This window comes from Monodelphis domestica, chromosome 3 (assembly GCF_027887165.1).
Source record: "Monodelphis domestica isolate mMonDom1 chromosome 3, mMonDom1.pri, whole genome shotgun sequence".
Lineage (NCBI taxonomy): Eukaryota > Metazoa > Chordata > Mammalia > Didelphimorphia > Didelphidae > Monodelphis > Monodelphis domestica.
This window is the reverse complement of record NC_077229.1, coordinates 342,873,294-342,945,382: the sequence shown is the minus strand read 5'-3', so window position 1 is coordinate 342,945,382 and position 72,089 is coordinate 342,873,294. Positions and strand designations below refer to the sequence as shown.

Here is a 72,089-nt window from a genome sequence, read left to right as displayed (position 1 = left end):
CAATTCACTCTAGTATGTCATAAGCTCTCCTCAGATTTAGTCCAAATGGGCATATGATTTAGACCTAACATGTGAACCTATAAGCAAATTAAGGGAGTGTGGAATAGTTTACTTTTCAGATCGATTTATTGATATGGGAAGAATTTATGACCAAATAAGAAATGGATAACATTAGGTGTAAAATAGGTCATTTTTATTACATTAAGTTCAAAACTGTTTGTAAAAACAAAACTAATGCAACCAAGATTAAAAGTGGAAACAAAGTTATCGTTTGTTTTACAACTATGTGTCCAATTAAATACTTCAGTTTTTAAAAATTCTAACCCCATTCTCGAATGCCTTAATTCATCATTTCATGGTATCTAGATCTAAAGAGGAGTTAATTTAGGAAGGAAATAATGTCTGCTCTATAGAAATCATTTATATTCAGCATAATTTCATATATAAGGTTTTCCAAAAAATCCCTATTAAGCAAAAATTAAAAGATAACATGATATTGTGACTTTCAAATATGAAATAAAACTATTGATATTCCAATGACTTCTATTCAGTTGAATGCATTATCAAAATAATTATCTTACATAGAAAATCACCATGCATCTATCAGCTTGACACTCTGAACTGAGTGCACTGAGACCAGTGTAACATAATAGATACAATTACGCTTACTTCTACAATTTCTAAACCTATCATTTACATGTCACATCTTAAGCCTATTTTGCATTATCTGTGCTACATATGGTGAAAATTTACACCATAACAGAACGTCAAGCTGAATAGGTTTGTTGGTAGGAGGCCAGACTCCCAGTAAAGCCAGACCCTGGTATAGATCAAGAGCAGAGACCCCTGAGCCTGAAATCTGATGATTCAGTGACAGAAAATACAGTCACAATGAAAATAGAATGGATGCAAAATATTTCACATGGGCATCTTCTTAATTAATGACACAAGTGCTGATTAATCTGGTAAGTGTAAAAAAAGATCACTCTGGGTGGTAGCCACAATTCTCAGTCAGGGTCTTGGTGTTTTCATTGATGATTGTGGTAGAATATTAGGAGTCAGCATTTTTGGTTAACTGATATGTGAAAATGAGTAGCCTTCCACCTCCTGTGTGACTTATCTTGTTCTGCAAACAAAACTATCCTTCCTCTTTTTGTCTTACCGTCATGTTATATACCCAAGAGGGGTGTGGTAGGATTTATGGAAGCTCCTGGGTTACAGGCTTAAGGTCAGGATGTAAATAAGATTTGATAAAACCCCAAACTATAATTCTTAGCTAATGTTTATAATTTTTATAAAGCAAACTATATTATTTGACTATGAACTCAAAACTAATGATTGCATTATAAAAATAATCATAAAGGCTAATACTATTATAATCATAAAAGGGGGTAGGAGGTTTCACACTCACACATATAAGGTCAAATATATTTAACCTAATAGGAAAACAGATATGAATTGAAGTGCTACTATATTATAATTTATTTTAAGATAGTTCCATCAAATTTAGATTCATCCTTATAAATGGTACCCTATAGAATGTTTTCCCAAGACATATTTGCTGTCAGCACCTCAAACGACAGGGACTTCTACTTTCAGATTGGTCAGCCACCCAGAGTTTGTGGATATCTATCTGCTCAGTAGGAGAGTCTGAGTCCTGAGCATGAAGGAGGGAAAGAGGTAGGTGTTGAAGAGATAGGGAAAGTGGTAATGGCCCAGGTAGAATCCAAGCTCTGGGGCAGAATTTGGAGGCCTGAGGAAGGATGGGATCTAGGACCCTCAGAAAGGAAAGCTCAAAGAGTTTTAGGGACCAGGAGAAACTTGTCAGAAAGTGAGAGGCTGCCTGAGAAGACTGAATCCAAGAGGTCAAGGTGAGCATAGAGGACATATTACAAGCAGTGGAGACAACTAAGGGAAATGGGGAGTTAAAAGATGGAAGGTCTTGACCAAGAATCATCCAGGAGGCCAGTATCACTGGGTCAGAGATAGTAGAGGAGAGTTCTTGTGGGTGAAACACCCAACTTTGTAGAATAATATCAGCCCAAGAATGAAAGACTCAAATTCCATTCAATTGGTAAGAAAAGAATTTTATTTGAACAAGTAGTTTATGATAGCATAATAGCTGGTGGAATAGTCTGGAGGCTAATCAGGTAGCCAAAGGGCTAATGGACAAGTCCTGGGGCTAGTAGAGTAGCCTCTTTGCAACTGGTTGTATAGAGTAGCAGCTCTGTTGTAGAGTAGTAACTTCATGTATGGAGTAGCAGCCACAGCTGTAGAAGAGCAGCTTCCCAGCTCAGTGGATTAGGGATGGCATTTTTATTAGGGCCAGGGAGTTTGTCATCTCCAATTCCAGAGAAATCTTCAGCTTTCCTGAAAACTCTGAAAGGAGGACAAGGCCAAATTCAGGTGCAGGCATGTTTTAGGTTGTGATGTGTAAGGGGGAGAAATGGCATTTTTTTAAAGGTTGGACTGGATTATTTAAAATTAGGGTCACCAGGAATTTAATTAATTCCAAAGAGATCTTATTTATAATTTATTTACAAAATATAGAAAGAGTGAAGTAGGAAATCAGAAAGAGAGAGAGAGAGAGAGAGAGAGAGAGAGAGAGAGAGAGAGAGAGAGAGAGAGAGAGAGAGAGAGAGAGAGAGAGAGAAAGATATCTAGCCTAAGCTCTAAGTATTTTGCTCTGACCCCTGGCTCAACCCAGGCAAGGGAGTTTAGTCCTTAGCCAGAGAGGTCTCGGCTTTTGAACCTAGGACCTGGGGATGCAGAGTGCCATTCTCAAGAGGATAGGGCTCTCCTGAGGCTAGTCTTCAGAAAATGAGTCAGCTCTTTTCACGCACCATGTGTCAGTCCAAAGGGAGAGATTCAAGAACAGTCTCACCAAGTACAGGATCTCAGGTCCAGTTAGCAGATTCTTCACCAGCCTCCAACTCAAACTCAGAACTCCAAAGAAATAAGAAGTTCTACCAGAAGTCCCCCCAGGAAGTTGTAACTCCCTTCTAAAGACACCCTTTTGCATCACTTCCTCCACTTTTTATGTCTACCAATTATAGTTGAGGCTTTGCTTAGGAATGCCCAGAGTGCAGTCAGTTTGATTCTAATTCATTGCCCACTATCACATACATGGGTCACAGACCTCTCCCACTTAATGATTAAATGGGATGTTTACACTTTTAGTGATTAAATCTAAAAATGGGCAGGGGAGTTAATTTAATCTTCACAATCAGGGGAGAGTTAATTTCATTTTCACAATCAGGGGAGAGTTAAATTTAATCTTTACTGATGTCATAGGGAATAAGGACCATGTGCAAAATTGTGGGATTCCTCTGAAATTCCATAGCTCCAGTGCACAGGCCCTTTGTTCTACCCATCTTGTCATCATTCATCAATATGGGAGACGTCTCCCTGTCCTTCTAGAATAAGAATATGAAGTGGGGGATGTGGCACACTGGAGTACAGCGATAGATAGTTAATGATGTTACAGTTCTAAGAACAATATGAGTACTTAATGAAACCAATTAGGCACAAAACTGATGCCCAGTACAGAATATTACAGATCCTGTACTCAGAACTGGTAACAACTATCTGCAATTCATGTTTGACTGATGCTGAAACTACAGGTTTTGTAGTTGATGTTTAACCAGCTTTAACTAGTGAGAAATGTCAGATTCATAGTCTGAGGGTCCCTTTCCTCACTACTCCTCAGTGCCTCCTATGAGCTCACATCAGAGTGAAGGATAAAAAGTCTGGAAAAGAGGGTAGGGAATTCCCTATGATGAAGGGCAGGGCTTGGCAAGTAGAGGCAGGCAGAATCTTGAGGTCCTGACGCAGGGTACCATTCTGGGGCTTCAGAGGTTGGGCAGAGTGGGGCTCTTAGATAAGATCCCCCCAGAGTGGGCTAGATGTAAGCGAGACCCTTAGGAACTGAGATCACTCTACCTTTTGGAAACCAACCTTTCAGATGCAGGTCCCTGGTAAGTCTGGGCCAGGAACCCAGAAGGCACCAAACTTTTTCTGGCTCCCCTTTCCTTTGAGCCTCATTCTCACCTCATGGTGAGCCTCTTCTGAGGCAATCTGGAACATGGTTCTCTCCTAGAACTAGCTACTGGCTATCCACACTCACATTCATATCTCAAAAGCCATAGGGCACCATCCCCAATTTTATCATTGAGTCACACTTTCCCTTCCCACATAGCATATACCAGCTCATGGTTAGAGGTTTGGTGATACTGCCTCCATCATAGACCACTGTGAATTCATAATTTCTGAAATGGGGCCAGACCTGCCTCATTCTTTGGGTACTCAGTAGGAAAGATCAAGATTGGTATTCAGAAGGTGGCAGCAACCATTTTAATAAAACCCAGAGACAAGTAGTGAAAAGTGGAAAGGGTAAAACTCATTTTTAGGAGGGGGGAAGAGAATGGGGAGATCATGAATCATGTAATCATGGAAAAATATTCTAAATAAAATTTAGAAAAAAAAGAACCTTAGACAACCCCCCCAAAAAAAGAAAAGTAGAAAAAGATAGGTAGAGGTGTGGCTCTGTAAGGGTTAAAATTAATGATTTGACTAATATATGTGAGAATTATAAATAATGTGGTGGTCTCCCATTTAAAGTAGTATTGCTCAATGTCAAAATGATTTTAATAGCTTTTATTTGCAAGAGAAATGGAAAGAGTGAAAGTAGTGTGACAGAGGCACGAAGAAAAAATGCCATGCTGAAGAGTGTGGAACTGATCTCCTCTTCAGGAGAGGGGCCCCAGGAGATTGGAATCTTGAGGAGCAGAAGATTCTGGCTGGTAGAGGAATTGGTCTCTCAGTCAGGAGAAGCCGAAGAGAGAAGTTTGAATAAGACTGCTCCTCAAGATCCCGATATCCTGGGGCCCCTCCCCCAATGAGGAGATCAGTTCCACACACTCTTCAGCATGGCACTTTTTCTTTATGCCTCTGTCACAGTAGAGAAATACAAAGGAGTAGAGAAGACATTTAGCTTATCTAAATATTGTGCCAGGACTTGTTGACCTTCAACCAAAATTCAACTCTCTTTAGAGGACAGGAAAGTAAAGCCAGCTATCCAGTCATCCAAATTTCCACCAAGAGGCAGGCCAAAGTGATGACTCAAGCTGAAGATGACTCCTGAAACCAACTTTCTTTCTGAAGCAGACATTCTTCTTGAAGCTGACTTCCCAGGCCCAGAAATTCAGGGCCTTTTATGGTGGCTTCTTGTCCCTTCACTTCTTCACAGGGGCCAATCACAGCTTCCAAATTGCCTAGCACTTCCCATGGGGGAAATGTCTGTGGGGTCCACTTCTCACTTTCTGGAGGGGTAGATTCTATTCAAAATGGTTCACAGATTCCTGGCTGATTGAGTTTCTGAAGGTGTGAATTCTCTAAATGGTTTTTGAGCTCCTCCACCCAGTTCAAGCTTTTGTTGATTCAATCAAAAGGTAGACAAAAGAGAGTTAATCCTATCCTCACAATCTAGTAGAGGTATTAAAGTTATTGTTGACCAAAGTGTTAACTCCAACTAGGTGAAGAGAATAAAGGATATCCTTTCACAAGTGTAAACAGAATAGACAAAGAGAACCAAGAATTTCCTTTCACACCTCTTAGGTAGGGGAATGTGATAGTTAAGGGAGTCTGAATGGAGAAGAGAATGAGAAAGAGGCAAACAGAGTGTATCATTCACAGAGCCATGGACTAGAGTTGGGTTCTAGGCCTAGAGATGAGAGAGGGCTAGGGCAAGAGTTTGGGTCCATTTTTATACTTATTTGTGTTGGGAGAGGGGAGGGGGACAGACCAGCTTTTCTCTGTGCCATCTTTTGATAAGTTCACTGAGATATCCAAATCATCTCCAAGTTACTGTTATGACTTCAAAATCCTGAAATTCTTTTGGTGTTTTACTCATTTGGAGGTGATGGTTCTGTATAGATTGCATCTGTAATTTAGAGATCAGAGGATCATAGACCTTGACCAACCCTACATCGATAGTTTCTCCTAATTTGGCACACATCACTAGGATGTGAATTATAACAAATATGTGACACAGTTTGTAAATTGTGCTCCTTTGATCTTTGGCATGATTTGTAGGTGACTTCAAGGTTCCCCTTTGTAATCTTATTTCCTGCTAAAACATTCTTATTGACCAGGAGAGGGAGTTGCCAATGGGACCAGAATGAGACAAAATTTTAAGACAATCCATGTTCTGATCTCCTGTCCACCATCATGCATCACCATGTCTAGACAGTAATTTAACCAAAATCATAACAACATATGTAAATAGTATGTATCATAGGGTTGGGGAAATTGTAGTAAAGTGTTCTGTAGGTGTATGTATATAACATGCACATATATTGTATGTATAGATGTATAGTATACAGGTATATATTATATGTATATGTATGTTGTGAATTTCAAAACTACTCAACCCTATTTTCAGACCATTCTTTAGAAGACAGGATTTAGCTATTTCCTGATCAATAACAATAGAGATACTTGGAATAACAGAATCAGGTCTTGGAAACTACTATCTCCACCCTACTCAGGGTAACAATATTAGGAAGGGCTGCAGCAAAACTCAAGATTCAATTATTTGAGAATATGGCCTTCAACAGACATGTGCAAAAAAGGATAGACCTCTGAGTGGTCCTAGGCCATTGGCACATGTGAGATGCAGGAAGAGAGGTAGGGAACAGCCTCTGGAGTTCTCGGGACTTCCTGTGAGGAGGGGAGAGTGAGTTGGAGGCTGGTGCTTGGAGTTGGAGGAGCCCACAGACTGTTTTCTCCATTTTGGTCATGTGAGTAATAGAGACTGATCTCTTTCCTTGCCTTGGCTATCCAGGGCCTTGGGCCCACTTTGGCTCAGCCTGAGCAGAGTGGGTATTTAAGCCCTCTTTCCTTCTCTCCCCTTTCCTTCTCTCTCTCTCTCTCTCTCTCTCTCTCTCTCTCTCTCTCTCTCTCTCTCTCTCTCTCTCTCTCTCTCTCTCTCTCTCTTTCTCTCTCTCTCTCCCTCTAATATTTTCTTCCTCCTGTTTGTAATTAAAACACCATAAAAAAAGGTTGGCAGCTGACTTGAGTGTTTCATTTAGGAATTACATAGCTGAATTCCTTGGTGACCTTAAATTAATATATCAGTCTTTTAAAGTGATTTCAATATAACAATGTAGTATATGTATATATGTAAAATTATTTATATAGTGTGGAAAGGAAACAAGACTGAGAGTTGGTGGGGGAAGGGGCAACTAGGAGTGGCAGTTAGGTCTTGTGACTAGCGCTTCCTTCCTGCTGGGTACTACTTACTTCCTGGTGTTGGAGGTGGGAGGAGCTTTGTTCAGCCCTGTCTGGAGTGGAGTGCCTCTTCTTGGATCAGCACAAAGATTCAGGCCAAACAGCTCTAAAGGTCAGATGTTCTTGTTGCTTTCTATCTACTGCTAAGATTCTGAAATTGACAAAACTAGCAGAGAGGATGGGAGTGTGAGAAACCCTCCCCCAGCCTGTGTGGCCTGGCTTCAGCTCATCAAGCTGAACAAAACCTCCAACCTTATTTAGGGACATCCCTCGCCCCTTCTTCCTTGATACTTCTCCAATCCAAACTGGTTATTAAACTTTATCTTATTAGAATTTGCAGTCAGAGAGCTGGACTATCTTTTCTGGGGTATAGAGGGAGCTGAACTTCAGTTCACAGTCCTTATCGGACCCCTGTTGCTTCCTCTCGACAGGGAGCATGTCTTTCCTTTGCCTCACTGAGCAATATTCCCTCTGTCTCTTCAACTCCTCCATACTCTGATACAAACCTTCCCTTATTCCCTGTTTTTTCATATCCTCCCCATCTTTTCCCATTAAATATTATAATAGTTAATATTTGTTATTGATAATGTTCTTAAGTGAGATAGTTTGATGCACAGTTTTATGTAATAGTTTGAGTTTTTGTAATAATAATAAGGTTTTTGAATAAGATTGTTTTAAGTTTTCATCTATTTTTGAACATATTTTGCATAAGATAATTTTGATGGATTTGGTTTGACTTTTTTGTATAAATTTATGGTATGTTATACTTTACCTAATTTTTTTCTGTTTTCTGTTTTATGAATGGCAATAGTTATGATAAGATTCTTTTCTGTATTAGTTTATAGGCATGGCATTTTCTGACCTTATTATTTTACATGACATTTTATGTTTGTATTTCTATTTTGATGTTTTCTTTGCTTGTTTTACTTTTGCATATGTTTGCTTCATATTTTGAACTTTAGAACTGTTCATTGTATATTTTTTCCCTTTTCCTTTCCTTTGTTTGAATCCCTAGAGTAAGGTATTGGTAGATAGGATAAGATAAGTGAGTGTAGGCTGTTTGTTATTTTGGGTAAGAATTTTAGTTTAGATGGGAATTTAAGTTTGTTGATGCATAAATGCCAAAGCATTGATTTCACCACTATTTTGGCTTTGGGCAAAGGGGGAACTGTTATAAGGAAGATAAGATTTGCAAAGGAGAGTGGCATGAGACCAGCCGGAAACAATTCTGAAATCTTGAAAGGGGGTTAAGCTGAAAAAACTCAGAGACTGTTGGGGCTGACTCTCTTTCTCTGGGTTTGATCCTGGAGAGTGTGGATGCCAAGTCCTGGGAGTTTGACCCAATCTTTTGTTACTGCTGTATTGCTGGGTTTCTGATATGTGTCCTGAAGAAGATCTGAAGAAGCTGTCTCTGTCCTATGTCTTTTGCAGCTGGCAGTAAGCTAAGGTCTAAGTCCATCTGGACTTAGAGTCTTTCCCTGGATCCCTGCCTGATCTGTTATTGGTCAGTGTCTCTAATAACACTTGTAGATAAAATTTGTGTTAAAAAAAACCCCCAACAAAACAATATATGTCATTGATCTCCAAGCACATTTATCATTGAATAACAAAAACCTCTGACAAAAGTCTAATTACTCAAATTTATAAAAAGCTAAATCAATTGTACAAAAAAATTAAGCCATTCTCCAATTTATAAATGGACAAGGGACATGTGATGAAAGATGGAAAGGTTTACAATTTGCAAAACTGTGCAATAACTGAAAAGTGCAAACCTAGATATAATTGACAGTGGCATGAGACCAAGAGTCACATGGGAGCCTGAGGAGGAGGATCTGGGAAGACTCCGTCTTGCTCCAACAGACTTTTCTTCTGGTCTCCTGAGGAAGTCAAGAGGAAGGTCTGAAGAGGATTTTCCCTGTGTTGAACTGAGGAAGGATTCCTGTATCTAGCTGCTGGCAGCATTCAGTCTCACTTTGACATCAGGACTTGCTTGGACATCTAACAACAACAGATCCTGGCTCTAACTGGTTTTTTTTTTGGACCCCTGATGAGTAAGATTTGGGAACTTGGTTAAGTTTTAGTTTAGTAACCTAGATAGCATAGTTAGTTTTTAAAAATAAGAATAAGGATAAGCAAATCCCTAAGTCCTTATTCCTCCCCTTCCAAAACAATAAAGTAGAATTTTATGTTTTTTCCTCTTGTGTTTCCCTTATCCAAAATCCTAGCCTAACAGACAGAATATGCAATTTTCAGATAAAGAAATCAAAACTATGAATAAGCACATGAAAATGTGTTCTAAATCTCTTATAATTAGAGAGATGCAAATCAAAACAATTGAGGTATTAGCTCACATCTAGCAGATTGTCTAACATGACAGCAAAGGAAAGTATTGAATGCTGGAGGGGATGTGGCAAAGTTGGGACATTAATGCACTGCTGGTGGAGTTGTGAATTGATCCAACCATTCTGGAAGACAATTTGGAACTATGCCCAAAGGGCATTAAAAGACTGTCTGCCCTTTGACCTGTAAAGGATAATTTTATTGTTGTGACCTAAAAACTATGTTAATTATTGGTCACCATGGATATCCCAAATAAAAGAAATACCTAATTCAACTGGAAATTTATGGTGATTTAATTAATATAGTGGAAAGAAATTAAGAAGAAGGGAGAAGGAAAGGGTGTAGGATTTCTCCTGCCTGGCTTGTTCCAGGGGGAAGATTAGAGATGCTAGGAAGATAAGGTTTGGGAGAGTAAAAGAGGAAGGAATCAGCCTGAACTCCAAGAGGGCTCAGCCAAGATGCCTGAACCTCAATTAGCTCATGGGCAAACTCACCGCCAAAACCCAGACAAATAGCTGCCACCATGCCAAGATGTCAGAACACTTAGCACGCTGCCAGCCAGAGCCAACCCTCTGGGGAAAAAGAGTGAAGAGAGGAAGTGATGTGCCCTATATAGATGGTTTTATGCCACTTTCCTGTGTCTCATCTGTACCAATGTTAGCTTGGCTTGACTTAGGACAGCCCAGGGGTCTGTCAGCTGTTTCTGCACATGTCTGTTGAAGGCCATCTTCTTAGATACTTAATCCTTGAGTATTCCTGACCTTGTTAAACTAAGTAGGGTGGAGAAATGTAGAATTCCCAAGACCTGATTCTGTTAGACCAAGTATCTCCATTGTTACAAATCAGGAAATAGCTAAATCAAATCTTCTAAAGTACAGTCTGAGTAGGGTGGAGTAGTTTTAAAATTCACAGATCTAGCCATAGCACTGCTGGATTTGTACCCCAAAGAGATAATAAGGAAAAAGACTTGTACAAGAATGTTCATAGCTGCACTTTTTGTGGTGGCAAAAAAATTGGAAAATGAGGGGATGTCCTTCAATTGGGGAATGGCTGAACAAATTGTGGTATATGTTGGTGATGGAATACTATTGTGTTCAAAGGAATAATAAACTGGAGAAATTCCATGTGAACTGGAATGACCTCCAGGAATTGATGATGAGTGAGAGGAGCAGAACTAAGGGAACATTATGCATAGAGACTGATACACTATGGCACAATTGAATGCAATGGACTTCTCCATTAGTGGCAATGCAGTGATTCTGAACAACTCAGAGGGATCTATAAGAAAGAACACTATCCACATTCAGAGGAAAACTGTGAGAAACACCAAAGAAAAACAACTGCTTGATTACATGGGTCAATGGGGATATGACTGGGGATGTAGACTCTAAATGATCATCCTAATGCAAACATCAACAACATGGAAATAGGTTCTAATCAAGGACACATGTAAAACCCAGTGGAATTGCGAGTGGGCTACAGGAATGGAGGCGAGGGGAGGGAAAGAATATGATTCTTGTAACCAAGGAATAATGTTCTAAATTGACTAAATAAAAATTTTAATAAATAAATAAAAGCTATTAAAGGTCAATTCACCTTAGAGCAATAATACTTTGAATCATATATTTTAGTCAAACCCTTAATTTTAACCCTTACACACCTTTACCAAGCTGTTGACTTTTTTCATTATTTCCCTGCATCACTAATTTTTCCTACATTTATTTGATTTTTAACTCCTCAATTAATTCTTTTTGGGTTTGAGAGCATTTCCTATTTTTCTAGGAGGCTTTGTATGTGGCAGTATTGATTTTGTTATCTTCTGAGTTGGTTTTGGTCTTCTCTCTCCAAAATAATTTTCTATGTTGAATTCATTTTTCAATTGTTCATTTCCCAATCTTTTTCTTTTCATTTAAATGCTTGTTAAAGTTGGGTTCTATACCTGTGGTGAAAGGGGGAGCCCTGTCACTAGCTTCAGGTTCTTTATGAAGTTTCCTTGAGAGTTAGCTCTGGGGATCTGCTTTCAGTTCTTCCAAGATGGTATGATGGAATAAAAGGTGTGCTTAAAACTCTCCTAGCCTGTGCTTTTGTCTATGAGTAACCCCAAGCATTTTCCACCCCCTTGGAAATGTGACCAGGGTCCCCTGCCAGCCTGTGGTTACATGTGCTGATGTCTGCTAATGTTTCTTCTTATCCCAAAATCAAACCCCCAGACTGAGACCTGATTCTGTGTGTGGGCAATGCAACAATAGTCTTGTACTCACAGCCAGCAGAGACCCCTATATCTCCTTCAGGTTAAAAAAAAAAAGAATTTCTACTGACTCTCATCTGAGCCTAATTATAATATGCCTAAAGCTATTCTATTCCTGTGTCAATAGTCTTTCCTTATTCTTACCCCTTTTCCCTATCTATTTTCTTATCCCTTATTTTAACCTTTACCATGTCCTTTTAAAAAAAGAGAAGAAAAAGAGAAGCCAACTACCTTTAATATTCTCCCAATATTTTTCCTAAGACCCTGCCTCATCTAATCTAATTCTTAGCCTCTATAAACAAAACATTCATATTTATATAAAAAACTAAAGACAATAAAGTAGATGCATACAACTTAGTGACAATAGTGGATGCCATAGTAAGAGCATAACCTAATTGATGTATATAATACTATAGTGAGTGAACACTAATTTCTAAAAATGTGACAAATATATACATATAGTAAAAGTACAAAAAAAGTAACCATCATTTAGATTGGAAAGAGGAAAAACCTATTAAAATGACTAAATTAGTAGTGAATATACAGATTAGATAAAGTAATATGTTGGCAATCCCAATTTCCTCAATTTTGTTTGGTATTGTAATTATCTGGGAAGTTTTTTTTATTAAAAAAAAGATAAAGTAAATTAACACTGGGAAACAAGATCCTTATATTACTATACAATTACATCTTTTTTAAAATAAAACACACACAGACACACAGACACACACACACACCTTTCCTCCTGTCTTAGAATCAATACAAATAGCAGTATCAAGGCAGAAGAGCCATAAGGGCTTGGCAGTGAGTCACATAGCTAGGAAATGTCTGCATCATATTTGAACCCAGGTCCTCCTGATTCTAGGCCTGGTTCTTTATCCACTGAATCACCTAGCTGCTCCAGAACTTCTTTCAATGGAATATATTCTCATTGTTATATTACAAGTTGGCTTGTTGCAAATAAGGGTACCCTGGAAGCCCCAGTGAGGCCAGAAGCCTGGTTTCTGCTCTTCTGGCTTTGACTGGACTTCTGGAAGTTCTTGGTATGAGTATTTCATGGCTTTGTTTTTCCTCATATGTGAGAATTTTAGGTTTTTTCTCATAGTTTTCTTGAATCGTGCAAGTAGTGAGTAAATCAACACGTGTTTGGTTTACTTTGTACTTATGCACTGTGCAAAGCACCAAAGGCTACAAAGAAAAAGCAGGTGGTGTTTACACATGACAAAGGTCACATCTGCTCTCCAGCAAAAATATTATGAAGTCCATTTCTTAGGAGGTGGCTGTGAGGAGCCTGGGTAATGATAGCCCCTTGTTTGGAGATAGATGGAACTTCCTAAGAAATCCTGAGATCCCAGCTGCACGAGGATTGAGCTCTGAAGTGTTTCCTATGAATTGCCATTCACATAGGTGTGTATTTGACACACACTGTACTTGCCAAACCAGAGTCCATAAATAATGAATCCAAAAGGTCATGGATAAGACTTTCCTTCATTCCCTAGAAACTGCCGATTTTTCACTACCTCAGGGGTACTGCCCCCTAAACAGGATGGGTTCAGATTTGTACTTCTCCCACTTGGAGCCCCCAAATAAATTCATGGTGAACACTAGTTCTCTCTAGATAATGTTACAGTGAATTTCCCAAAATAAGCCGCTGAAGGTATTTGGGCAGACAGAAAATTCTGTCTGTGGAAGAAATCTATAGGTGAAACTTTTTGGCAAGTGTGTCCTATTTCTAGAAACATTTAGCTGACTGCTATAGTGTCCTAAAACTGATGCAATTTTATGGTTGATACTGACCATGGAGAACAAAAGTCCTGAACCTCAGGAAATGGTGAGAGTTATTATACTGAGTAGCACTTAATAGTCATGAATGCTTGATGAATGCTTATTGACTCACTGAGTGGGCATCTTTCCCTGAGCAGAAGTGTTGACAAAAAGGAATTCTTACCAAGTTTCTTTCTAATCATGGAATACTCCTCTCTAAATCTTTCCATTTTCTAGCAGATTTCTGATTTGAGAGGTCATATCTTTGATTTTTAGTGTGTTCTATTCTAGCTTCTACTCTGCCCCCTTGCCAGGGGGAGGGGGTGTGCAAGAGGTTCCCCTAACCTCCAATGAATCCAGCTTGTCATTCATACAGTCCATCCTGATCTCTGAGGCCAAGTCTACCTGGAGCAGGGATGAGCAAAGACAAATACAAACAGAATCTGGAGGCATGGCCTCCATCAAACTTTGATGGTTGTATCAGTGTTTGATGGTAGGGTTGGCATTTCCCCAGATGGGAATTTTAGGGTTGTCCTAGCATTTGCTCATGGAAGTCTACTGAAGTTGGGGACATGGAGATAGACATCACCCATTTGTTCAAATAATAGTTGTGATTCAAATTGATTCCCATGGTAACATCTAAAAAATGTTCTAGTGGATATGGAACAATCAAGATAAATTAAGCAAATATTACATGCCAGGTACTGTGTTGAAGCATCAAGGCATGATCAAGTGAATACTTGCTGGAGCCCAAAATCCTATAGGAGAGAGGACTTGAAGGCAGCATGACATGGAAATTATTGGGGTTGGTGATAATGAATCAGTTGTCTGCTCTTCTGGATAGGTAGCATTTCCCCTCTCCCACACTAGTAAGCATCAATGGAAGTTTTAAATCTCCTTTCCTTTTTGTCTCTGTAAAATGGTGCTTAAATAAGTGAAGTAGATATGCTTTTTAGCCAAGATCGATAGGCAAAGATTTGCAAGTATATGTATTTCTAGAAGTTTTGTTACTTGCCATAGTGCTTAGAAACTGAGATGGGGATGTCTGGTCTATGACTGACATTGATCACTAAATGCAAATATTGCACCCTAGGCAACAGTGATAATTCTAATGCCCAGTGGGCATGTCCCTGAGAGTAGTTCTTGAGGATTACTGGGCAACACCAAAGAAAAACTGTTAGACTCATATAGAGTTAAACTCCCATCCCATTACTTTTATCATGAATTTTCCTCTGAGTATGCAGTGTTAATCATTGAAAGTCAAATGAGGACCAAGTATGCCTTTTTCTTCAATTAATGTTTTAAAAATACAGGTATAATCACACAAATGGCTCACTTCAAAATTTTCCTTCTGCATTCTTTTATTCCTGGTATTAATAAAATACAGCAGCACAAGTATGAAATAGAGACACATAATATATATATATATATATATATATATACACATATATATATAAATGACTAGAAAAACAAATAATTGATGCAACAATTTGATGTTAAACTACTACTGTTTGAATCCATTGAAGATGACAAGTCTAGGTGATGTAGCTCCATGGATGCAAGCAGGACAATATCCCATGTGGGACCCTAGGAGAAGGGTGTAAATTTCCTTCACACAATCCCCTCTTTGATTTTTTGGGGGACTGTTTGGAAATTTCAGATATCGAACATCCTCATGCCAGGTTTCTACAAGAACCTTCCTTTGGCTTCCTTTGTGGCTCCCCTCTTCCTGAGATTGGAAAAAAAAAATCATACTAGGGAATCAATCTGCCCTTAGTTCCATTTTCAGTTTCATAATATGGCAATCCTGGCTGCAAATGAGTAAGTGTAAGATTGCTGTAATTATCCTGCATGCTTGTATGACATAAGTCACTTTAATTGGACCTTGTTGGTGATTCAAGGACCTGTTATGATTTTATTTTTACTCATAATTTTATACACATAGGATTTTAATAGATTTTTATCCAGAATTTATTTTTTCCTCTTCTATTGTGTGTGTGTATGTAAATTGATTCATATACCTCATAGCTCTTCCAGGCATCCTAGGGTGATTCTGGTGTTGGTCAACATACTCCTAAGGAGGGATTGTATAATTACAACTTATTTGGGTCTAAAACATTATCAAGCAATCTAGATTTCTCTGGTGGAAATAAACTAAAATGAAGAGTTTTGCAGGAGCTCTTTTTTCTGGCTTCCTGATTCATAGAAATGAAATACCTTGGTAGGAACATTTCTTTGTTTCTCTACCTTTAACACAACATTTTTTATAATTATACATATATATATATAAATATAAAATATCATCCATTCAAAAACCACTAGTTATATAAAATTATTTCTTAAGACTCCTTAAAATTACAATTAAATTCTTAGCTTATTAAATTCTCCAAAAGTTGCACACAATTTAACCAATTTTGTTGAAATCCATCCATCATCATCATCTATTCAATTAACAATTAACAAAGGCAACATGTGATCTTCAATGGATCTAGTGACAAGAGTTTTAGGCAAGATGTTCATGGGCTTATACAGTGATATTTTGTTCTTCAGCAGGAGTGCTTAGGGCGTGTTGGAGCACAAAAGACAACACGGCCATCCTGAGGAAGTCTCCAGGTGTAACGACTTTTCGTGCCACTGGACCCAGGCTTCCAACACCGAGAGAGTGGGACGGTCTCTGTGCATCAACTTTTCCACTTAAATCTCTTTCACGTACAAGTGTCTTTGTGCACACTCATCTATCCATAGATGAAAACGCACAAAGACAATCATCATCCTCGGTTACCAAGAGACTACTACTACAAGGTTTAAGATCTTTTAAGGCAATTTTAGCTGTGTCTGCCCTTCCCCACCAGCCCTATGGATGGGGACTGGATCATGGGCTGGTGTTCAGGCACTCAAGCAAAAATTTCCAAACACTGATCCTGAGTGGAATAATAATGAAAGAGATAGAAATATGTATAGAAGTATGACTGACAGGAAGAGTGATAGTAAAGGGAATCAAGAAGGTTTGACTACTCCTAAATCCCAGAATTCTACCATAGCTTTTTGAACTCCAAAGGAAAGATAAAACTGCCTCAGCCTTTTTGCAGAGAGTGTGTAGGGATCTGTTTGCCTTCTAGTGGGTAACTGTGTGAGTAAGCTAGGATTTTAGAAAGCAAATCTCTGTGTGTTTCATGATCTATTTGTCCCTCCACATTACTGGATACTTGGGAGAGCTGAAAATACCTGAATTTCTCAATTTAGAGTTTCTCAAACTCTAAAAACTAGCTTAAGTCAAAATAAATTATCTGTTTTGGGCTTGATCAAATCAAAACAGAGGGAAATTAAAAAAATGTCCCCTTCCCTCTTTCTTCTCCACTAGCAACATTGAAGGAAACTGGGAATAAGGATAGATAAACTAATTTGACAAGAGTAGTGGAAAATAGAAAGAACTATTCAGCTTCTCAAATGGATTTCCTAAATGTTATTGTAAATTGTTTATCAGATTTCATAGGGTTACAGGTGCTGTGTGTACTGTTAGTTGTACAAGTTTCAATAATAATCACAGATTTGGCAAATACTAAGAATATAGTGATACTTATAAAATTCTTTTTAAAAGGTTTTACTGCTAAGATTTCTATCTTAGCAGCTCTAACTTAATGCAAAGGATTAATTGGATATTATATCACCTACCTGACTTTAACCTCAAATGTTTAAAAAAGTGCATAACTTGTTAACCTACCCTCCTGAAAGAGTTGATATTGTGAAATCGGTCATTAAGGGGTTGAAATCTTGAACAAAGTGAATCAAGGTCTGAGAGTTTTTAAAAGCAACACCCACAATTAGCAGAGGAATGTTGCTCTGAAAACTTATTTCATTGCTATTCTGTAACACCTATGTAAAGACATCTCTTGTCTTCATACATGTATGAAGCATGCTTTTATCTTTGAGACTTAAAGAGAATAAAATGGTTTAAAGGATTAAAACTTATAAACATCATGAACAGTTTTCATTCTGGTAAATTCAAATTGAAAACTGACCAATGTCTGACTTCACTTTGAAAATAGGTAGTGTGATCAGGGCTATACCAAGCAAGCCTTGTTAGCAGCCTAGAGAGGGTAAAGTTTGTTTTTAGGTCATCAAGCAGCTAACAGGTAAGTAAACAGATGACTTGAATTACTGACTGCTAAATTAAATGCAGTAATTCAGTAACTTACAATATGAGAAATTTAGTACCATCTTCATAGAAGAAGGAAATGGTTAGACACTAAGAGTTTTCTCAATCTAGAAAAAGTGCTGGCAAGTTAAAATTAGGAAAGAAAAAGTTCTAAATCTGTAAATTTGAGATGGAACATCTATCAGTAGTTTGGAATACTGTTAAATACTATATGGAACATGGTAAATATTCTATAGATTACTGTTAAAAATCTGTGCTTCAGGATAAGAATGACTTCATTGCTTAAATGTAAACAGATGACTAATGCAATCTGCACATACCATGGATTTCGTTTAATCACAAATAGATATCTCAGCTTACCAATTTGTACTATGGACTAAACTAATTTCTGACATGAATTAAATAAAGCAATGTGCTAAGATATCGAGTTTAAATGATACAATCTTTTAAAATTGGGATTCTTTTGAGTTACTGATTAATATTTAAAGTGATACTTAGTGTAGTGAAGTTTATTTGAATTATGGTGGTGAAAAGCCAAGCAGAAGGTTTGAGAAGTGGTCGATCTGATTATGAAAGCAATGGAGGGACTTTAAAATCCAAAGGAGAGGGCTATTTAGAAAGTTCCAAAGATGTAGAAATGAGGAAAGTTATAATTTGTTTGTATTAATCGAGTAAACAAGATTTCAAGGTAAAATGGGTGAATGTTTTGATGCTAAGAAGTTTAAACTATTACCAATACTTAAAACAAGTAAGAATGTTCTCATCTCCCAATAGAGTTCAGCAGCTAGATGATGAAGCCATGATTAATCATAGAAAGACAGGTTTGAGATAGTGCTACTAAAATGTTAAGCTGTTTGCTGATTTATTAATCTTTTTCTGGCTCAAGGAAAAGGTGTATGAATTGGGAAACAACCAACTAGTAGTACTACAATTTTAATTTGAATATTTAGATATTGAATCTTATTTTTTGTAAGGTTTGCAAATCTCCTTTCCATTTTGTAATAGTTTTTTAATTCCAATGAAAACAATCTTGTTTCCTGAATACAGAAAGGAAAACTTTTAAGTATCAAAATGGGGATAAGCTCATGGCCCTGAGGACTCCCAGATAAGTAATTTATAATAGTTTGGGATAGAATCCTACTAGTTATATCCATTGTGGAATGAGTCTGTGAGGACTAAATTATGGAAAGAGAAAATAAAGAAAATAAATAATCGGTACATACAAGTTTACAGATAAAATGTTTTTCTCTTTAACTTTTCCATATAGTAAGGCTAGAAGAAGTCATTTGAGTGGGCAAAGTAATTATCCCTGCAAGGTCTTTGGGTTATGGAATTTCTAGACAAGGAAATTGGATTATTAAGAATTCATTTGTCTATAGTACTCGAATGATTTCTAATTTATGCCAAGATGAGTTCTACCTTAAGAGATAGAGTAAATCTCTTCTTTTACATGTGAATCATGGAATATGTTCAGCTCTAAGCTGTGACTGGTGAGATCTGCCATTTGAGGTAAAAGCTCTTGGGATCCCAACTGATATTGAGTTTTGAGTTCAGGTGTTGTTGGATCAAGAAAAGCCACAAGGCACTTGGAGAAATGTGAACAGTTACAGGTGCAGGTCCTTATAAAAGTTGAAAGGATAATCTCAGTCCAAGCAGGGATGGGATCCTTCTAACTTGGTAGGTCTACCTGATTCTGAATATTCCTGAGGCTGGTTATTGCATGAAAGACTGATAGCTCTGATTTTTACCTGAAGTAGAATAGTTGATGCTATCCTTTCCTTGTTGTTTTTTTTTCCATTTATGGCAAATTTCTATAATCAAAACAAGTGGTCAGTGGAAGATGTGAGCATAATGCAAATTGTAATATGACTGTTTTCAGTCTATTATGTCATCCTATATCCCAAACAATTATTTGAATTAGTCATTGAAGTTCTTGAAACCTGAGGGTGCTTAATAACCAAATTTGTTCTATTATAGGCAACTCAATTCTCTACATACCATTGGGATTTAATTGTTTAATTTGTTTTAATCTAGAGCAACATTAGAGAGAAATGGAAGAAATAACAGGGTGTGGCTCTTATAAAAAGATAATGATCAATGAAGGAAGAAGGAATGGGGCAGTTGGAACAGGTTAAAGACAGCTAGGGTCAGCAATGAGATCTGAAGGTGAACCCAACCCTCGCTTTGCCTGCTTAATAAGAATTAATGAAGCTAAAGAATATTCTCTTCCCACCTCTGGGCAGGATTTGGCAAGTCATTTCCTGCACATTCAATATATTGAAATGTATTTAATGGGAGAGGGATCTTGGATGGAATTCTTTGGGAAGAACATGCACTTTTAGTATTGAAGGTAATGAAGAACAGAAGGGGAGGGGACTGCGTTAGAGTTAAAAATAAAAGACTTACTGCAACAAGCCTGTGCACATACCACTTTCTTGTAGCGTGTGCCTATTCTTGCAAGACTATAAAGCTTTCACATATTCATCCAAGGAGGGTCTTGAATTTTATTGATAAAATTGTGAATAAAGTCACACACCTGAATGAAGAAGATTATTCACATTTGGGGGTCAGGGTATTTAGCTATCACTAAATAATCAAATGGGAATAATGGCAAAATAGCCAAATTCACTAGAAGACTTCATGGTTGACTGAATAAGCCAGGGATTATAGAATGAACAAATGAAATTGATCCAGGGTACTCCAGCAGATGGATAATAAATTGGCATGGTTTTATGTCAACACTTTTTTATGGATATGAAAGAAATTGTTATGCATTTAATGGAGGACAGTGATACCCAATCTTTTAGAGACTGAGTGCCCTCATGCCACAGGGAGGGAGGAAGTGTTCTGTAAGAGAGAATGAAAGAAAGAAGGACTTTGCAAAAGAGGCTAAAGGCAAGGATTTGCAAAAGGGGGTCTGGTCACATGCACAAAACTGAAAGAGCTATTCTAGAATCTGGGGAAGGAATAAAAGCAGACATATTGAAGCAGTTGAAGACAGCCATTGATTCCTGTCTGTGAAGGAGATCAGAGGAGTTACTTCCTGTGGCTTGGTTTGTCTGAGCCTAGGGGAAGTTTGCCTATCTGGTCCTCGAGGAGCTGAAGGTTTCCAGCATTCCTGGTTTCCAGCTATCCTGCAATCCTGTTAATCCCTGTCTCCAGTTTCCATCTACCTGTGTTCCTGTAAGAGCCTGTATCCTGCGAGTTTCCTGACTGCTGAGAGAGAGAGAGAGAGAGAGAGAGAGAGAGAGAGAGAGAGAAAGCTGCCAGTATCCAGTAGAAAATGACTGTGGGAAAGGCCCAGCCATTTTGGTCTTTGGCCTAAGAGGGTGAATTCACAAAGAGTTTAAAGTATCATATATCTGATGAACTTTTAATTTGTCTATCAGCAATTTGGAGGACTAGTAGCTCAGAGTAGATAACTAGTGTGGGGTGTATAGAGAGCCAATGTAGAGAAAGGCTAGACAGAAGACTTTGAAGATGGTTTCTTGCAAAATCCTTTTTCCTGGTCCTCCTCCCTTCCTCTTTTACTTTGATAATAATAAACCCAAATTAATGTTTTTTAACAAGTTGTCATCTAGTCAGATAGTGTTTGAATTTACAAACTGCCTCTCGGGCCTACACAGGTCTGTCAGCTTATTCTCTGAGACAAGAAGTCAAGAAACCTTTCCATCCATAATAACCACACATTTCAGTTCCCATTGGGCTGCTGGGCAGAGAGGTGGGTGAAGTGATAAATGTCATCAGGTGCATGTGGAGAGGGGGAAGGGAGCAGCACACGGGCCCTAAGGTTTGCCAACATGGTTGTAGGACATCTAATTCAAAGAGGGTCATGAGCCAGATTAGACTTGTGGAACCTATTTAGGCATGAATCTAGAAAATATAGCTTGGAAAGTTCAAATATCATCTAGTCTATGACTAGGTAGATTTATTTTCTTTTCTCGTTTTTAGGGAATCTCCTTAATGGCTTTCCCAGAGTGTTAAAACAAAGAAATCAAAAGGCAGAGAATGACTCTGAATTGTTCTTGCCTTTCATAGAAACCTAAAAACTGAAGGTAAAGAGGACAGTCCAAAAGAAGTTGCTAGTCTATGGCTATTGTTTTTACCAAGCTTCCCTGAACTCTGCTCTTTCTCTCTTTTCAAAAGACTATTTAATCATCCATTTTTTATAGTTCAGTGCAAGTCCCAGTGCTAAGGCTCTACATGTTTTACCAGATTATAACCCCAATGCTATGGCTCAATGTGATTTTCTTGATTATTTCCTTGCTCTGATTAAAAACCACTTCCTGGGTAACTTTCCATTATTTTATCAGATTAATCCTGATGTTTCTCATCAAGATCTAGAAACTAAGGCAATTCTAAATCACACAAAGCCTCTAGAAATAATATCACCTTGACAAAGACAATTTGGAAGGTAGGAGAGAACTGAACTTGGATAAAGAAGCGCTACCTCAGAGACTCAAGAAGGTTCAGGAAGCTTATAAATCAGTGTAGATATAGAAACTAGGGAAAGGTGAAAGCCTCAAGACTCAAAGGCCAAACTCCCTTACATCATTTCTAAGAGGAAACACTGATGCTCAAAAGAAACTGATTAAATTGGGGGAGAGGGTAGGATGTAAGCAAAGACTAAGAGCTAAATCCTCAATATTGCTCACCTAAGACGAATTTAGTCACCTCTGCAAAATCCACTAATATCGTCACACTTGCAGTGTGAGTGCTTCTGCCCTGCCCTTCCTCAGGCCTTATATAACTTTTTTCTAAGTCTAAGATATGAAAGTGTCAGAATAAGGTGATAATTAGCTTTATGTTAGCTGACTTTGCCCAAAGGGGAAAAAAAATCTCATTTTCTCCATCAGGGAAATTTCGCATTTAATATTTCATAGCTTCTAATAATTCTATCTCTTGAGTCTCTGCATTTTCCCTGACTATCTCCCATACTCAGAATGTTCTCTATTGTCATCTCTGCCTCTTAGTTTCTCTGGCTTCCTTCAAGTTCCAGCTAAAATATTTTCTAGAGTAAGCTTTTCCCGATTCCCTTTAATTCTAATGCCTTCCCTTTGATTGTTTCCAATTCATTCTACCTATAGCTTGTTTGTATGTAATTGTTTTGTGTGCTCTCTCCCTCAGACTGTAGCTCCTCAGGAGCAGGAAATGTCTTTTGTAGTATCTCCAGACTTCCCTACAGGATGCTTGGCACATTTGTTGATTGACTTTAGGTATTATTCAAATAATGAGCCAATTTGTCTTTTTCTTTGATTTCTACTAACTTTTCATTTCTTTTTACTAATAAAAAACTGCATCTTAAAGTGTAGGATCACGGGCTCTGGTGTTTAATGACCCAGAATCTCATCCTGAGGAACCATAGCAAATTAGCACCTGATCTAAAGCTGGAATTGCTTGTGCCCGAGTTTGAGGCCGAATTGGCTGCAATAATGACTCTTTAACACTAGATGGAGCTAGATGCCAGTATTTTTGCCATCTATAATACCAAAGGATTCAGCATTATCTGGAAGACCAAGATTTAGGATGCTGATTTTTCAGAAGATATTACATTTTTCAGGTCTTCTCACTTCTCATATATTAATATTTCCAGAAAAGCTTATACTTGAGAAAGAAATTTATAAAGTTTTTTTTTTAAATAATAGGTCAGAAAGGGGATGATTTCCTTGTAATCAGAATTTCCTAGTTTAGTTCCCTGTTATAAGTTTTTAGCTTTTAAACAACCTTCCTTAAGCTCTCATTCATTTCTCTTATGCAAGGTGAAATATTATGGGGTCAAGATCCTTTTATAGGTGAGCGAGGAACAAAGTTAAAACTTCAAGTTAAATAATAGATCTTTATGGCAAGAGCTACCTTTTTTTTTTTAGCTTATTGATTTTATTTTCCCTCTTACATGTAATAATGATTTTCAACATATGTTTTCTGAGATCATAAGATCCAAATTGTCTCTCTTCCTTCCCTACCTCCTCCTGGAAGTGGTAAGCAATTTGATCCTAGAGTATACATGCATTATCATGGAAAACTTACTTTCATATTGACCATTGTAATAAGAATACTCATACAAAACCAAAACCAAAACAAAAACACAAACTAAAGTGGAAAATATTATGCTTTGACTTGAATTCCAACTCCAACAGTTTTCTCTGGATCTGCATAGCATTCTTTGTCCTGTTTTCAGTATTGTTCCAGATCATCATATTGTTGAATAGCTAAGTCTTTCACAGTTGATCATCATACAATATTGCTGTTAACGTGTACAGTGTTCTCCTGGTTCTGCTTATTTCATTCTCTATCAGTTCATGCAGATCTTTCTGGCTTTTGCTGAAATCTCCCTACTCATCATTCTTATACCACAATCATATTCTGCCACCAGCATTTCCATAATTTGTTCATCCATTACCCAACTGATGGACATCCCTTTAGTTTCTAATTCTTTGCCACCACAAAAAGTGCAGCTATAAATATTTTTGTACAAGTAAGTCCTTCCCACTTTTCTAGCTGAGTTGTCAAATATTGTATGAGATTTTTCTGTTTCAGATATGATTTGGTGACTTCTAAAAGTCTGTGTTTATTGACATTTTGACACCAAAAAAAATGTTACTGTAAGTAGAAAGGAAGCAGAGCAATTTTTTTCTATTGTGGCAGAAAAAAGAATATTAAAACTTGAAAATGCCATTGAAATACAAATAAGATGTGATATGAAACAAAAATATGTATCTTAAGAAGAACTTTAAATTTCACATACTTGCTTGTTATAAATATCTCATTTGATCCTCACAAAAACTCTTACTACTTTTTTTTTATCTACTATTATTCCTGTCTTACAGTTGAGAAAATTGAGGCAAACAGAAGTGACATGACAACCCAGGATCACTCAGGAAGTCTCTGAGGTCAACTTGGATCTTTCTGACTCTACACCCAGAGTTATGCAGTACCATCTAGCTGCCCCAGTACGTACCAATAGAATATCTTTTCTTAAAAGAAGCTGGTGTACATATTAAATTACAAGGAAACTATTTTCCAGATACCAAAGTGCATGTCAATGTAAAAAAAATGCCTTTCCTCCCACTTGTATTTATGTAACTACTCATATGAAAGCAATAAAATATTACTCTCCTGCACAAAAATCTTCAGTGGTTTTCTTTTATGACTCTAGAATAAAATACAGAATAAAATACAAATTCCTTTAGCCTATCATTTAAAGACAATCTGCGACCAACCTACTTTATAATACTTTATAGTAACTGTCCTCAAGCTCTCAATTTCAGCCAAACTGGCTTACTAGAAATTTTCCAAGCACGAGGTTCCATTTTTCATTTTTTTGTCTTTTCAGAGACTGCTTCATATGCTTATAATTTATTTTCTTCTCACTTCCTCATTGAGGGAAATTTGAGATTCTAAACCCAACTAAGACTTGTTAAGGGTTAAATTTTGGGTAGTTTGACAAAATATGAGGAGAGCAGTTTGGTAAAACCCCAAACACTTAGTTTATTGGGGAAGAAGTTCAGATAGGAAATAGGAAGAAAGAAAGTGAGAATATTACTCTAATATCTTATAGCTATACCTGAAATCCCAGTCCTAATTAAAATCTCTAAAAAACCCTAAATCTAACTATCTTTGGGGACAGGCTGACCCAGGTCAGGTCTAACTTCTCTACACTGTCTAACTAAAATTATATTCCCTACCTAACTACCTAAGCTAATCAATAAACATTTATCACCTACAGCCTCCTTAAATTCAGTTTCCTTATCCCAGCTGTCAATAGTCCAACTGTCAGTCTGACCAAGACAAAGACTGACTGACCTCCTGCTCTCTAGAAATCCAGAGGAAAAAGAAGTCCCTTCTCTTAACTGTCTCTCTCTTACATACTTCACTCATTTCCTAGGTGATGGAATCTTCAGCTCTCTACTGCTCTTACTGAGAAATGTTTCTGTTCCTGCCTCTTAAAGAGACAGAGGAAGAGATTAAGAAACTCCCTTTAACAAGCCCCTCTTCCTACATGAAGCCTTTCTTAACTTCTCTCAGTTATCAGTACTTGTTCCCTCCTTAGATTTGTTTTTCTATTAACATGGTATGACCCTCTTCCTTCCTTCCACTAGGATGATAGCTACTTAAGGTAGGAATGGTTTACTTATTTCTGTAGCCTCTGGTGCTTAGCACACGGATGCTGCAGGGTACATAGTACATGCATAAGAAATGTTTGTTGATTGATTAATTCCCTAAATTGAATCAAATTTACCTGATAAGAATGGTTCACATTTATATAAACTTTATAAGGGGTTTTCCCTATAGCCCTGTAAAGAAGGTTGGATAGATATTATTCTCCAGTTTGAAGAAATTGAGTCTTACAGAGGTGAAGTGAATTTGAGCCTTGATCTTCTGATTTGAAATATAATTTTCTTTCCACTCAGGGACCTTGGCTTCTGTAAGAAGTGAATTTTACTGCTAAGTTGGTGATTTGCAAATATTTAGCTTTGTCTTTGTTGAAATCACTCCAATTCTTCTTAGGTGGTTAGTTCTGGAGTGATTCGTTTCCACTCCTAATTTCCTTAACATCAGACATTCATTACTTGACTCACTTTACAGGAGATATTACCTCATTAGGCAATAATCATGCTCAGTAACCAAGGAAGAGCCATGGGACTCCAGCCCCACTGTGTATAGTAAACCAAAGCAGACATAGTGACACCATTCTTTGTACCATGCTGAAGTCCCAGAAAGCCTTCCAGAAAGTTCTGTTTGACACATCTACCTGTAAGCAAATTTATTCTTCCACTTAGTTCATAGTCATAAAGTTACATTAGAGGTAGAAATAACCTTGAAGTCTTAATCATTGATGTCTTAGTAGTTCAGGCAACATAAGAATCTTCAGTTATTTCTTAATTTTAATAGCAAACATTCCTGTTGCATTTTCTGCATAGATGACACATTAATATAGGGGTTTTGTATGAATACTTTAATATTCATAATGAGATGGGGGTATGGGGTTTCCCTAGGCACCCCAATTCCCTAGAGGAATCTCAGCTCAAAAAGTACAGGAGGAGTTCCTATTCTAATACCCCTGCAGTCTGGCTGAAGGAAGCAGGCATCTCCTTAGCCTTTCCACTAGTTTTTAATAAGCACAAATATGCACCTTCAGTTTGCTTTCTTTTTGAAACCCTTACCAATACTGTGTATTGGTTCCAAGGCAGAAGAATGGTAAGGGCTAGACCAGGGGTCTCCAAACATTTTACTCCAGTTTACTGTCCCCCTGACCATTGGTGGGCCAAACTATAAAAAAACAACAAATATGAACAAATCCCTCTTCACACTGCACATATCTTATTTTTTTTATTCTAGACATTTTATTATTATTGTTATTTTTCAGATCTTAAACATTATTTTATTTGGTCAATTTCTAACATTATTCCTTGGATACAAAAATCATTTTCTTTCCCTCTCTCCCCTCCTGCCACCCCTCCCATAGCCGACGAGCAATTCCACTGGGTATTGCATGTGTCCTTGATCTGAACCCATTTCCCTGTTGTTGATATTTGTACTAGGATGTTCATTTAGAGTCTACATCCCCAATCATATCCCCCTTGGCCCCTGTAGTCAAGCAGTTGCTTTTCTTCAGTGTTTTTACTCCCACAGGTTTTCCTCTGCAGCTGTATATTGTTGTTATTGTTGTTGTTTCCTCATGGATTCCTCTGGGTTGTTCAGGATCACTGCATTGCCACTAATGGAGAAATCTATTGCATTCGATTGTACCACAGTGTATCAGTCTCTGTGTACAATGTTCTCCTGGTTCTGCTCCTCTCGCTCTGCATCACTTCCTGGAGGTCGTTCCAGTCTCCATGGAATTCCTCCACTTTATTATTCCTTTGAGCACAATAGTATTCCATCACCAACATATACCACAATTTGTTCAGCCATTGCCAAATGGAAGGGCATCCCCTCATTTTCCAATTTTTTTGCCACCACAAAGAGCGCAGCTATGAATATTCTTGTACAAGTCTTTTTCCTCATTATCTCTTGGGGGGTACAAACCCAGCAGTGCTATGACTGGATCTAAGGGCAGACGGTCTTTTAGTGCCCTTTGGGCATAGTTCCAAATTGTCCTCCAGAATGGTTGGATCAATTCACAATCCCACCAGCAATTAATTAATGTCCCTACTTTGCCACATCCCCTCCAGCATTCATTACTTTCCTTTGCTGTCATATTAGCCAATCTGCTAGGTGTGGGGTGATACCTCAGAGTTGTTTTGATTTGCATCTCTCTGATTATAAGAGATGTAGAACACTTTTTATGTGCTTATTGATGGTTTTGATTTCTTTAACTGAAAATTGCCTTTTCATGTCCCTTGCCTATTTATCAATTGGAGAATGGCTTCTTTTTTTGTACAATTGATTTAACTCATTGTAAATTTGCATAATTAGACCTTTGTCAGAGGTTTTTGTTCTGAAGGATTGTTTCCCAGTTTGTTATTTCCCTTCTGATTTTGGTTACATTGGTTTTGTTTGTACAGAAACTTTTTAATTTGATGTAGTCAAAATTATTTATTTTACATTTTGTGACTCTTTCTAAGTCTTGCTTGGTTTTGAAATTTTTCCCTTCCCAAAGGCCTGACATGTATACTATTCTGTGTTCACCTAATTTACTTATTGTTTCCTTCTTTATGTTCAAGCCATTCACCCATTCTGAGTTTATCTTGGTGTAAGGTGTGAGATGTTGATCCAAGTCTAATCTCTCCCATACTGTCTTCCAATTTTCCCAGCAGTTTTTATCAAATAGCGGATTTTTGTCCCCAAAGCCGGGATCTTTGGGTTTGTCATAGACTGTCTTGCTGAGGTCACTTACCCCAAGTCTATTCCACTGATCCTCCTTTCTGTCTCTTAGTCAGTACCAAATTGTTTTGATGACCCAAGCTATCACTCTTTGTGGATGATATGATGGTTTACTTAAAGAATCCTAGAGAATCAACTAAAAAGCTAGTGGAAATAATCAACAACTTTAGCAAAGTTGCAGGATACAAAATAAACCCACATAAGTCATCAGCATTTCTATATATTCCAACACATCTCAGCAGCAAGAATTAGAAAGAGAAATTCTATTCAAAACCACCCTAGACAATATAAAATACTTGGGAATCTATCTGCCAAGACAAACACAGGAACTATATGAACACAACTACAAAACACTTTCCACACAACTAAAACTAGATCTGAGCAATTGGAAAAACATTAACTGCTCATGGGTAGGATGAGCTAACATAATAAAAATGACCATCCTACCCAAATTAGCTTACTTATTTAGTTTCATACCCATTGAACTACCAAAAAACTTCTTTACTGAATTAGAAAAAAAAAAACATAACAAAGTTCATTTGGAAGAACAAAAGATCAAGGATATCCAGGGAAATCATGAAAAAAAAATACAAAGGAAGGTGGTCTTGCAGTACCAGATCTTAAACTATACACATATCTTATTTTAAAGTAAAAAAAAATGGGAACAAATACAATATTTACAATAAAGAATAAGTAAATTTAAATTAACAAACTGACCAGTATATCAAAAGGAATTATGGGCTTGCTTTTGGCTAATGAGATGGTCGATGTCCGGTTCCATATTTGTCACTGTTAGCCATAACAAGTGATGCAAGTGTGTATCAGTTAGTCTAGATCTGGTTGGAGATTTCAGATGTTTCATACTGGAAAAAGTCTGTTCACAGACATAAGTGCTGCAAAAGATGGTTGCCATTTTGAATGCATGGTTCCTGAGATTAGGATATGTCTTAGAGGGGAAAGATGCATAGAAATTAGCAAGCTGCTTGACTTGAATGCATCTTTCAGAGTCACAGGGCCATGATGTTGTGCATCTGGGGGAGTATGAGGGTCATTGTACTACCATGTTTCCCTGAAAATAAGACACTGTCATATTAATTTGACCCCCCAAAAACAGGGGGTATCTTATAAAACGCCCAGTGGCAGTGATGGGCTTCTCACAGTAGAGGCCCACTGCTCATTTCACAGGTCAGATCACTGCTATCCGATGCCTGTATACAGTACTGGAGGCAGTGCTGGGCCTGTGACATTGCATACCACTGTCTGGGATAGTGGAGGCTGCAGCGCTGGCTGGGATGGGCCTGTCACACCTTGCACAGACCCATCACTGCCACCACTATACCCTGTAGCAGTATGCACAGTGCAGAATCCCCTCCCCGATTGCCACTCACCATCTTGACGTCTTCCATTGTGCAGCCACATGATCCTTTGCATGGTGCCTCGTTCTCATTCAGTTACTCTCAGAACAAGGCGCCATGCAAAGGATTATGTCACCGGAAGTAGTACTGTATGTGAGCGCCACTGCGCTTTGCAGCACTCCTCTCACTGACCACCAATGAAAGAGGTGCCCCTTCCAGAAGTCTGGTGGGGGCCGGATAAATGACTGCAGGGGGCTGCATGTGGCCCTCAGGCTGTAGTTTAGGGACCCTTGGACTAGACATTGGGGGTCAAGTGACTTGCCTCAATCCACTGAGCCTCCCAGCTGCCCCTACCAGTTTGTTTTTGATAAGCGTCCATTTGCATCTCAGATATCAGTTCATCCCCTGAACTGCATAACTCCCCCTCTTTTGTATTCAGGGACACTGGACTTCTACCCCAGATACCAAGGCACCTCACAATCTCATAGCACATTCTCCCCCAACCCCCTGTTTCTGGTCATGTGATTTCTGTCCACAGTAAGGTATAAGAATTCTCAAAACTGTCTCTAAGGAGAGGTAGTGTTTTACTTATACCTGCCTCCCAGCCATTCAACTCAATAATTCAACTTACATTCAACTTCATAAAATTTCTCTTTTTCTAAAGAGAATCATTGGAGCCCATCATTCTTGAGGGAGCCCCCTTTCTGGCCTGGGACTAATCTCAGCTCTCCTACAACAATTTAGTTGTGATCTCCATCAGTCTTTACTCAGTATGTAGGTTCTCGTACTGGTTCTAAATATGACCATGGGCTGGTAGTCATATTTCTGTTGTCTCATTTCCTTTATGGGTTTTGTGTCCTCATTTATAAGAAAAGGTAGAATCCCTTTGGTTAAATATGGCCCTCTCCCCCAGAATAGTCTTTAAAAAAAACAAATACACTTTGGAGAATAAATGCATTAAGGTATTAATTGTCAATAATTCTTTCCTTTTTAAAAACATTTCTTTCCTCCATAATGTGACAGGATGGCCTAAAGGCAGCATTAGAACATTTGAGAGTAGTACCCCCATGCCAAGGGTATTGATGAAGGAGTAGGGAGGGAAGATAGAATGGCAATATCTTAATTCACACTTTTCCTTTATCACAACTTTCCTTTGAATCTGTCCTGGTGGGACTCCACAGAACCTTTTAAAAAAGACCCTGTGTAAAGCACAACATTCATCATGGAAAGGAAAGAAGATTGTGTTGTTTTTTGCTATTTCCAATACTAAGGTCTTGCCTAGCAATTAATTCAGGAATTAACTGGGGGAATATCAGACACCTAAAAGGCAAAAAAAAAAATTAAATTCATAAGAGAGAACCCTAGAGCAGATAAAAGCAATTGAATACCCCCTAAAAGAGACTACCATTGGGCTGTGTTGGTTTGTATAATTATTTGAAGGAGGTATTTTTAGGAGGAGAAATTTTCATGGAGAACAGAATAAGCTGACATGAGTTGATACTTGAATGTGGGAATGGAATATCATCTACAAGCCATCATAATTCTTTTTCTCCTCATTTGATTTATTTTATTTAATTAATTAATTAATTAATTATTAATTTAGAATATTTCCCTATGGTTACATGATTCATGTTCTTTCCGTTCCCCCCTCCTGTAGCCAAAGTCCTCATTTGAATTTTTAAAAAATAAGCCATCTGATAAACTCTTCTGCCCTTTACTGAATGTATCCTTATATTTTAAAAGCGCAAAAAATAGTTTAGCTTAAGCACTGATTACAATAATCAAGTATGACCACATATACTACTTTCTGCACCCATAGTTCCCTATTCCTTTTTTTTTTCCGATCCAGGATTGTTCATTGAGACTCATCTGAACTCACTGTCTTTTAGTGTTACTTCTATTTATGTTGCAATAATTGTACTATACACACACACACACACACACACACACACACACACACACATATGTAGTTGTAGTTGTAGTTGTTGATTTTCTTGGTTCCATATAACATTGAAGATTTGAACAAGGTGATCTCTTAATATATTTGCTACCTTAAAACTCAATGATTCTTTCTATTATTTGGTCATGATTTTCTCCATGGTGAGGAAAGACCTAGGAAATTCTCTCAGGTTCTACAATACTTTGGTTGAGAAATTAAAGTTAAGAGCCTGAGGCTGAAAAAGGCTGGAAATAACAAAAACAGAATTAGCCCATGAAAGCAATTATAATGGGAGATTTGTCCAATGAAGACCTACCCCTGCCTTATCCCACCTCCCCAGCTTTCACATGACCATAACTGCTGTCAAATTGAAAAGACACAGAACCAACAAAGCAGTTCCAATGAACATGTCTTTAATCAGGACAAAGGAGATGCTCTTATGGCACCCATTTCCAAGACTCTGGGAATACTACATCCAAGAAAAATAGCAAGAATGTAAAGTTCCACTGAACTGTAGAACTCAAGGTCTTATATATATGTTAGGAAGGACATCAGATTGGCATACAAGGAGGCTAGGGCAAAAGGACATAGCCAGAAGCTAAACTATCTGGAAGAAGGCCTAGATACAAGAGGACAAATAAAGAAGACAAAAAGGGTACTTAGGATTTTATGATTTCTGCTAATCATATGTAGAATGAGGGACCTGAAGATTTATTGTTCATTCTAGGACAAACCTACTAATCCTTTCTAGAGTGGTCCAGTCATATTTGGGGGCTTCAAAAAATAAGTTGTCAATGCATAATGTTACCATTTTTGTCTTTTTTTCTTTTGCCTTTGTTTTTCTTGATTACTGAGGAGTATTAGAGAATAAATGAACCAGTTCATAACCTTGTGAACTTCTAAAGACCAGAAGAAGCACTAGCAACAAGAGTCCATAATGGAGTCTGCTAGTAACATCACCAACAAAATCCAGTTAGGAGTTAGCCCTGAGGGAGGTACCTGTTTGACCCAAGATGGCAATGAACTGACCAGTCAAGACACTTTAAGAAATGACTCATTCACTGGCTATACTATATCAGGAAGAGATTTTAATGGAGGAAATGCTTTTCAGAATTCCCTCCGAGTATGATTCTCCCCAAGTCTTCAGTCCCCCTCTTTGATTTCAGGAAGCAGGCAGATCTGATCTATATAATAATTCTTTAATGGAGAATCATTCAGGGAAGGGAAAATAGGAAGTTTGGGTAAGGAAAGTGGTTGGCAGGAATCCCTAAAGAAAACTGGCCGACTGACCCCCCCCCAAGTCTTGGGGTTCAGGTCCTTGACCCTTTTTCTGGTCAGCTACTGGTTGTCCCTATTCTTGAGCTATTCTGGTTATTGCTAAAGTTCAGGACAACTGTGAAGAGAGAGGTGGAGAAAATCCTTAGTGAGAATTTCCTCAATAGATGGCTTTTTTTGGAGTCCAATCTGTCATGTTGAATTGAATTGAGTAACAGATTTCCACGGATCTCTAGGAAGTTGTTGGTGTCCAAAAGGGGAACCTCCAACCTTCAAGACCTTCCTGTCAGGTTCTCAACTGAAAGAATGATTTGGAGTTGGCAGTTTCTCAGTTCTCCCAGTTCCTGTTCCCTTTGGAATCCTGGATCTCTTCCTTTCTGCCCTTCCCCTACCTGGGCTATTTCCTGCTTCATTGGATCAGATTTCTTTCCTTTGTATCTTCCTCTCTTTTGCAGATTCCTCTCTTTTATAGTATCAAAGTATGATGCAGAGAAGTTTCATGTCATTTAATGCATGAAGTATATACATTTAACAATAACTATATTTCTTTAGAGAATCTTGGTCAGTGGTCTGTACAAAATTTTTTTTATTTTCTTTTGAAATTTTTATTTAATTAGTTAATTTAGAATATTTTTCTATGGTTACAAGATTCATGTTCTTTCCCTCCCCTTCCCTCAACCCATAGCTGACATGCAATTCCACTGGGTTTTTACATGTGCCATTAATCAAGACCTATTTCCATATTATTAATATTTGCACTGGGGTGATCATTTAGAGTCTATATCCCCAATCATATCCCCATCGACCCATGTGATCAAGCAGTTGTTTTTCTTCTGTATTTCTACTCCCATAGTTCTTCCTCTAAATGTGGATAGTGTTCTTTCTCATAAGTCCCTCTGAATTGTTCTGGATCATTGCATTGCTACTAGTAAAGAAGTCCATTACATTGGATTTGTACAAAGTTTTATAATGGCTATTGACATTTGTAAAATAAGCCAATTACTTAACTAGGGTGGTCACTCTGCTAGAAACTAGGAATCCAAAAAAAGAAGAAGAAAAACTCTTTCCCTCATCCCCCAAACCCTCAAATGTAGACAGAACAAATTGGAGATAATCACAAAGGGAAATGACTTCATATAGAATATGGGGTTTTATCTTGGATACAAAGGAAGCCAACTATATTGTTTTGTGGATTCCTTTTCTTTCATGATTATTTTGTGAAACAGATAATGCAAGTTTTTGTCAACTTTTGCAGGTAAGAAAACTGGGTTTCACACCATCTGAAAGGGGATCAACAGTTATATGAATTATATTTTGGGCATTTTGATTCTTGAACTAAGAATAAACTGCTTGACAAGTGTAATGAATTAAATTCTCTGGATCTGAACATGTTAAATTTAAATTAATTTGTTAATTGGCCCCTCAAGAAAATCTAACTAATCAATGGACTTCTGCACAGTCTGAATAGACACCAAAAGAACATGAGCAACTTGACAGGAGAGAGCTAGACCCGAGAGATCTCGAGCTGCTAAGCAGCTAGGCTGGACAATCAAAATGAGTGTGACTTCCTGTTGCACAAGCCAATATAGATCCCTTCTGATATCATCCTGTCCTTCCCCTGGACATCTGTGATTGAAAAACAAGCATGCAGGAAGTGACATCAGAGATCCAGCTCTTCCCTCACCACTTCACAGGAAAAAGTGGGTCTCAGTAGGCTGCTAACACACCCTTTCCTCCTTGATTGTGTGGTTGGACCACCATGGTTTATAGAGCTGATTTCATTACCTAAGAGTTGTGTTTATAGATAAAGAACAGGTCTTCACCCTGCCTAAAACAAAAGCCAATTTCAAAGCCCAGGGAGATACTTCTTGAGCTTTAAAATCAAAAGCTTTTGTGGGGCCAAAGAAGGAACCATTTCTCAAGAAATATCCCAATTCAGTATTAGTTTTCCACACAAGGTAGCAAACATTCTAGAATTTACAGATATATGAATTATAGGACATAGAATTCAGAAAAGGGTTTAATATTTTAACAACCAGATCTCCAAAAAACTAAAATAAAATTATAATTAGGACACACTTCTAAAACTTAATCTATATTATTAACATTCTATCCATTTTATTGTCTAAAAATCAACAAAACAATAAATTTCTGATTTGCATCATTTGCCATTTCCCAATATGTAAATGATCACTCTGAAAATTTAATAATTGGATCTCCCAAGACAGTTTGAGCTGATTCATTCATGTCCCTGGATGGGGATTTTTAAAAAGTAAAGATAGAAATCATAATAGAGTTAGAAGGGATATTATTTGTCAATCAATCTAACTTTCTAATTTTCCAGATAAGGAAACTAAGACCTAGTAAAGTTAAATGACATGTTAAAAGTCTCAGTAGGTAATAAATGAAAAGAAATAGGGATTAAATCCAGAATATAGAGCAATGCCCCCCCCCCCCACTGCACTCTAAAGAATCTTATTAGAAAAATAAATCAAACTGCTACCTAAGATGGTTTAGGCCAAATGACCAACATTAGAAAAAATTCAAAAGCTACAGGCCAGAAAAAGGACTATTGAACATAATGGAATTCAAGAATATGTTCTTTGGCTAGGATTAAGGCAGCTAGCTTGAGGGAAATTTCTTCCTGAATCCGAAAGGGTAGGTAAGAACTATATATTCTATATCCATGAGAACTCAAAAAAAAAATAGCTAGTAAGACATGTGTTACTAAATTTGTATATGCTTTGTTACATGGAATCACTATTAATGTCTTTGATTTTGAAGGATAAATTTACAATATCTATTAGCCCTAATACCAATGCATACCCAAATGCTTTAGACTATGGAAACCTGCCATTGATTGTTAAGTATTATGGGACTTTAACCAAAAATTGTGTCTGATTTCAGAAGAAGGGATTACTAAGGAGTCGCTGCACAGTGTAAAGAAGCACGAGGTCAAGGAGACCAACAATCCCTGCGAGGATCTTCACCAAGAGAGAGGTCTTGTTTTGAGGTTTGAGGAAGTGACTGTTTGGCAAATCTAAAAGCTGGACTTCCCCATGCCAGTTTTCTATAAGCACCTTGGTTTGACTTTCATTTTTGGTCCCCTCTCCCTGAGATTGAAGGCAAAATCAGAACAGGAAATAATACTTCCCTTTTACCTCAGACTCTTGTCCCCTTCTCTTTTATAGTATGGCAATTTTTTGTAGTCCTGGCTACTGATGCGTAAATGCAATATTGCTACAATTGTCCTGTTTGCTTGTAGGACATAAGTCACTTTAATTGGGCTTTGCTGGTGATTCAAGGACCTGTTATGGTTTTATTTTTAATCATAATTTAATACACACAGGATTTTGGTATATATATGTATTTTTGTCAAGAATTTAATTTTTTTCTGTTCTATTTGGTTTTTGGTTCTTTTGAGAATTCATTCATATACCTCATAGCTAAGCCTTGTATATTGTGATGATTCTAGTGTTTGTCAACACCCTTCTAAGGGGGGATGGTATAATTATCCTAAAATCCAAGGGTTAAGATCTTTTATAGCAATTCTAGGAAGAGAAAATTGCCAATATCCTAAATCAAGAAAGTGGATCTTCTGAAGAACATACCATAAGGATGCCTATAGGAATCACACACTACACCAAAATGATCCAGAATGAACTTTGGGTTATAATGAACTGAACTGAAGGGAGTTGAACCTATCATTTATTCTGAATGTAAACTCTTATGCCAAAGGGGAGTGCCCCCCAATTGACTTTTTTTTATTCCTTTGGCTTCCTCTTCTTCCTCATTTTCATCTCCCTTTGTAGATAATTCCTCCAATTCCTCCTCCTTGTAATTTTTCTTTTTTTTCTTTTCATGAGGAGTTTGTTTCCTCCTGATCTCAGGATTGATAACATCAAAGAACTCCTCAATCAGAGCCAGCAGCTTTTCTTGGTTAAGCTTAACTTCTTCCTCTTCTTCCTTGCCCTCAAGTTTTTTGTTGGTTTTTTTTTTCTTTTAGGTGCATCTCTCTGTGCTTGGTTTCCAGGATCTTCTCTCAATTGAGTTTCCCATTCAAAGAACTAGGATGCTCAAAAACAGGAGTAATTGAAGTGAGGGAAGGAGAGGGAGGTGTGTGGCTTTATGATCAGGGTGAGTCCTGAGAATTTTCTTATACTACCATTACAGAAAAATTTGTTTAATATATAGTGGCTGAGCAAAATCAATCAGAAACTGACTCTTAGGTCATCCACAATATATCCATAGTTGTCTCCTATTCTAATGAAATAATATTGGAATAGTGCTTAGCACAGTGCCTTGCACAAAGTGGATACTTAATATTTATTCTCTTCTTCCTTCCTGCTTACCTACCAAGAGGAGCACATCTGAATTGAATTTTAAAGGACAAAAGGAAGTGGGATGGCAGAGAAAAGTAGGAGTTTATCATGCTTTATCTGTAATTTCTATTCATAAAAAATCTTGTATTTCATGCAAATCTGCAAAGGTTCTCAGAGTTAGAGATTACCTAATTCTTAATAAAGCTTTTTCAGAGATTCAATACTCAGGGACTTTGCATTTCTTTTTCATTGGTAATCTCAAAAATTTAGGTAACTTTAGAAAAAAACTATAGTAAAAATAATACTAAACCTATAAATCTTGAGTGGGGAGCTTCTATTTACTTTTTATCTCTCTGTGATTTTGATGCCCACTGATAACTTCTCAAAAGCACATAGGGATCAGCTGGTTCAGGCTGTCTCTCTTTCCCTGAGGGACTGGTGTTCCTGGGATTTCAAATCCATATTTTTAAAGGAGTTTCTCCATTAGCATGTTCTAACCATCTTCTCCAAATGAAGGCTACATATGCCACTTCTCACCAGTGTCCTAGCTACTAGTTTATGATGATGCATGGAAGGCAGAGGGGAATAGAATAGAAAGATGATGGATCTAGAATCAGTGGTTGGGTTTAAATCTCTGCTGTCATTTACTATCTTTGAAACCTTAAACGAGATCAGTGTCTGACCCTCAGCTTCTTTAATTCTAAAAAATGAGAAGATTGTGCTAGAATCTAGCACACCCTGAAGGACCCTTCCATCTCTAAATCTATGATTATCTTTACATTCTTATGCTTCCTCCCATAATATACAGGTTTGCTTTCTCATAGCTCTCCCCTATCCAATTTTTAAAACCCTGAATTAAATCAATTACATAAAATAAGTCATTTGGCTTTGAGAGTCTATCTTGTAATTATAACAATGGAACCAAAGGAATAATTTCATCTAAAACATTTTAAAGGGAACACAGTTATCTAAACTAACTGCCAACAATTAGGAAACAGCATTAAATCAGGGCGTGTTAAGTTATATGATTAGACATGATGTGATTTTTCCCTCATGGACATGGGGTCAGGGGAGATAAAGGTTTTTTTACATTGTTATTTTCCTAACCTTTTCATAAAGCGCAAAAGCAAAACCGGGAGAATTCTGGGCTCCACGTTTTTCTCTTAGCTCTGCCTCAATTGAGACAGTTTCACAGAACATGTCCTTGTTATTTATGAGATTTTCTTTGTTCTTCTTGTAGGAAATATAGAAAAAGAACAGATGCCCGTTGATATCATTTGAGACTTAGAAAGAAGATACATATTTAGAATAAAAAATAAGACTCTTTACATGTTTCTGAGGGAGAAACTGCACAATTTAAGACTTCTAGCATTTTCTTGTCTGTAGACTTAAGTAGAAGTTACCATAAGGTTGAAAATATTTAATACTTTAAAGATATTTTAAAAATCATAGTTTCAACCTACCTAGATCTATACTGGTTTTATTCAGAGACAAGTAGGCTGAACTTGAAGTGGGATGGAATAGCCACTCTGGATAATAATGATAGAAACAGGGATTGGATTTGTAATTTCATTGGCTTTTAGGGAGTTCTTGGTAAGGATACTCATAAATGTTCTGTATATCTTATATATCTTTTGTGGCATTGTGATTGAATGCGTCAAAATCAGAATCACCGTAAGGATAAGGTTTCTGTGTTGAGATTTTCATTGAACAAGGATAGCAGATTCTAGGCACCTTCCTCACTCAGACTCCCTCTAATTCTATCTGTGGATGGGTTAGACATCAAGCCAAGCCCTTTCCCCTAAAAAAACACGTTCTGCATGTTCTTCTATTGCATTAGGGAGCCTCGTGCAAAAACAAAATTGAACGATCTATATCTGGGTTAGAGTATATTAAAGTAGATACTACTGAGGGCAGCTGAGTGGCTCAGTAGATTGAGAGTCAGTTCTATGTTCAAATCTGGTTTCAAACACTTCCTAGCTGTGTGACCCTGGGCAAGTCATTTAACCCTCACTGCCTAGCCCTTACCACCCTTCTGACTTAGACTCAATACATAGTTTTGATTCCAAGATGGGAGGTAAGGGTTTTTAAAATAAATAAATAAAATAAAATAAAATAGATACAACTATCATCAAAGTGAACCCTTAACCAATGTTTTACTTAAGATAAATTCCATTAAAATTAATATGAATTAACTTGTCAGTAATTTTATATCTCATCTGGATATTTTAGTCTACTGTACTTTAACATATTCTTTTTTTTAATTATCTTTTGTTTTTACACCATCTATATTTTGCACTATAAGCTTCTCTCCATTCTACCCCAGAGAGCCATCTTTAATGATAAGGATTTTTTTTTTAAGGAAAAAAATGTTTATCAAAACTAAATATATTGTAAAGAGTTTGTTATAATGCAGTGTTCCATGACTTTGGAAGTTGTCTTCTGCAAAGAAGCCAGAGGAAGTGTTATCTCATATCTCTTCTTGGGGACCAAGTTTTGTCTGAACTACAATTTTATAGAATTCAATTTCCACTGTTTTAGTGCTATCCTTTTCTTTTACATTGTTGTGGTCATGATGTGAGGTTTTCCTGAATCTGTTTACTTTACACACTATATTGGCCTATATACATTTTTTCATGCTTCTCTATAACTTTGTTTTAATAACAAAGTAATATTCTATATTATGTGTTTTAGAAGGGAGAGGGCTGGATAACTCAATCAGAAAATCTGAGTTAAAAATTATAAATCTGTCATTCATTATCAGTGTGACATTGGACAGGCCCCTAAACCTCTCTAAGCCTTAGAGTAGCATAGCTCCGACTCAGACTATAGCCAAGGAAAATCCCTTTTGTATTCTCAAAGTTTTCATTATTAAGTGTTATTTTTTAACTAACAAAACCAAGTTTTTTTCTTCTGCCATTTACCCAGTGGAAAACAAACCTTCAAACCCTTGCAATACACAATACAATACACAGTCAAGAAAAACAAATTCCCTCATTGACCACACACAAAAAATACACGTCCTATTTTGTACCCTGAGTCTATCACTTATCAAGTAATTATCGTTCTTTATCATCACTGGTCCTCTGGAATCATAGTAATTGTGTTAATTATATTCTCTGACTTTTTAATATATGTTAGTTTATGTCATGTCTTTCTTCTATTTCCAAAAGAGTTTTAGGTCCAGTATTTACATTAAAATATTTATCCAAATAAATCCAATTGAGCAATGAACTTATAACTCTCTAATTTTATTCCAGCATCAATTGAAAGCCAATTGAAGTCTAAGATATTATACATAAGAGAGCATCATTTGATTCTCCAACTTGATATAGTGGAAAATTGATTTTGCTTCTCTACAGGAGAAGAGGGAAGGAGAGAGAGCAAAATTACATATGAAATGAATCATAACTTAAACTTAATAAATGTAATTTTCAGCTAAGATGTCATCAGTAAAGAATTTAAAATTTGTGGGAAAGTGTTGAACTATATGGTAGAGTCCAATAAAATTATTAGGTTTATTTCTTAAGGTGATTGGGGAGTGGGAGGTGGGAAAATAACTAACTGTTCTAACATATTTATCACAGCTCTCTTTGTGGTGGCAAAACACTGGAAATTGAAGAGATACCCATCAACTTGGGAAAGGCTAAACAAGTTGTGGTATATGATTGTGGTGGAATATTACTGTGCCATAAAAAATGATGAACAGAGTACTTTTAAAAGCTAGAAAGATCTATAGGACATTATGAAGAGTGAAACAAGCAGAAACAAGTCACTTCCAATTACATACTTGTCTGACAGCTTGGGCAAATTGATCTAATTAAGCATTCATTTTTAGAAAATTGTATATTGAATCTTGGAAATGAAAGTGACCTTATAGATTAGCTGTTCCAACCTCTGATTTTTAAAGATGAGGAAGCTGAGGCCCAGGGGACCTCTGTAATTGGTTGTGTGTCTCTAGAGAGTAAGCACAGAATCAGAACTTTTAGATAACAAGCCTACAAGTTAACCATCTTGTTAGCCTCCTATTAGAAGGTCTATTTGGTGTAAATGATTTAATTTTCCACTTTTAGAGTCAGATTAAATTATATTGTTTACTAAAAATATTTACTGGTGTATAGAAGTCATTATCAAGATGAATCTCAGAGGACAAAAAAAAAATCAGTTATTTGCTTTTTATCTGCTCAGAGGTAAAATGTCATCTCTCTATTTACATCTAGATATTCAAAATAACAAGGACTGATTGTAGTAATCTCAAATATCTTCTCTGATAAACAATAATGATTAAAATTAATTGTTTAAATTATATGTTTTCAGAGAAAAATTTTAAAGTCATGGATGATTCTGAGGAACAATTTAAGAAATCAACTTGAGATAAAACTAGGAGGATGTACTTTCACACATTTTGACTCCTTCCCTGAGAAGGGAGTATGGACCAAAGAATGAGAGTGTTAGAGCTAGGAGGGAACTTGGAGGCTACTGAATTCAAATCATCCCTCCATCCTCCAGCTCCCAATTTTGCAGATGAGGAAACTGAGGCACAAAGAGATTGTGACTTGGCTAGGGTCACAAAACTAGTGTTATAATCAGAATTTAAACCTGCCTTTCTGACTTTAAATCCAGTGTTTCCTTAGACTACGCTGCTTAACCAGTGATTAAGACACAGAATTTGGAATCATATATTCTAGCTGTTCTATTTCAGCTCCTAAGATGCTTGCTTCTGGTCATATCACTATTGTTTATTTTGCCACATTTTTCTCTGTCACTTTTCATCAGTTAAAGGAGAATTATTAGATGGACATAATATCCTTTTATAACTATCAGTTCATTTAGTATGCTAGGGCTATGGCTAGAAAAACAAAGGACATTCGTTTATGCCCTCTAGTAATTTTTTTTATTTGTTTAAAATTCAAACTTTTTATTAACTTAACCATTACTTTGGATATCTAGGTGGCACAGTGGATAAAGAATTAGACTTAGAATCAGGAAGACAAATCTTCTTGAGTTCAAATATGGTCACAGACACAAGCTGTTCAATCCTGGGCAAATCACCTAACTCTGCTTCAGTTTCCCAGTCCATAAAATGATCTGGAGAAGGAAATGGCAAAATCATTGCAGTATCTTTGCCAAGAAAACCCCCAAATGAGGAGTCACAAAGAGTCAGACATGACTGAAATGACTAAACAACAACAGATCATCATTTTGTCAGTGCTGTCACATGGTTACGAATCATAGGACATCACCATCTCAGAAAAGCAACAATTGCAGTTGATTTATGTGACAATGGAGAAGAGATATAGCATGGGAAAAAGCAGTCTTCGGCATCTTTCTAGTGATGACTTGCTTGAAAGAAGTGTCATAAAAGAAATCTTCGATGACAAATGTGATCATAAAGGGATGCACTGAGAGCATGTATTAAGAACAGGATTACAGATAAAAACATTGGGACCTACAAAATATTAAAAGATTTAGATAAAGAATTTTAGTATGTTGGGTAGAACTTCTGGGGATAATTTATAAAAGAGCAAAAGGGATAAGAATCATACTGAATGAGAAGGCATCAATGGCTTCTATATGCTCTAGTAGATAGCATGGATTATTTACATTGCTGAGAACTGAGATCACTAATCCTTTGAAATATTTTAGGAAGCATTACTAAGAGTTCAGCTTTAGAGAGATGCTAATCCCACCAGAAAATAAACACTCATATCTTGGGCCTTATAAAAAACTTGGTTAAGTTTACTAATCAACTCAAATGTTTAATTCTCCATGTAAACACACATGCATAGTGTCTATGATTTTATAAAAACCTAGTAGTCTGGTAATTATTAATGGTATGTAAAATAATGATACTAGCATTTATATAGCACTTTAAGATTTGCAAAGTACTATTACCTCACTTGATCCTCACAACAACCCTGGCAGGTAGGTGCTACTATTATTCCTATTTTACAGATGAGAAAATTGAGGCAGATAGGGGTTAAATGACTTATTCATGGTTATGCAGCTAGTAATGTCTGTACCAAGATTTGAATTAAGGTATTCCTGATTTTAAGTCTAGCACTCTATCCTCTGTATCATCTAGCTATCTATCTACTCAAAGTACATTTGTTTTATATAGTTTTATGTAAAGATATTTCTTCCTCTGAGGGCAGGGAGTATTATTATATTTTGTCATTGACACATAGCAAGTTCTTAATAAAGTTGGTTGATGGATTAAATGATTATTACTAGTCTTGGCATGTTCCTTTTCTTAATTCAATGGGTACAACAAAAACCTGAAAAAAACTGAAGCAAAGCACAATTAACTGGACTGTTTAGGAAGAGGTTAAGAGAAACAGGAAACAAAATGTAGTGGGGTGAAGAGTAGATGAAAGAAAACTCAAGGCTTATTCACATCAATCTGTTATACAAGTTCAATTGGGCTCTCACTGCAGTATGTAAGGGTTAAAATTAAGGGTTTGACTAAAATATATGATTCAAAGTATTATTGCTCAAAGTTGAAGTGACCTTTAGTAGCCTTTATTTACAAAAGAGGTAGAAAGAGTGAAAGTAGAGAAATATAAAAGAGTAGAGAAGACATTAACCTTCTCAGCCAGGACTTGTTGACCTTCAACCAGAATTAAACTCTCTCCAGAAGACAGGAAGGGAAAGCCAGCTATAGACTCATCTAAGTCCCCTACAAGAGGCAGGTCAAGACAATGACTAGAGCCAAAGGTCATTCCTGAGGTCAACTTTCTTCCTTGAGCTGACCTTCTTTTAGAAGCTGACTTCCTTCTTGAAGTCCAACTCCTTCTTGAAGCTGACTTCCTTCTTGAAGCTGACTTCTTTCTTGGAGTTGACTTCCTCCTCTAGGCCCAGAAGTTCAGGACCTTTTATAGTGGGTGCTTATCTCTTCCCCTTTTCACAGGGACCAATCACAGCTTCCAAATTGTCTAACACTGTGTTTGTGGGAACCAGTTCTCACCTTCTGAAGGTCAATTTCTCATCAAAAAGGTTCACAGTTTCCTGACTGAACAGTGTCTATGGGTGTAAACTCTTAAAAGAATTCACAAGTTTCTGACTAATTGAGTTATCACCCATTTTCTAGTTATCACTCATTTTAGCAAGTGACTGGCAAACTCCCTTACTTAGTGTTCAAACTTCACAAGTATGGCATTTCTTTTGCCCCAATCAATTCACCATGCCAAGAAGCACAGCAGCATTTCCGAACCATTCCATATTTACTCAAACCTCCCTCTAGCACCTCTCCCCAAAGCCTCTTATCTGAGAATATAGCCTCACCCTTCACTTTAAAAAAATTTAAATCATTTACTGAGCATTCTCTCTTCAAGGCATTCCATCTCTAAACTCTACATTTTCACTAGCTGTTCCTGCAATCGTAGAATTCTGTCTTCCCCTCACCTTAGCTGAGAATTGGAGTAAACCAGGAGGTATAGACTCACCTTCTATAAGAAGCCTTTCCCAATCATCTTAAATCTAGTTAATTACTTCCTTCTTTTCATTATCTCCAGTTAATCCCTGAGCGATTGTTTGAATGTAGTTGTTGTTTTGCACATTGTCTCTCCATTAGAATATAAGATCTTCTAGACCAGGGGTCCCCAAACTTTTTATACAAGGGGCCAGTTCACTGTTCCTCAGACTGCTGGAGGTCTGGACTATTAAAAACAACAACAACAACTATGAACAAATCTGTATACAGCTGCCTGGGATAGCGGAGGCTGCAGCACTGGCTGTGATGGGTCTGTCACACCTTGCACAGGCCTATCACTGCCACTATACCAGGCAGCAGTATACAGAGTGCAGAATCCCCTCCCCCAGATTGCCACTTACCATGTTGAAGTCTTCCATTGTGCAGCCACATAATCCTTTGAGTGGCACCTCTTTCTCATTCAGTTACTCTCAGAACAAGGCGCCATGCAAAGGATTATGTCACCGGAAGTAGTACTGTACATGAGTGATGTCGTACTTTGCGGCACCACCACATACAGTGCTCCTCTTTCTGACCACCAATGAAAGAGGTGTGGTGGGGGCAGGATAAATGGTCTCAGGGGGCTGTATGTGTGAGGACCCCTGTTCTAGACCAAGGACTATTTTTACCATTTTTTTGTACACTTAGTGTTTAATGCAGTGCCTAGCACATAATAGGCACTTTATGCTTTTTCATAAAGAGGAAGAGGAAGGACTCTGAATATTAACTTTATGTGGTCTTTGGAAATAGAATGAAATTTAAGAATTAAAGAAAAAAAAACAACCAAATATTTATCCTGGTTCACTTTGATATATTGCCTGAGTCATCAATAGATAGCAGGGTGGTTTTTGTTGTTGTTTTTTCAGAGTCCTTTAATAGGGCAGAATTTACTGTATTTCAACAGGTGTTTCCATGCCATTTTTCATAGTACAGATCTGGAAATATAAAAGAAAGAAATGTTATAAATTAATACTTGTAGATTCTTTCCCCAGACCCAGAGGCATGGCCTAATGCCTGCATTATTGGACAATGACTTTTTTCCATTGCATCTCAAATTTTAATGACATCCTATTATCTTTCCTCAAAAGAAAGTTTGTAAATAAATACCACTTAATGTAAATATGCTGATGCTGTGTCTGCATGCCAGTCTGAGATCATTCTGGGATATTCATCTATGACATCAAAACAAACGAGGTTATTTGGTTTGTCAGTGGTAATCTGAGCAAACCCTTTCTACTCAGTATGTTGAGGGGGTCAGGTGGCAGTACAGATCTCATATTTGTACATCTGTAAGGAGAGTATGAGTAAACTAACCCTTCATTTTGGATTCTTTGATCATGGATGGAGCTACAGGACCATTTACAAAGCCATTCAACAGAATCCTGTCTCTTCAAATAACATTCTTTTCTATTGCATTTCTCAGGGCTGGGATGCAGTGCTCATTTGTTTAAGCAGCTGAGACAATAATATTCAGCCATGTCAAATTGCTTGTTTTGGAGCTTTTTTGGTGGCATTCTTCTCTCCCTGTTTGTGGAATAGACCAGTCTTTGGGAAGTGTATGCATTGTTCTCCAATAACATAGATTTCTCATTTCTGGGATTAATTGTATTATATTTTCATAGATTAAATTTGTCTAAATATATGTCTATGTAGAATGAAAGCAATTGTTCCAGGAACCTGCCAGAACCCATACAAAAGTGAAAAGAAAGGGCTGGGGGAAAGCATGTCTTTAATAGTTACACTCTGCCATCCTGAGCACAGCAGTCAGATAATGGGAGCCCAGTGGAAATGGGAAAAAGTCAGTCATGTGATGAGGCTCCAAGGGTCCTTGGCACCTCTGTTCCCTCATTTCAACTCCTCCCCTACCTCAGTTATTTTGGATTAGAGGCACTAAGTATTGTGGGGACCTATTGAAAACCCACAGGCCTGATCACAAGTAAGACCAGGTCTCAAAGTAGGAAAGAAGATTTTCTTGGCAAGGTCATCGACATTCTATCATGGAGAAGTAGAAGCTGAAAATTGGCACTGATCTGTGGGGATGAGGGGGTACAAGACATGAAGACCCCTTTTTAAGTATTTATCTTTATTTTATTTTTAAAAATCCTTATTTTCTTAGTATCAATTTTTTTTACTTACAGTTTTATTGGCAAAGGAAAAATTTTAATTGAAAATTTTTATTTAATTAATTAATTTAGAATATTTTTCCATGGTTGCATGATTCATGTTCTTTCCCTCCCCTCTTCTTCCCCCTCCCCTCCATAGCTGATCAACACATCATTGATCAACACCTATTTCCCTATTATTGATAATTGCGCCAGGGTAATCGTTTAGAGTCTACATCCCCAATCATATTTCCATTGACCCATATGATCAAGCAGTTGTTTTTCTTCTGTGTTTCTACTCCCACAGTTCTTCCTCTGAATGAGGATAGTGTTCTTTCTCATATATCCCTCTGAGTTGTTCAGGATCACTGCATTGCCACTAATGGAGAAGTCCATTACATTTGATTGTACCACAGTATATCTGTCTCTGTCTACAATGTTCTCCTGGTTCTGCTCCTCTCACTTTGCATCAATTCCTGGAGGTCGTTCCAGTTCACATGGAATTCCTCCTTTACTGTCAACTTCTAACCTGACTATCCATATGCTGCCCTCAGTTCCCAATTAGTAAGAATTCACCATCTGGCATGTTGTTTGTGGCTGTCTTCATGTCCTGCTGCTGCCATCTTTCTACCTCTACTTTTGAAAATATTATTTAAATCAACATTGCTATTCATGGAAAGGATGTACCAATCAGTTATCCTAGGAATCTACTTTATATTGTGATTTCCCAGACCAAAATACTCCTTCCCTTAAATTGTCTTTCTACATTAGGATGCTAATAGTTAGCTGGATTTTTGGTCTCATTTCTGAATATTTTGTACTTAACCTAGATTTTAAAAATGCTTCACATAAACACTTCTGTGTTGGATTTCTAGCCCAGAAAATGATTGTGTCAAAGTAATACAATAGGAGATACCTCAGAAGGCAGCCAATATCTGAGCAGAAATCTCCTCTAAAACCCCTAACATGTAGGCATCTAGGTGCCTCACCGGATAGTAGACAAGATCTGGAGGAAGACTTGTGTTCCTGAGTTCAAATTTAGCCTGAGACACTAGCTGTGTGACCTTGGCAGAGCCAGTTAACCCTGTTTACCTTAGTTTACTCATCTGTAAAGTGATCTGGAGAAGGAAATAGCAAACCACTCCAGTATCTTCACCAAGAAATTCCCAAATGACATCCTGAAGAGCTGGACCTGACTGAACAACAACAATATAAAGGTTAGTTATTCAGCCTTTGATTGTAGACCTTCAATGAAGGAGACATTAGCTCCATTCTTAAATAGCCTATTTCAATTTTGATCATTCTAGTTGGGGAGAAGTTTTCCCATATGAGCTAACCTATAACATCAATTGGTTCATTTAAGTGTAGGGGGTCATATAATGAATGGCACCTCAGGTCATGTACTTCCTTCCTCTGCTGCTTTATACAATTTCTGTTAAACAAAATTTGAGAGAGCAATCATAAACATCCTGAGTTTCTAATTGGGAAAATTCCTAAAATTTAGACAGAGATTTGGCTTTCTGATTTAATTATAATTTATATGTACCATTAGCTAATGAGTTTGAGGCAAAATTCAGTTAAGAGAAATGTTTGGATAGGTAAGCAGTAAACTACATGACATCTGTATAGGCAGGCACTGAGAGGAAGGGGAAGTCAGAGAAAGAGATTCTATAGTCACTCTCTTTGGGTCTTGAGGAGTTGGATAGCACCAGTGGCACGAGTCAGAGTCTTCTGCTTCAAGATGATTGTACATTTCTCCTTAATCTCTCCCTTCTCTGTCACAGCTCAGTCCTATTTTCTCTTTCTCCTCCTCAGGTATGTTTATGCTCATGACTGTTTCTGGTTCATATCTTGATGTCTCCATACCTTCTTCACTATTGCCAGACCTCCTTGAAATCTCCCCTCAGTTCTTTACTAGCTCTTGATTCTATGACATAGGGTCTTTTGGAAAGTTTCTCTCTCCCTTTTTCCCTCTCTCCCTCCTTCATACCTCATCTAATTGAAATATCTTTGATTTAAAGAGGTATCCAGACTGTGTTTACATGTAATGGAACTGCTTGACCCTATAGGTTAGCATGAGAACAATGGACAGAAGTTCCTAAGAGGTGAATTTAAAAGTTGTCCTTATTCTTCATTTTCTTTGAAATACTCTTCATTTTCAAAGAGGGCCAATGCTATCCCAAGGGTGATGTCTTGACTTGCCAGTGAGTTGGATTGAAGTGAAGAGATTGGACATAGATGAGTAAGATAACTAAAGAGATTTAGGCCAGTGAATTAGCACAACTTAAAAGTAATTACCTTTATTAGGTAAGAATATTTTATAGCTGAGTGTTCCACGTCTTTCCTGTGATCGTCAATTATCTTGCCTCTCAATTAGGGTCAATAATGCCAAGTGGTACTTACTTCAGAGATTCTATAAGACATTTGATTTGATTGATCACTTGTATAGCAGTACTAAACCACTTGCTCCAAAACTCAGTTTAAATATCACTTCTGACCTTTCTTGATCTTTTTCCCTCATTACTGTGTCTCATATAATTACCTTGCATTTATTTTGTCTATATTTTATATAGACCTACATATTTGTATGGGGTAGCTAAGGGATACAGTGGATAGAGTACTGGTCCTGAAGTCAGACTTATCTTCCTGAATTAAATCTTGCTTTAGACATCTATTAACTAAGTAAACCTGAACAAGCCATTTAATCACATTTGCCTCAGTTTCCTCATCTGTAAAATGAACTGAAGAAGGAAATGGCAAACCACTCCAGTATTGTTGCCAAGAAAACCCCAAATGGAGTCAGTCTGACACAACTGAATAAGAAAATTATTATATATATATATATATATATATATATGTATATAATTATATATCATTCTGCATGCAAATTTCTGGTTGGATATGCACATTGTTAACTCACCCAATAGAACTGAGCAATAGACTTAGAGTTGCATTCTTTCAGGTTAAGGACTACTTCATTTAGGTCTGCTGACCAAGAGTGCATAGTATAATGCCTATAGATAATAGAAAGTAGTCAGAATAGATTTTTATTTAATAAACTTTTGTTAATTAGTTGACTTGTGGTTTGACTATACTCTTCATTTTTGGCTTTTTAATAACAGAAAAAATGCCCTCATTCTCATCTTCAGCATTCATGACCACCTTAAGTTTGTTATAGATTTTAGAAAACCGTGCTATTTTCCATATTCATCCTGAGCTATATATCTTGGCTTCCATCTTCAGGATGTGTCTTTTAAGCATCTGAGCTGTCAGTGGAGTCCCTCTATGTATATACTATGTTTTTATATGTGCCTAGGTCTTAAAAATTAATTTTCATCTAAGTTTGAATATGTAAGATGAATAAGTATTCCTATCACAGTATAATTTTAAGAATTTAAGAATCTACCCAAACAACTGAAATATATCACAAAAGTTCATCCATTAATTCACATATAGTATAATATTCTGGTTTGATTCCAAGTTACACTAGGTTTTTTTTTTTAGTAATAATATGCTGTCTTTCATGCCATGTAGATGCAAAGCTGCAGGGTTCAGTTGTAGGATGTTTGCTTAAAGGGACTTTTCTAGTAGTTGTTGATTTGCACTGGTGAAAAATTTCCTTACCAGAGGATCATATTCATCGGCTCATCCATCATCAAAGGACCTCAGAGGTTGTCTCATCCAAACCTTTCATTTAATAGCTGAGGCAGCTGAGGACCAGACAGATTCCATAACTTGCCAGGGTCATAAAGGTAATTAAAATCAGAGGCAGGCTTTGAGCCCATCTCTGACAGCAGAACCACTGCTTTTTCTACACCTTCCCCCATGGATAAAATCATGGGTTTAGATCAAAATATTGTTAAAAGGCTTTCTTCAGTTCATCAGGGATCTGTAATTTTGGCAATGTGGGCCTGATATACACAATGATGGTAGGATAATGATTTGTGATTGAGAAAGAGAGAGAGAGAGTGTATGTGTAGCCATGGTTTTAAAAGTTCAATACCCAAGAGGCCAGCTCACACATGATTAATCTTTCCAGAAAACATTCTGAAGAAGAGAACTGCACATTATTATTCAATGGTAGCAGTAGCAGGGATCATAGTAATTTGTTGTTTGGTCATTTTAGTCACATCTGACCCTTTGTGACCCCATTTGGGGTTTTATTGGCAAAGATGCCAGAAAGATTTGCCATTTACTTCACTAGTTTATATTACAGATGAGGAAACTGAGACAGCAAGCAGGATTAAAGTGATTTACCTAGGGCCACACAGCTACTAAGTGTCTGAAGTCAGATTTGAACTCATGAAGATGAGCCTTTCTAACTCTAGGTTCCATGCTCTATCCACTGGGCCACCTAGCTAGCTGCCCACTATAGGAGAGATAGCTAACATTTAAACAGAAGGAGCTAGGGTAGCGTAGTAGATAGTGCTAGGCTTGGAGACCTAGCTCAGATGTTTACTCACCCTGTGACCCTGGACAAGCTGTGCAGCCTTTCTTGGTTTAGATTTCCTATCTGTAAAAGAATAATAATAAGAGCACCCACTTTATAGGGTTGTTGTGAGATCACAGACCGTAAAGTGCTACTATGCTGGCCATCATGATGATGATGGACCCAGGCTAGCCTTCAGAGAGATAAACATGCAAATAGCCTCTCCCAGGCTCCAGTGGGAAGCTTTCTTTCCATCTGCATAACCTTTGAAAAGCAGAGGTTCCCCCCATGTCACCACGAGGATATGGGGACAGGATTCTGGTGGACATAGTCCTCCTGATCTTAGACACAAAGTACTTATTAAAAATCTTTGCCATCATGCCAGGGACACATTTCTATTCAAGTCACCATTTATGGAACTATTTTTAATCATTTAGATAGAACAGTTCAGGCCAGTCTCCTGGTGGTCTCTGTCTGAAACAGAAATGAAACGAGAGACATGAAGACAATCTAACAGCTCATAAAAGGACGTTTACTGAGCCACAGCCGGGGAAGGAACATCATGGACAAAGATTCTCCGATCTGAGCATGGCTTCTATGACTAGTTCATACTGCTCATTTATAACCTGAAGCTTCAGGGAGGGGATCCAGTCCCTCTGTATTCTGGCTATTTTTGTGCCCAGGGAACCAAAAATTGAGTCAATAACTCAGTCCTTACTTCCCCAAGACAGAAGAATATTAAAGACAGTTTCAACACTTTTTTTTTTTTTAAGGAAAACCTCTCCTAACTTGGGAGAGGGAGTACAAATTCAAATTTGAAAAATATTAAATTTTACTATTTTGACATAAAAATGAATGACTCCACAAATGAAACAAGAAGAATATTTGTCATTAGTATACCCTTAGAAATGTCCCCTTCTAAATATATTCAGGATATATAAATAGGGTCATAACCCAGGAATTTTCCACAAATGAAGCCCTGGAAATAGCTATGGGGCAAATACAATTTTAAGTAAATGAATAGGTAAAAACTTTCAACTGAAGCCCTGGACAGTGTAGATGGGGCAATGACTTAAAAGTCCAGAGAGTGGTTAGGTCCCTACATTAAAAAAAAAAAAAATTGAATTTGACTTAAAATTACCTTCCTATTCAAAGATATGTACTTACCGTTTGGGAGGATGGAATAAATAATAGTGTCATTTCCATAGGGAAATAATACATGTTTTTTGGGCAAGTCTCCAGTTCTGATTTAGAACTCCCATGCTCAAAGCTAGCTTCCCAACAACATCTGTAAAGTGAACATGACCTTTGGATGAGAGAGCTGCAGGTTTATATAAGCCTTCCTTGTTTGCCTTTTGAAAATTACATTTAAAATAAGGCACTAAGTCACAATCCAGACTATAGAGAGAAATTTTCAGTTTTGCCCAGAGGGAATTATGTACGTAAATCTCATTAGCAATAATGTGATTTTCAAATGGAATTCCCTACACACCAGGGCTATATCTCCATTGCTGCATGGTCTCCTAGACATGAAACTATTTCAAATACTGTTTTAACCGTGTCATAGCAGTTAGAACCTCACTGTACAATTATCGATTATGAGCCATCAAGATTGTTCTGAGATGATTTTCCCCAAGCTAGCCATTTGGATAAGTTTACCACTAGTATCCAATATTTTTATAACAATATGAAATAAATGCATTATAAGAGTTTTAACATAAACCCACTAAATCCCTTTTAAGAAAATTCAAATCCTAAATGTTTTTAGGGTTATGACTAACAATTGTTCTTTAGTCATTTTCACACTGTTTAGAATTTTCTCCATTTCCTTCTCCAATTCATTTTACAGATGAGAAAATTGAGGCAAGCAGAGTTAAGTGACTTACCCAGGGTCACAAGTATCTGAAGCTCAATTTGAACTTGGGAAGATGTCTTTCTGACTCCAGGCTTAATACTCAATCCACTGTATTGTCTAGTTGCTTTGATTAGGATTGTTGGTTCACATGCTTGGTAATGTAAAAAAAATAAAATTGACTCTAATTTTTATCCATTAGACTCATCATCTATATTGGAATGTCAAGACACAAATCCAAGAAAAGAATGGAAAGATTTCAGAGAAAGGAAGGAAGAGGACAAGTATATTTGATCTTTATTCAAACCTGACCATCTTAAGGTGACTAAGATGGCTCAACTTAGATTTCATTATGAAGTTTAAGGAGATATTTTAATGAAAAAAGACAAACCAAGGATATTCTATTCACGTAGGGATGGCTATATGAGAGACTGATAAAATACAAAAGTATGTGAATTTGAGACAAGAAGAGATGAACGGTGTACTCTCGAAGAAAAAGCCAAAGGAGAAGTGAATAATCTTGAAGGGAAAGATGAGAAGTTTAAATCGGATTCTAAAATGATAATGCAATAAGGAAAATAAAGAATAGAAATATATTTGTAAATGATAGGTAAGAATATAATACTTCTCAGACACTGAAGCTTTTGGTTATAAGCAGAGCCCTGGTCTTTCTTTGACAGAGCTCTTATAAGTTCCACAGCATTCTTTAGGTCAGAATCTTTTCAAACCTACAGCTCATTAACCTAAATTACTCTGAATGAGCATATATTTTATCTATTTACCAGGACAACTAGAGGACACAAAATGAATAGCAAAATAAATAAAAAGGAAAATTTCCCTTTGTCATTCTCATAGATTTCCATGCTAACAGTGGGAAAGAAGAGAGAAAGCATAAATATCGGGGAAAACTCATTTTTCGAAAGTTCCAGCCCACCCAGAAGAGGTTTTCCCTTCTAAAGCTGGTACTTCTTGCTTTTTTGAAGAGCTGCTACTTCCATCTGTTGCTTCTGCTGAGCTGCTACTATCATCAGCTTTCTCTATGCCAAGTTGCAGTTGCTAGGTATCTCCTTACAAACATGAATGCATCGCAGCTCTTTTGTGAGTTATCCCATAGTTTTCAAGGTTCTTCCTTTTTTATAAAGCCAGAACCATAATATGTTCAGTCATCACAAGAGTTATTCGGGTTGAATATTTCTTTTAAATTGACTCTCTCCTTCCCTTAGAAAAATCTTTTCTAGTACCCAAAAAATTGGGTTGGAGAGAGTAAATGTCTTCTAGTTTGCATCATGCCCTTGGAAACTAGCACCAGAGTCATGAAGACTTATGTAGGAAAAATTTAACTGTACCTGAAGAGTTGGTGACCTTTGTCTTGCAACCTGGCAATCAATTAATATATTACTTTGTTTTGGAGAACAGTTGATACTTCACTTGATAATCATAAGAATTATTATAAGAGTTAGACTCCAGTTCAAATGAGATTTTTAGAACTTTTCTTTTAGTGGGTTTTTAAAAATATCTTTCAAATCATTGGTTTAATAAAGCAATCTTAAGTTTTGCCTCTCTCCAAAAATATTCATTTCAGTTTTTGGTGTGGATAATTTTAATGTTTTTGTAATTCTAAGATTTTTTTCTCTAACATTTGGCTATTCTTGGCCAGTTAAGTATTAAGTTGCCTAGAACACTGAAGGAATAAAGAACTATCCCAGGGCACATAGTATGTATGTTAGAGGCAGGTCTTGAACCCAGATCATCCCGTCTCTTTGATCCTCTTCTTTATCCACCATACTATATTGCCTATCTATAAAAGAAACCAAAAGCTCATTTCATTCCAGCTTATAAATATACAAAAATGTAAGAGTGTCCATGCAAAATTAGTAAAATGGACCCCAAGGAGACCATGGGAAATTCAGCCTACTTCCATTTTCTACTCACTCTTTAGCATGGAGTTAAGTAGGCAAGCATTATTCTATGAGAGATAATGTAAGAATATGTGATTTTTCTCCAGAGAATGTGGTTGAGGAGGAACCATGACATTTTAAAGCTAGAACAATCCTTAGAGATCACCTATTACATGAGCTCTCCTGTTCAAAATTCCATTATATTGTGGACAAGCCCATAAACTTTGATGGATACATCTTAATCCGATCCCTAATGAGTCTGTTGCTATTCTACTCAGCAAAAAAGAGGGTATCTATAGTCCTACAATTTAGGGAGTTGATCAGAGTTGATCACCTTCATAACCTTATGGGACATGGGATCTTTCTTAAGGACTTTGTGGAGAATGTGGACATTTTCTCTAACAATGTCATTGAGAAGAGTGAGGAACATCTTACTGGTTCATGGCACTAGTTATAAGAAAATCCACAAATTCCTATAATGGAGTTGAGTTATTTGGCTTGGATTATTGTAGATATGGAAAGTGCCCTTTTGTGTAGGGCCTAGTAATAAATTATTATTAATAATAAATTATTTTTTGTTTTGTTTTTGTTTTTATTTTGTTTTGTTTTGATTTGTAGAATCAGATTTTTTAGAGGCAAAGCAAAGGGTTGAATATCAGTGAGCAGCAGAGCTAAGATCAGACATAGGCCCTTTTGGGGAAGGTGTTCTACGTAATACATGGTCTTCCTCTAGCAATTGGTAATGGACGCCTTAGAGGAGAAGGGGTGTAAAGGATAAAACTGTAAGGATAATTTTAGTGTTTTGACTTAATATCTAAGTAAATGGTCGCCATGGGAAATTCCCAAATATGAAAAATGCCCAAGTCAGCTTGGATTTATGGAGATTTTAATTGATAAAGAGAGAAGGAATTAAGGAAAGGAGAGAGAGGGGGAGAAAGAGAGAGAGAGAATTAATTTAAACTGCTCTGGCTCAGGCTGAGCCAAGCAGTAGAAAAAGGCCAAGGCCATTTGAGCCTAAGGAAGAGCAAGTCAGTCTTATTACTCACCACAAGACCTTCTCCAAGCAAACTCCAGTCCTCCACTGAATCTCCTGAACTCCAATTCCAGAATCACCCTCCACTCGGGAACTGAATTGCTCTCCAAACTGAATTCAATTGTCTCCTGACTTTTTACCCCTTCCTTTTTAAAGAAATTTTCTCTTATGTCACCTCCCCTAAATTTTCACATGCACCAATCACAGTAGACCCTTTTTTCCAGGACTGCCCATTCTTAGTTTTCACCTTCTTTGGTTTTCACCTTCTCTGGTTAGATAAAATCGTCTGAGTACTTCACACCTCTTTGTTAAGCTTGCTTTTTGTAAGTTACTTGACCTTTTAAGGTACTAGTTTAACCTTTACAGGTACTTAACACTTTTTTGTATTAGATCTAAAAATAGACCTAGCTTAAGATTTTAGCTTTACTATAAGGTATGAGTTGAGGACTTTCATTGTTCAATCAGGAGTTTACAACTTTATCTTCCCCTAAGGCACTGTCTGAGTAGGGTGGAATAATTTTAAAAGTTCCCAATATATTCCTGATTCTTGTTAGACCAAGTATCTCCACTGTTGCAATAAGGGAAATAGCCAAACCAAATCTTCTAAAGAACAGTCTGAGTAGTTTTTAAGATTCATAGGGGAAGGGAAGGCATATTATAGTTACATATAATCTAATTCACATAGCCCAAGAAGAGAATTGTTGGATCCTTGAGCTGCTGGACCTTGAGTTTCTGGTCTCAGGAGTGGAAAGGCAAGGCTATAATCTCTTAGCCTGAAAGATGGCAGCTCTGGGAAGAAGAATATGACCGAATAGTGGGAGATCCTGGACCTTAGCCTTTCTGGGCAGAGGAAGGGGAATTTATGAGATATTATCAAGCTTTTGGGGAGTTTGAGGCATCAGGTTTCTAAGAAGTTCCTGACATATTTTAGCCTCTCAGAAAAAGAATCAAGTATTGTAAGGATGATATTAGAAAAGTAAGTATTGTTTTATTTGCTTATAGATAAGAAGTAGAGTGGCTGACTTGAGAAAAAACTGGAGTTTGAAGCAGAGCTGAGAGAGCATATTGATTTCAGATGTTGACAGTTATAATGGTTTTTCTGCATCACTTACTCTCTGGCAGTTGGGAGTTGCTCTCTGGCAGTTGGCAGAGACACACACTCATAGACTCTCTCTCAGGGCTAGAGGAGACCTCTCTTTGTCTGAGGGAAAGATCTGAAAGAGCTCAGTGTTTTCCTTTCCCAACTTGGGAAACACTATTGAACATCTATTGTGGTTTTATAAATTGTTTAACTATGAGAAGACCAAAGAAAAATTTGGTCTTTGGTTTGGACTCTGAGTCTGTTAATACTCAGAGTCCTAACTTGATTCTTATTGAGGCTCAACCAGCTAGCCTTTGCTATTTTATAATTTGAAGGCAAAGTAAAGAATTATAAGGATAATAGTGGTAGTTTTTATTTAGAAAGTATAAATTTGGGTTAGTCTGATCAGGGAGGCTTAGTGTAGTGTATAATTGAAAATCTGTTACCCTAAAAAAAAGAACTACATTTACCAAGAGCCCTCTGACTTCCTGTCATTACGTACTTCCTGTAGACAGGAAATAAATATCAAGGGAGCAGTCCTGCTCCTCCTCTTTGGACATGATGTAGCATCAGCGGTGATGGTGGTAAGGTGGGGAAATTTAAAAATGTCTAACCAACCATGAGCATGTGGTTTTTATTTTTACTTTGTATCCTCTTTATTCCTTGATTTCTAATGATCATTTAATAAATTCTAAACTATAATATTTTTATTATTTGAGATATAAATTTAATTTTTACAGTAGTCTATGAATCACAGGAGAAGTGGCCCCTTGTGGAACCTGGGAGTCTATTTGGGTGGATTTAGAATCCCTTAGAATTAGAAATTCTTCTTTATCCTTATATATTTCAATAAATATTTTGATTACATCTATCAAAAGTATCCAAACAATTTTGAACCTATATTGAATAGTTTTTCCATCTAAATATTTTGGTTTTTAAGTCTCCAATTAATTTTTGCAGTATGTAGTTCTATTGCTAGATGAACAAAAGATAAAACACATTATGGGAGTTCAAAAAACAAAATTTTGCCCTTTGCTATTACTGGGAGTTATTCAAACAGTACAGGTCTGAGAGGAAAGAGGTGACTTCCTAGAAATTTGAACTTTGTTTCTCTTATGACAGTAGTCCAAGCCATATGGTGGCATATGAGTATGAAGTATTATAGAGGTCTCTGAGGAAATATTGGTCCCAGAGAGGCAAGAACATTATATCGATTGTTGTGGGTTACTGTGAGTGCTTTCTATGTCTGCATTTTCTAAAGAGTGAAATACTATTCTATACCTGATAAGCACTATCACTTTGAGTGGTCACATGTAAACTCTAATCCATTTATCCCCTTTTGTGGAGCCTCAGATAGGAGCTATATTCATACATATTCTGAAATTTCCAAGGGAAATTGGATGGGGGACAAGGTAAACCAAAAATATATAGAATTTTGAAGGACTTACACCCAAGACTGAATCCTTAAAGTAAGGCTAGAACTTTGGGATTAGAGCCGCTGGCTACATAGAAACACCTGTTTCCTGACAAATATCTTTCATAAAAGCCTGTGTTCTGAAAATTCACAATTCTCTAGGTACCTTCATAAATCGCTCTCTTTGTAGGATTCATCTTTTTTTAGATCAGTGTAAATTTGCTGTAAAGCTCCAAATTTCACCTTATTCCCTCTCCAGTCTAGCAATTATATTACTTTTTCTCCTAATAGTAGTTCCTCAGAACAGTCACAATGAACCTGTTATGTCAAGCCACTCATTCCTTTTACTCTCCTTGTATTTGGAATCAATACAACAATGTAGCCTAGGTTACTATGACGCACTCCAAAGCCAGAGAGGAATAGAATCCCAGCCCTAAAGTAGATGGAAACTACAGGTTTGTAATACAGAAATTGTCCTGGGGAATTTACAGTAGTTCTTTAGACCATTTGTTTTTCTCAAATAACAGTTAGAAGTACCAGAATTGATATTTAATGCACCTTAGTACCATTTGGTTCCCCCTTCTTCCCACTAATTTCATTTCTGCTTTATCAAATGACAACACAAGCAGGTTTTCCAAATATTTGAATTATGTTTAAGTTGTCTTAGGGAGCAATCGTGTACTGGAAAAGTTAAATTAAAATGTCATTTATAGATTTTCTGAGTTTATTCTTACAAACATCTACTAGGAACCCTTTGGCTAATGATCTTTTAAAGAGGGGAAAGCAGCCAAAGATGTTAGGAGAACCTAGCTTGACTAATAGCTAGGGGAGTTGGTTGTGTACTATTACTATTACCTACACAGAAAATCGGTAAGGCTTATTCCTACAGGGATTGTGCCCTTAGAACAAGCTCATATACCTGATAGAGAAACAACATCATGAACTGATCACAGCTACACCTGTATCCCAAGTGGAAACCTCTTAAAAAATAACCTGATGCCATCTCTGCTAATGGTTCTGTCCCTGTCTCTCTTTCTTCCACTCTCCCCCTCTCTCTCTTTTTTCTTGTGATGTCCATTCTGAAAAAAAATTTTGCTAGAGGAAAAGGAACAATTAAAAGGGAGCTAAGGGCAAGAACCTGAAATAAAAAATAGAAACCATTCATAAATCATAGGAAGCATTACTTAATTAGTAAATTCAGTTTCTACTCAAGAGAAAGTGCCTTTGGCTAGTAACATGAATGAGTTGATAGGCTCTCATTGGTAAAAAAAAATTTTATGGTAAATAATAGGCAATTGAAAATGCCAAGATGACTTACCTACTTTGTTTTGTTTCAGGAGGGATTAATGATATTTTGGGTAAGATATAGGAGGAGTGAAATTTTTACAGATTGCAAAAGACTTAATTGGAATTAATCCCCAAAAGTGGATATATGGTCCTCAAGAAAGATTGTGGAACAGTAATAGCAATATTGTGCAATGACCAACTGTGATTGACCTAACTGCTCACAATGATCCAGGACAAGTCTGAAGGACTTATGACAAAGAATGCTGTCCACCTCCAGAGAAAGAACTGTTGGAGTCAATATGCAGATCAAGCATATTATTTTTCACTTCAGTTTATTTGTATTTTCATTGGGGGGGGTTGGTTTTATATGAGTATTCTCTTATAACAGTGAGCAATATGGAAACACGTTTTGAATGATCATACATAAAGAACTCAAATCAAATTGCTTACCATCCCCAGGGAGAGGGAGGGAGACAATTTGGATCTTATAACTTTAGAAAACAGATTTGGAAAATTGTTATTACATGTAATTGAGAAAATAAAAATCTTAAAAAAAAAAGATTACGATAGTGATTATATCATATGTTTATATTATCAATCTTCAAGATCTGTAACCAAAATGCTATTTCCTCTAACTATTGGTGTTAATTCAAATTATCCTTAAGATCTAAGGAAAATATTTACTATGTTTTTACATAGATATTTGTACATGTATACACATACATTTATATATGTATACACACATCATCTTTCATCAAAGAGCTTCTTGTTTCCTTTTCCTACCTAAATTCGCTCACTACCAATCCTAACTCCTGGACAATTTATATCAATTCTCTATTTCTATGTCTGTTGCTGAATATCTCTAGTAGAAGATGGGAAAACCTACTGACTCCACCAACTACATATTTATATTCTTGAATCACCAGTCAGAGATTTCAACATGAGATATTGAATAAAAGGTTGGCTTAGGAGTCAGGAAGACTTGTGTGACCCTGGGGGAAGTAACTTAAGCTTATGAAGTCCTCAGACAGCTCTCTAAAACAACAAACTGCAGATGTATTGCTTATTTGCATTGGTAGTAGGCGTCTCATCCAGGGGATTTCTACACCAAAGAAACCACAAGCCTGGATTATATATAATAATAATAGCTCATGTAGGAAGAGAGGCCTTTATTAGGAGGGCCCACCTGTGGCTAGAGCTATCATTGTATGTATGACTTGAAGAGATCCAGATTAAACCTATCTAGCATCTTCTCCTCCCACTCTTCTCCAAGGGAGATTAATTTCTTCCTGAAGTGGAAGCAGGAACAGAGGTTTGCCCACTCTGCTCTCCTCAGAGAGAAAGGATACTGGACTAGAATAGTATCTTACCCCAGTAAGGGGAAGGAGGAAGTACTCCCACTGGGTTGCTGGGTAGAGGGATGGGTTATGTGAGAAATGTCCTCAGGTGCTATGGGAAGGGAAGCAGCCCCATCTGGCATATGTGCCATAGATTTACCAACACAGGTCTTGGGGATATGACTGGGTTCAAATCAACTTCTGATTTTCTTTTTCCTTATTGAGAAGGAGAGGGAATTCTAACCTTTATTCCTTTCCCACCAAATCCTCCACAAGAAACACAAATAGTGAATAGAAAAGAAAACATTTATCCAAATTGGTCACAAAATAGAAATCAGAGAAGGGATTCATGGGAGAACATACACACCATACAATACAAAGAACTCCCCCATTAGGAATAAGAGAAGAGGGAGAAGAAGATCTAGATCTTGACCAAGGAGAAACTCCCTGAAGTCCCTAATAGAACAAGCTGGGAACAGGGTTATTATGAAGACAGACATCTTTCATGTCTTCTCAGAGTGTTTTTATTCAGTAGCCTAAAGTGAGATGGCCTTTTCCATCTTCCCTCCAAGAAGTCAGAAGTTCTCAAAGAAGACCTAAAGCTTGAGAGGTCCTAAAGAAGAACTGAAGAAGTCTAGAGTTCTCTTGTTCTCACCAACTTTGCCCATCCCTCAGGCAGGGCAGGATATTCATCTCTATCACTGAAGAGAGAATCTGATACCAATGGGTTACATTTTCAGCTTAGAATTGTTTCATTTCCCCCCACCTAACTATATATCCTTACTTTTCTCCTTTATTTTTCTTCATACTTTTCAAAGGATGGAGAAAGGGGGAATATGTTGTGATCCAGACATGGTGGCTTACTTTCTGTTCCTTGCCCAGGACATGCCATCTCAATCTGTTATCATTTCTGGAATATTCTCCTCCTTCACTTCTTCCTATTAGCTTCCCTGGTTTCCTTAAAGACTCAATTTAAATCCTATCCTTTTCAAGACTCCTATATCACCAATTACATTTTGTACATGCTTCTAACAAATTCCCTCAGAGATTACATGCATTCTGTATGTATCTTTTATGCTCCTAGTTATTTACATGTTGTTTCACCATTAGGGTATGAGCTCTTTGAAGGCTAGGATCATGTTTTTACCTTTCCTTGCATCCCTAAAATACTAAATGTCATAGTGTCTGACACATAAGTGCTATGTTTGCTGATGGACATTTTTTAGTCCAAATATGGTGACTCTATCAACCATGGATAAACAAAAATTTAATAACCTATATCATCCCAAATACATGAAGGAGGGAAACAAAGATGAACAATGGAAAAATTAAATGACATTTCTCTTCTTAGGCTGAACATTCTGCAAATTCATTTCCCCCTCTACCACTTCTTCCTGTTTTATTAGGCAATGTTGTTCATAATTTTCCACCATCCATATTCATAAGATTTTGTGACCAACTTTGTATTCTAAACCAATTGTATTTGTGAATAAATTTGTATTCTAAACCAGCTTTTGGCTGTTGTGTCTTTCTTTTTGGCAAGTAGAATATTTGCTGTCTGAAATCTTTTCTTACCTAATAATGTGTGTTTGGGGAAATAGCATATAAAGCCATGAAAGGCTGTACTAGCTTGTATACAAAGCTTGCATGTGATTTTATAGTAATATGTTTATTATTTGGGACAAAAGAGATATTTATATTCATTGACATATAATAAACCTTACAACTTCTTTTAATCTCTAAAAATCTTCTAATAGGTGATCTGGCCCCCTTTGTCTCCATCACTGCCTTTAAATAATTGAATATTAAGTTAACAAGGTTTTGATATATTCTTTAATTCTTCTTGTCAACTCATAATAGGTTAAAAGGCTTCCTGTCACCACTCAGTAAGCTGACAAAGTATACCTTCACATTCTGTGAATCAAGAGCAGTACTTCTCTATTCCACATCACTCATTTTTAGAAACACTCACCAAACCTCCTCATAACTTGATGCCAGGTAAAGCACGTGGTGCATTCTCTGAAGGGTTGGATTCTCATTATCCAGTCCCTCTCTTGTCTCCACCATATTGTCATGTTAATATCTTTGAGTTCTAATTCCTTCAATGGGGACAAGACTTCAAGACCCATTAGAAATGTTTAAGCATTCCTAAAATATTTTGTGGGGTGAATGGGTTGTAACAAAGACAACTAGATCACCCTTTCTTATGATGATGCTTTTGGTACAGCTTTGAAGGAAAAAAGACTGATTTTCATCAATTTCCATTCTTTGTTATTTTAGCCTTTGTATTGTCTTTCCCATAATGAGTATTCTTCCTATGTAGCAACAATTGGCAGATGTTTTTCTTTAACCTATTATTATATCTATTTTACCAATTTCAGGAAGCCTATACCTCTCTGTAAATGAAGTACCTTCCACACATCTATCCATACCTTCCTTATCTTATACTTGGGAAATTGATTTTTTTTAATTCAAGTGTAATACTATATTTTTATAAAGCATAATCTTAATACATTCATTCCAGTGTCTTAGCATATCAAGATATTTTTAAAACTTTGAACCTTTCATAAAGCATGTTAACTTTCCTACTCACCTTTGTGATATTTACTTACATTTATGCCTTGATTACCAGTGATTGGCAAAAATGTTAAATAGTAAAGACAATCAAATATCCAACAGCAGTCTCTTTCCTATATAGCACTTACTTTAAGCCAGATTCTGTTTTAAGCTCTTTACAATTATTACCTTATTTGATCATGAAGAAAACAGAAGTTTAGAGATTTGCCCAGGTTGCACAGCTAGAAAGTATCTGAGGCTCCATTTGAACTCCTGTCTTGTTCTACCTATTTCCTAAGCCTTTTGAAAAATAATTTCTTAATAAATGTTTATTGAATTCATTTAGAAAAACTTCAAAGTAGCTCTCACCACTTTGTAAACAAAAGAAAAATCATATTAAACCTCAGAATATACGACAGAGATTCTCCTACAATATTCTGAGGTTTGTTGCCCTCTCATTTCTCTTTACCATGTTTCACTTTCCCTCCCTAACTTTGCCCTCTGGGGATGCTTTTATAAATCTTGTAACCCTGTTCTTTCCCTTCATACTTGCTCAAAAGATCTATCTTGCTTTTAGGGAGTTGTCAGCTTACCCACCCCACCATTATTTAGCTGATAATTATTTTTTAAACCCTTACTTTCCATCTTAGAATCAATAAATACAGTGTATTGGTTCTAAGGTAGAGGAGCAGTAAGGGCTAGGCAATGGGGGTTAAGTGACTTGTCCAAGATCTCCACAACTAGGGAGTGTCTGAGAACAGATTTGAACCCAGGATCTCCTATCTCTCAGTCTGGTCTCAAAATCCGCTAAGCTACTCAGCTGCCCTCCCCCCCTAATTCTTTAAGAATCCAACATTAAAATATGAATACTCCAGGGATAGGTTAACCCAAAGGAAAACATTGTGGCTTTTAAAACCTTGGCAAGTTGGAGGAGACACTAATTCTTGCTGTGGAGATTTCTCTGTACCTCCTAAATTATATTTGAAAGAAAAGAAAATTTATTTACTATGTCTGAAGTTAGCCTCAAGTATTGTCACTGTCAGAGAAGCTTAAATACAAAAGTTCAGTGATATTTTTTATCACAATAAACCAATGACCATATCAGGAATGTAACTGAATTCTTCAGCTCCTCTTAATTTTTACCTCTCCCCAGGGCCATCAACCATTTTTTTTGGGGGGGGGGAGATGTTTATTGTAAAGTATATTAGAAAATTAAAGTTGAGTTAATTGCTCAGTCATGTCTCTATAGCTAGGATATATCGTTTGTTCTCCATAGGTAGATAATTCAATTGTAGGAGCCTGTGATTATTTAAATAAGTCGAATCCTGCTCATTTGTTGTCATGTTAGCACTATGTAATATACTTTTCAATTTGTAGCTATTTATTAGACCTGCCTAGAGATATACTCAATTGATCATAAGTAAACTAACCTCCTTCCCCTCCAACAAAAGATATTTATAGAGGCAGCTAATAAATGCTTAGAGTTATAACCTTCTAATGAATAGACTTTCTTGAAGAATATATACCTGTAGTTTTCTTACAACATAGACAAGAATCCCCTTTCAAAGGTATTGGCTTTACCACCAGTAATGGATGTATTTCAGAGCCTTTAATGTAGTAACCCACTCAGCACTAATAGATTTTGTGCATTGTGAGATCGGGGAAGCCATTCATACTTATAAGTATTAGAGACACCAAGAATCAAATTTTATCTCCAGGAGTCTATAATCCATTAGAAGGAAATGGTATATACACAAGTAACTATGTCACGAAAAATAGTGTAAATAGCATGGAAAAGTTTCAGGCAAAGTATTATGGGGAAACTCAAGAAAGAAGAAATTCCTTTGAGCTAGGTGACTGAATGTTAAGGAAGATAGCAGTTAGAGACACTAGCTTTCATCAGGAAGATTTGAGTTGAAATTTGGCAGAGAACACTGACTAGCTATGTGACTGTTTGCCTCAGTTTCTTCATCTGTAAATGAGATCACATCTCTCTCTCTCTCTCTCTCTCTCTCTCTCTCTCTCTCTCTCTCTCTCTCTCTCTCTTTCTCTCTCTCTCTCTCTCTCTCTCTCTCTCTCTCTCTCTCTCTCTCTCTCTCTCTCTCTCTCGGGATTGCTGTGAAGTTCAAATGAGATAATATCTGTGAAGTGCATTGCAAACCTTAAAGCACTATGTAAATGCTAACTCTTCCTGTTGTTGTTAATGAAAGAAGTGGCCCTCCTGAGTGGAGCTTTGAAAGAAAGGAGACACTTGTAGAAAAGATGATGGAAGAATAGATAGATGGATTAGAAATAAATGAAATGACAAGAATCAAAGAGCAGTCACCCATGAGTGACTGTGGGTTGGACTTGGTTTATGCCTACTTGGCGGTTGCTGCCCGTGGCAATAGCTGCCCAAACCAGGCTTATTCTCTCACCTTTCACACTATACAGAAAAGCAAGTTGTCAATTAATTCAACTTATGGTTGCTCTTATGGAGCATGTAATATTCGTTTGGTCACCAGGTGGCGCTGTTCTCAAGCTAATAAGTGGCTTGTCAAAGGCTAGTCAATGTCCACACCAGCTTTCCCAAGGGTCAGAGTATCCCCATTGCTCATGAAACCGTGAACCTACAAGCACAGCAGGGTGATGCCTACAAATTTTTAGACTGTTCCCCTCTTAAGCTTGAACCACCGCATTGTTGGCCGCAGTTAAATATTGATTTGAGGTTACAAAAAAGGAGAGATGGAAAACTGCTTTGAAATATTGAAATTATGCATATTTCTAGCTGGATCCCTTCCCCCTACCAATTTAGGAAATCCTCTGTACTTAACTGACTAACCTTATTCAAAAGACTTAAACAATTCACTTCATAGTGGTCATATAATTTGTTTAAAAAAAAAACTCAGTAAAGTTAATAACTGTGAAAGAAAAACTAAAGGTTTCGCCTAGCAACATTGTAAAGAAATCAGTTTGCTAGATCATCTTTCCTGCTGATTCTTCTAACCATCTTCACTATTTCCTGAGCTTGGGGGAAAAGAATTGACTAAAGGAATCCTGTGACTAGAATCCACCAGGAATGATTGCAAGCAACCAGAACCAAAAGGATATTCCAACACTCCTATTACTAATCTGCTCCTTCTTTTTCTCTTTCTCATCAATGGCCGAGGTTTCATGGCCCCTGTCATGGTCCTATTCCAATGATTCAACCTGTTTCTCTCTCTTTACCATTGCAGCTTTCTAGGATTTGTCCCAGCTTGTCCTTCATTGAACCCTAGGCTGTAGTGGTATTAATCAATGAACAAGAATTTATTAAATACCTACCATGTGCTAGGTGACAGCAAGTAGATGAGTGCTGTGGATTTCCCTTCTCCCCCAAGAGCTCTGTGTTTCAGGGGGCCTCTCTGCTCTTGACTACATGGAAGAAATGTCTCTTCACTCAAAGAAAATAAGGATATTAGTAAACAGATACCTATATTCCTTTACCTTCTCTGTTTTTTCATCAATTTCCCTCAGTTAGCTTCTAGAAAGTATTAAAAGGATTGATCTAAATTCCTATTGAATACGTGTCTCTCTTTCTAACAATGAACTATAAATCAAATGGCTTTTTTTCCTGTGGTAACATTACCTCCAATAAAGGGTAAACCAGTAAACCAGTAAAGCAGTAAACCAAAAATTCAATGAACTGAAGCTTTTTTTTTTTAAAGAAAGGTTCTGATGTCTTCCCTTCTCAGATGAATCATTTCCCCACCTAGCATTTTCTATATGTCAGAAGATTAGTGGCAGAAATTTCAGATTGATGTCCAGCTAGTCCTAGACCTACAATAATTTACAACTCAGTAAATGGTGATGATAGAAACCACTCCCTAAGTTTGTCCGACCCTACACCCTGTATTTTGGGTGTGGGGAGGATCTCTGTCTCTCTCTGTTGTGAATCTCTCTTTCTCTCTATCTCTCTGTCTCTGTCTCTGTCTCTCTTTTTCTCTCTCTCCCTTCCTTCACCCCCCCCCAGGACTTTGTGGATTAAAGGATTTAATAACTTTCCTTTTCATTTATTACAAAACTGTCCTCACAAAATGAAGTCAAACTATAGCCAAATGAATATCTCATAGCCTTTGCTTGTTTCAGTCAAGTTACACATCTAATCTCTTCTGCTTGTGCCCATGTTAATCCTGATTAGAGGCTGTAGCCCATTGGGTCATTTAAGGATGTTATGGAAGCATTAACCCAAAGTCTTAGAATAATGAGTTTATATAACCACGAAAGACAATATGTCTTAACATTGGGCATATCTATTTTCATATTTTCTCTTTAGTAGATTATATAAGTATACAGTACATATACAAATAAGTAGGCATTATATATACAAACACACACACTGACATCTGAGTATATATATGTACACATCCTGGTTGTCCATAAAGGTGAATATCATACCGCAAAAATGAACATTTTTCCTGTATGTCTGTACTGACCAACTGGAGCATTTGTTTTACATCAGCACAAAGAGAATATGGCTCCATTAATTACTCAGAGAGCATTTTCTGCTCTAGCCTCCAAACTCCAGCTGTATTTCCACTGCATCAGGCATGGGGGTAGCATTTTAAGATCAAGGTCAATCATCCCTGACATCTGCATATGTGCAGATAAGGATTGCCTTTTTCCTTTCTAGTATAAAAGTATGATTTATTTTCACCAAAATTCACAAATTACTTTTAAAATGCCTCCGTATTTTCACAAGATTTTAAAACCTTGAATGGATCCATCTCTCACATATAAAGACCATTTGCCAATTTAAAATGAAAACCACAAAAGTAAAATTTGCTTTCTCTTGGGTAAGCTAGGGTCACTGGTATTAAGACTTTCTATGCCTCACCCTTCTCATTTATATGTAGTCTCTTCGTGCCCAAAGACCTGTGCTTCAGTTGTGTCTGGATTAAAGGGCAACCACAAAAGGTGATGATGGAGGTTTGAGGGGGAAAAGAAGGGATCATTGTCTTAACACTCTCCCACAAATACCTTCTCTCCCAAGGCTGGTGATAATCATGTAGCTCCTTGACAAATTTCCAAGTAAAACTTGTGATCTGATATATTGGTATAGATTAAATAAAGTAATTATTGAGGACTTACTATATGCTTGTTATTGAGAATAAAAAAAAATACAAGCAAAAAAAAATGGCAGTCATCCCCACCATTCTCCAGCCCTTTTCAGATCCTTTTTATGTGTGGCTTTTCACCATTAAAATGCAAGCTCTGCTTGAGGATATAAGATAGAGAATTAGTTGGGGAGTAAAGGGCTGAGCTGAGTTTTCAATGAACACAGCTGAGTGGATTCCTCCTCAGCTGAAGGTTCCTGTAAGGAACATACCAACCAGTGGTGGAGGCCACAGTCCTGGAGGCAATGCCTCTGCAGTGGAGGTTCAAAAGTATTTCAGAGAGTCTAGAGTCTGAAGTTACAAGGTTCCAATTCAAGTGCTATCTCTGAGCCATTTCCCCAAAGGCTTCCACTTGAATGAACCTCTCTCTACAACCTTCTCTCTCTTTCTTTCATACCTCCAGACCTCAGCTTAGCAAACAGCTATGTATCAATTTATCTGTCTTAAGCTCTGCTGAAGTTTCTAGTATACTACATCACTGAGGGGAAAATGAGTAACAGAATTTCTCCAACCAAAATATGTAACTACTCTTGAAACTTAAGATACACATTCAAGCCTCTAGAAAGGTGAAAGGCCCCTAATGAAGACAGAGCACATCCTCACAGCTAGTGAGAGCAGGACACACAATATTATGCCAAATAAGTCTTGTTCATTCACTCTATGACTTTGGTTTACTATAATCCTGAGACTACTTAGCCCTATATTCCCCATCTATATTGTGTCTCAAGATTTGGTCAATACAGAAAAAAATAATAATAATAAAAGACTATGACTAGTGAGGAGCTGACCAACAGGTGATGAGTTCATTTGTTTTCTCTTCTATGGATAGTTAAACCTAATCCTTCTCATTTAGGAGGTACTGCAGTCTTCTAGGACTTGATAACATCAGCCCATCCACAAACAGGAATATCTAGAAATCTCCGATATTTATAAGGAATTCTTTTGGATATTGGGAATTCTTTTATTTGAACTCTGTGTCAGATATACTTCAACTCAGGAGGCATTTCTCCCTATTTTGTCTTTTTTCCATCACCTTCTCCTCTGGAAGCACCATTCTCTTAATTACTTAGGCTCTTTTCTTTGGTCTCATCTACTACTTTTCTCTTTTATTCACTCGATATATCCAATTCATCATCAAATCTTACCCTTTTCACCTTTATAATAGCTTTAGTATATGTCCAATATTTTCCACTCACAGAGCCACCACCATAGGTCAGGCCTTCTTGCCCTCCAGATCACCTCTTAACTGGACTATTGCAAGAAGCTTATGATTATTCTTCTTGTTTCATGTTTCTCCCAACTCCAATCCATTCTCTGCTCAGTTGCCAAAGTAATTTTTCTAAACTGCAGGTCTAAAGGTATCATTGTACCCCTCTGCCTGTGCAATACATTCCAGCAGCTCCCTATTACCTCCAGGATCACATATGAAATCCTTTTTGGCATTTAAAACTTTTCACAATCTGGCCACTTCTTATCTTTCCACCCTTCTTGACTTTATTCCCCTTAATGACCTAACCACTCTAGCCTATTTGTTCCTTTCAGAAGGCTTCCATCTCTCCCCTCCATGCTTTTGCACTGGTTGTCTCCCCCCATTCTTTGCCTTCATTGCTTCTTCTTAGTTTTCCTGGCTTCACTCAGGACTACCTTCTCTTTTTCTTTAAATATAGTCTTTGTCATATGGTATGACTCTTCATAAAGTGGGTTAGAATGGATACTAGGAGAAATTTAGATTTAACAACAAAATATATGAATAAGAATTATTTTTAATAAACATTTATTAAACCCTTAACTTATGCCAGGCAGGTTATATGCTAAATTCTAGATTTAAAAAGGAAGACAAAAACAGTTTCCACCTTCAATGATGACTATTTTGTATATAGAGTATATGAGTTATTCAGAGAAAACTAGTACTTCTGATGTGAGGGCTTGTTGAACCTTTTCATCAACTTTGCTGTCTACATTTTCCCCAATTCTCTCCTGTGGCTCCAAGAAGCTATAGCATACACAGTGGTTACACCCCAATAAAACCATCTCTATAGATAAACTAAACCAGGTGAGGGCAACTGACAGACCACAAATCCATCAATGAGTTAGGGGGAGTGTCTCCCCTAGGTGTACTTCCCCATGTGGAAGGGGCAGATGAGAACAATTTGTTCCAAAGGCCATGAAGATGGCTAACATACACTCTATGGAGTTCTTAGAGTTTGATCAGACATTGAAGATGCCAAGGTCATCCAATGCATCCCAAGCCATCATCCTGACTTTTATCTTGTCACAGAACTTTGATGACTCTTGGAGAGAATGAGACTGATAAGTGCAACTTTTTCTCACTTAAATACAATTTATATTTGAGTCAAAAGACATTACCCATAATGTCATTTTGGTCCTCTTCAAGTAGGAAGGACAACAATCAACTATCTTGTGCGAACATAGTTATTTTCACATTTGGCATCCTCAATGGAATGTGAGCTCATTGAAGATAGGAATTCTTTTTTGCTTTTCTTTGTATCCTCCTATTTAAAAAGAAAAAATAGGAAAAAACCAGCAAAACAGAACAAACACATAAAGTCCTAAAGCTTATGCTATTCTGACACTCATAGATCTCTCACCTCTGTAAAATATAGAGAGATGGGTTCTCATATTCCTTTTAGGACATTCTTATTCTTCCTAATTCTACAAAATTCACTTTTTCATTGCTTTGTGATGGCTATTTCTATTCATATTCTTCTAGGAATTGTATATATTGTTTTCTGGATTATGTTTACTTCACTATGCATCATCTCATAAGTTTTTTCCATGTTTCTCTATATTCATAATATTCTATTTTTTATATTACAATATTTCAGGATTCTCATGTATCATAGTTTATTTAATCATTCTTCATTCAATGGCTATGTACTTTGTTGCCTGTTCTTTGCTACTACAAAAAGTGTATCTATAAATTTTTTGGTGTATAAATGGGTTTTCTTCTTCTTCCT

At 37.0% G+C, this 72,089-nt stretch overlaps 1 protein-coding gene and 1 long non-coding RNA gene across 2 annotated transcripts in view; both read left to right on the top strand.

The window, feature by feature from the left end:
• The window catches only part of LOC130458456 (zinc finger protein 883-like), a 23,345-nt gene extending 23,022 nt beyond the window's left edge, over positions 1–323 (top strand). The window contains exon 4 of the mRNA XM_056824218.1: positions 1–323. This exon is cut by the window's left edge and continues 5,570 nt beyond it. The gene's annotated coding sequence lies outside the window, so the exon portion shown is untranslated.
• A 25,232-nt stretch (positions 324–25,555) lies between these two features.
• Positions 25,556–54,929, top strand: LOC103092719 (uncharacterized). The gene is made up of 3 exons (XR_008917765.1): positions 25,556–25,914; positions 36,102–37,331; positions 53,573–54,929. It is a non-coding gene; the product is annotated as an uncharacterized LOC103092719 (long non-coding RNA).
• The last annotated feature ends 17,160 nt before the right edge of the window (positions 54,930–72,089 follow it).